Source organism: Juglans microcarpa x Juglans regia, chromosome 3D (genome assembly GCF_004785595.1).
Source record: "Juglans microcarpa x Juglans regia isolate MS1-56 chromosome 3D, Jm3101_v1.0, whole genome shotgun sequence".
NCBI classification, from domain to species: Eukaryota; Viridiplantae; Streptophyta; class Magnoliopsida; order Fagales; family Juglandaceae; genus Juglans; species Juglans microcarpa x Juglans regia.
In genome coordinates, this window is record NC_054598.1 from 25,755,729 (window position 1) to 25,827,817 (window position 72,089).

The 72,089-nt window shown below is 36.3% G+C and overlaps 1 protein-coding gene across 10 annotated transcripts; it reads left to right on the forward strand.

Moving 5' to 3' along the window:
* The first annotated feature begins 23,646 nt into the window (after window positions 1-23,646).
* Window positions 23,647-28,630, forward strand: LOC121255647 (zinc finger protein 4-like). 10 transcript variants are annotated; one of them, XM_041156073.1, is made up of 3 exons: window positions 23,760-23,778; window positions 26,376-26,792; window positions 27,629-28,630. In XM_041156073.1, the coding sequence occupies exon 3, from the start codon at window positions 27,729-27,731 to the stop codon at window positions 28,464-28,466; it is 738 nt and encodes a 245-aa protein (XP_041012007.1). In that variant the 5' UTR covers window positions 23,760-23,778; window positions 26,376-26,792; window positions 27,629-27,728; the 3' UTR covers window positions 28,467-28,630. The 10 variants fall into 10 exon arrangements, with proteins under 10 accessions (XP_041012008.1, XP_041012004.1, XP_041012007.1 ...); XM_041156068.1 differs by lacking the exon at window positions 23,760-23,778 and adding an exon at window positions 23,873-24,214; XM_041156071.1 differs by lacking the exon at window positions 23,760-23,778 and adding an exon at window positions 23,873-24,128.
* The last annotated feature ends 43,459 nt before the right edge of the window (window positions 28,631-72,089 follow it).

A 72,089-nucleotide genomic window follows, 5' to 3' on the forward strand; every position in this document is an offset into this window, starting at 1 on the left:
GTGTATTAATCTCTTGTAATTTGTCAAAATGAATGAACCAAGAATTATGCAAATTTTTATTTTGTTTTAAGAACATTTTTATCCATGCATGTTGGTAATCATAATAATCATAATATGATGGATCATAAAGATGAGAAAACTTTCTTGTTAAATAGAGATTTTTTCCCCATTGTTCTAAAGTGAGAACTTGTTTAATGGTAACTTTATAAAAAATAATAATTGAGGATGCAGGTGGAGAAAGTTGAGTTTGAAGAGAACAAAAAATTTCAGAGAGAATAATTGAGTCAGTGTCTACTAATATGAATTCATAAAAATGCTAGGTTTTCTTAATATTTTGCGAAACATAATGCCAGTTTGGTAAAATAAAGGCATCAAGTAATTTTTGGGAGTCAGACAAGTGTTAAATTTCAGATTTGATTGGAAAGACTGTGTGCCAATGAGATTTGATAATAATAAGAGATGAAGAGGACTGAGATAGTAATGGAGGATTAATAATTTGGAAAGGAGAGGAGGAAGAAGGGGAAACAACTTTAGAATAAGTTGGTAATTTTGAAGAGGCTAATGGTGAAAATGAATTGTAAGATGATATAATGTTTTGTGGTAATGATCCTAATACCGTATATAGTCTTGGAGTTGCAGAAGAACAAGGTGAATGACAAGGTGAAGGATATGAAGGAGATGGTGGCCGTGCGTATGAGGATTTAGATTTTATTTTTGAATTTGAGGTTGACATGATTTTCCCTGTAAGAATTCTTGGGATAGAAAATCAAGAAGAGAATTAGATTTTTCTTTAATATGTTCAATATCAAAATAAAAAATACTTAATATAGTTTGTCATCTAACAAATATTTGTTTAGCAGCCAGGTTTTTTACATGTTTAATCAAAATTTCATTGGCTGATTTACAATCTATTATGAGTAAAAACTTTTAGTTTAACAAATCATCTTGAAATTTAGAAATACATAATACAATAACTAAATTTTTTTTTCTAATAGTACTATAACTTTTTTGGCCAGGATTCTAACATCTTGAATGGAATCAAACAATCTGTTCCGAATCAGCTGATAATTTTTGTTTCATAATTCCTCCATAACGAAGATCAAAAGCATCTGTTTCAACAATTTTAAAAGTATGAGGAGATGAGAGTCCTAAGTATGGTAATTTCTTAACGTGAGCCTTAATTTATTTTATAATATTAGTATGTTTTTCTGTCCATGTGGGTGGATTCTTTTTTAATCTTTTAAATAATAGTTTACATAATGGCCTGAGAGATTGATAAAAATCAACAACATAATTGAGGCTTTTTAAAAATCTTTGTAGTTGTTACTTATCTTTTATTTCATCTGAAAATTTATCAGCAAATTCTATTGCTCTACTAATTAGTGTAATGGTTTCTTGATAAATTTCATGTCCAAGAAATCTAATTTTTGTCTTGAAATAATTTTATTTTTGGTGATGAAACAACTAATCCATTTTGTTTAATAGATGAAGAAAATATTAATACATCATTTATATAAACTATTGAAAAATGAGTTAAAGGAGTAAATATTTCGTTCATAATATTTTGAAATTCACTAGGAGTATTTTTTAATCCAAAGAACATAACGTTCCATTCATAATGTCCAAAGGAAACTGTGAATGTTGTTTTATAACAGTCTTTTTCAGCAATTTGAATTTGCCAAAATTCATTTTTTATGTCAAATTTTGAAAATATTGTAGCATTATACAATCAGGATAATAAATCTTTTTTATTAAGATTTGAGTATCTAATCCATTGTAATATCTTATTTAAAGATTTATAATTGATAACTAGACGAGAAACTCCTCTTCCTAATTCTGCCTGTTTTTTAACATAAAAGGCAGCACAACTTCATGGTGATTTACTTTTCCTTATTAATCATTTTGTTAGTAAATCATCAATTTCTTTTTTACAGAATTCTAATAATATATTATTCATTTAAATAGTTCTAGCCTTAATCAGAATATTTTTTTCAGAAAATTCTTTTTCTAAGGGTAATTCAACTATATGTTGTTTTCTGTTCTAGAAAGCATTAGACAGGTTAGAGCATACTTCATTTTCAATTATGGTTTTAAAATTATAAATTTTTTGGGTTAATAACGGGTCTTTTAATTGTTCTTGAATTCTTTTATATTTTAATTCTTGTTTTAAGAAACTTATCTGGTTTTCTTTTCTTCTAATCCTATTTTTTGTAAATTAATTTCTTTGGTTAATAAAACTTCATTTAAAGAGTTAATTTCTTTTGATACTAGGGGAAATAAGAATTTAAATTGAATTCTTTGTCCAAGAATTTTAGTAGAGATTCATTTCTCTGTTACAGAGAATTGGTAGAGTAAGGCAAGGAAAGGATTTTCTAATATTACTTTGATATTAATATTTTTTACTAAGGTAAATGTTGTTTTAAAACAAATTTTATTATTACAAATATGTGCATTAAATAATTTATAATTTATGTTTAATTTTAATCTATTGGTTTGGGATAATGTTTCTTTTATTTTTTCAAAATATTTAAAAGGTATTAATCCCTCTTGTATACAATTTAAATCTGCTCATGTATCTAATAGGGCAATTGTGGTGTAAGAAAATTCTTGATTAATTGAGACTGTTATTTCAGTATACAATTTTTGAAAATTTATCTTATCAAGTATATTAATGAAATTATCTGTTTCATCTTTTATAACTCTTATTGAGCATTCTCATTGTTCTTTATTATGAAGATTATTTACATTTTTATCAATTTTTAATAATATATTTTCTTATAATAATTGTTCATTCGAAACTTCTAGTTTAAGATTAGATGTTTTCAAATTTCAAATTTCTTGTTTTATCTCATTAATTTCTTGTTGCAGGTCTTGTACTGTAATTTTTAGTTTTTTTGTTTTAAATCTTGCTACTATTTTTGAAAAATTGTAATGTGGTGAAGATGTTATTGAAGTGTTTTGACTATTAAAAGTATCTTTTAATTTTTCTAAGTAATCTTTTCTTTTTTTAGGGTCACTAAGTTTGTCTATTAATTCTAATATGATATCTTCTTGTTTTGAAAATACATTAATGATTTTGTTACAAATACAATTCTTTTTATCTAGATAATTATAAATTTGTACTTCATCTTCTTCAGATTCACTAACAGAAGATTGTTAGAAAAACTTGATTCTTTTAATTGATATATTTTTTCTTCTTCTTAATAGCTTTCTTCCTCTTCACTTGAATGTATTATAAAAATGTCTAATAATTTTTTTTAATGTTTTAGATATATTTAGCTCGTTAATCTGTTGTTTGACTTTACAATTTTATTTATAATGTCCAACTTTTTCACATTTATAACAAACAATCTGTTTTTTTTTTTTTTATTAGTCTTTTTAGGACTTTTTGTTAGTTTATTATATGTTTGTTTATTATATATTTTTTTATCTTTTATTTTTTTATAGGATTTTCTATATTTTCGTTTTTTGTTAGAATAACTCTTATAAATTCTTTTTCCATTTTCGTGTCTTCTTGAAGGGGTTATTAATAGAGTATAACTAAACTGCTTGCAAAAGGTTCCTAATTCTTTTCTAGCAAATTTCTTTTCTTTCTCTATTTGTTTTTTTAATATTAAATCGTTGCACAAGGTTAAACCAATTCTATTGATAGTAGTTATTATATCATCATATATGAGATTATGAAAATCAATAGTACCATTTGATTTTAATAATGATTCTCGTACCTTTTGGGCGAAGTAATCTGGAAGTCTGGCTATGAACTTTTTCTTCCAGTATGATTGCTGACAGTCATTTCTAATCATAACTTTAGTTAGAAATACATTTTTATACCAACAAAATCAGATAATTGAGGATATTTTAAATTAATCCATAAATCACTGGTTCTTTCTTTAAATTGAACAGGATCACCAATAAAGTGTTTGGTTAATACATATATTAAAGTATTTACAACATCTTCTAATGGTAAACCATTTTCGGTTTTAATCACTTGCATGTTTTCATCATATTTATAAGTAGTTAATATTTGTGTCATTTGTTCATGTGAAAGATAGTGATCTCACCAGCCTTTCAATTGGCTAGTAAATCCTATAACAATAATATGTGCTACTTAGTGATCAATTTTTCTATTACTTTTATAGAATTTAGCAACCATAATCATTTCTTAGAAATGGTTTAATATTTCATACTCAGATAATCCATCTATATTCCATTCATACAATACATTTGGTGCGGAAATAGATCTTACTATATGTTCTCTTTCTTCAAATTGCATATCCGGTGGATTGGCCTCGGATACCAATTACGAGTAATAGAAACATGATGTTTAGAATCTTTAACTAAAAAACTATTAACATGATCTCCTCTAATATTATTTATTTGTAAATCTACATTTTTAAATTGGTTTTCAATATTACTAATTTCAGAATCGGATAATATAGGTGAGTTTATCTTATTTAATACATTAATATGAGGTTGTTTTGAGGTAGATGCAGTATTACTAATAGTTAATTTTTCTAATTTATTAGAGATTTGTTCCAATAAATCATTTTTTATTTTAGAAAAAATGGTTTTTAAATGAGATGGGATTTCATATGGAACAAATAAAATGATTTCTTTTACTTCTTTAATAGGAGGATTAATGAGAGATATTTGAGTTTCAATTATTTCTAATTGCTTACTCATAGTTTTTAGATATAAATTGGAGTAATTGTTTTGTTGGATTATATTATCAATATTTTTATCATTATTTTTACCTTATATTGTATTATTGTGTTTTTTAATCGGTGAAACCAATATTTGAGTGTTTCTCTGATTGAACTTGATGGTTTCAAAATGAGGTATTCTTCATAACCAATTTGATCATCTCTTCTTTAATCCATTGTTAGTAGTCCTATTTATGGTAAATAATTGATTTGATTTATAAATTTCAAACCATGTAAAGAAAGGTATATTAATATGTATTTTCTCTAAATGCTCATAATATTTTTTTTGAATATAATCTCTTTCTATTTTTGTAAAAGTTGAGAAAAATGCTAATCTTTTGTGACTATTTTCTTCCTTCATATAATCTTGTTTGAGATATTCTTTGTTAATTTTAAATTCTTCTTTATTCAGGGTATATATTTGGGTATCATCTCCAACTACTTGTGAATATGTTGGAGAAGAAAGTTCCTTTTTAGGATTATGGGAGGTGGATGCTTTATCAGGATGACTAACAATATATACTGATGTATCAATAATATTTTCAGAAATAATTCCCCAAATCTGTATGTCAAGACTTTGATATCTAGTGTCAAAGGATCTGGTGTCAAAATTTTAGGATTTATTCCAAGAGATTGACGTAGGAACAGATCTAGGTGTATGATAACTATAGGGTGTTGGAGAAAAATAATATGAAAAAGATCTTCTAAAAGGTTGAAAAGCTATTTGAAAAGCTATTTGGATTGTTCCATCCGCTTTTTATCTATATATTCCAGATCATCTTTAAAATTATTTTCTACCTTAGGTAATGGAGTAATGTTCTCTAATTGTTATTCATTAGGGAGAGTAATTTGATTCCAGTTGATTTGTTTAGGAATTTGTACACTAGAATTTTGTGTACTAGATTGTAATAATAATTTATATCCTTTTGGACTGGTAATAAGAGTTTGTGGTTCTAATGTTGTTTTCATTAGTTTATAATGAATTCTATATACTGCTATTAAAGGATGTGATCCTTTCATCATCTGATAAACATTTATTTTAATATTTAATGTTAAAACATGTAAGATATTAGCATCAAATAATGAAAGAGAATAATTTGGATAGCAATTAAAATAAACTGGTCTTTGGAACAAACTTGATTCTACCATTCCAAGTAATGAATTATGAAAATTATGGTATCTTCTGTCTCTTAGGAAGAGTAATACTGAGGTGTTTAATCCACTCCTAGTGAGTGGTTTTATAGCTACTTGTACTAGTCTAATATGTATGAAAGAATATTTCTATTCTTTGTGATGTTTAATAACTTTATTTGTTAATAGTTGTAACGATTCATAATCATTATTCAAACTAATGGTTTTTTCTACAGTTTTAATAGTATAATTTGTAAGAAATGATAATTTAGAAGAGAAAGTAGAATGTTTGTATATTTGATTCTTTGGAACATTAGGAATTGTCCAATCTTGTAGATTTCTTTCTATATCTATTATATTGTAATCTTCTTGGTTGATATTATCAGGTTCTATGAAGATATTGGTAGTAGGTTCATTATGTTTGAATATAGAATTCATTGAAATAGGTTTCAAACAAATATTTCCTATATCTAAAGAAAAATAAGTAAATTAAGAATTTGAAGGAAAACCACTGGGACCACCCTTAAAGCCTTTCAGCATAACTGGGTTGACCAACGGATTTTCATGGCTTACCAACACAAGCTTCCTAATATACTTAATTCTCTCTTGGTATGAGTTATATTTGTAAAATTTTGAATCAGTGATTTCTTACTCTTTTTTTTTTCAATAATATTGATAAATACATTAGTGTGTTAGACTTTATGTTATATTATACTATATAATACTTATATAATACTTATATTATTATTATAGTTATATTATAGAATATATTATAATATATAGCATAATATATGTTATACTATATATTATTCTTATATTAGTATATAGTATATTAGTACATAGTATATAGGATATATTATAACATATTATACTATATAATATAATAATATATAGTTATATTAGTATATAGTTGCCAGGGTCTTGAAAGCCCAATGGACTCACAAAAGCCCAGCAGCCCAAGGCCCCTACACAATACATAGTTGCAGATTTTGTTTTTGTTTTTGTTTTTTTTTTTTTGGTTTTGTTTTTGTTTTTTTTTTTTTTTTTTCAGTTTTTGTAGTAGTTAATTATAGGCTGAAAATCGATGGGTTTGGCACAGTTTCGGTGCCAAACTGATGCCTGCCATGAGAGGAAACCAACATAGCTGGGAGAGAGAAAACCATCATTTCGGCCTATACTTGGTTCACTTAGCTATGTTGTGTTTTAAATTTTTCTAATTAGATATTTGGATTTAGAAAAAAATTTAAATGAGTAATGTAAATTTTGATGAATCTTGGAGTTATGATGTGAAATCTTTAAGTTAGGGGTAAAATGATCATTTTTCTACATGTAGAGGGATAAAATGATATTTTCCATGTTCATACATATATGATTTTAGAATTGTAAGAATCAATTAACTATTATGCCAAGTTCAGCCAACCTATGGCAAGAAACATGTGGGTCTTTTGTGATTTCAAGCCTATAACATCTATGGATGCATGTGTGATCAAGTTTCATCAAGTAGCAAACCGCAAATATAATCTTTAGGGATATATTTATAACTTAGATTCATGACACACGAGTTTATCCCAACATTTATGCATTGAATAACTCCAAATCATCATAAAACCTTCAAAATGTGTGCATGCATGATGTTTCTAGCTTCTGTTTGTCAATACAAGTTTTAAACCCTAAATGAATCATGCATTCTTACTCTCATCTTGATCACAAAGCATTTCTAGATGTTTAACACTTATGCTTTGGAAACTTAGCCAAGATTTCACAAAATAAACTTCAACCAAGTGAAAACTGAAACATGCTTGATGATTAACACAAGATATGGATTTATAAACCTATCATGACATGCTATTTTTCTCAAATTTAAAGCTTCAATAAATCTTCCAAGATATTAGTAAAACATATAAGATCATATCAAGATATGTCATGGCTAAAATTTCATTCCAAAACAATTTATTGAAGCACAACTTCAAATCTGAACCGAAATGCATGTCCTCAAGTTAAACCTTATATAACTCAATCAAATTTTCATTCTCATGCAATGATTCAAAGTCTAACATGCCATTCTAATACCTAACAAAAGATAGAGTAATATTGCTTACCCAAACCGTGTCTTTGAAGGCTTTCAAGAACAACTCACTTCAAGAATCTCACACTTAACCAGTCAGTTTCACCCTTCTCTCATATTAGGAGAAATTTACTCTCAAGAACACTAAGAGAATGCTTAAGGAAGTTGTGTGAAGAAGTGAGGGGTGAATGAGGGTATTTATAGGACTCAATGGGAGGTGTGGAGACTGAGGGAGTGCATGATTTGCTGAAATGAAGTGAGTGTGATTGATGTGTGTGGGTGGTGTAGTGTTTGATTGCATTTTCAGGTTTTTCATGGCTTGGTCAGATGAATAATGGCATAAGGCTTCATAATTATAGCATGGTCAAGTGCTAGAAGGTGTCCATAGGTGCAGGGCTGCATTAGTTCAGAATTTTGAAACAAAAATCACAAAGACATACAAGTGATGGCCGACGGTTTTGATTCTTCAAAACCAGTTTTGATCCCTTTATTGTCCCATCCTTTTGGTCTGATTTAAGGGCACAATTAACACCATTGAGTGGCTTTGTTAGGTGGGTAAAGAGGTGGGATTGTTTGCCAATTGATTGGGTTTGAGTAGAAAAGGAAGGAAGAGTTTTGGATGCATGCAGGTTTTGGTCAACATGACTCACTACACCTTCTCATTTGCCAATTGGTTTTAAGGTTTATGAAAAGGGATTGGGAAAGCTTGTAATGGAGTGCTTTGAAGCACTTTCTTAGTGTGAAATGCGCAGAGGTGGTGGCATGAGGGGATGGCCAAATTAGGTGCAGAAAATTCTTGAAAGAACAAGGGTACTAACAAAACTTCATTTGCTAGGTGAAATAGTTGTGATTTTGGCTTGGCTTTTGGGATTGTTTTTGGCCAACTCTTAGGTCTGGTTTTAAGTGACATAATGAGGTTTGAATGGTGTATAAAATATTCATGAAAGCTAATGGAAGAGGTGTCTCTTTGGTAACTTGTTAAAAGGTTGCATGGTTTTGCACTAAAGGTACCGATCGGTGGGTTGTTATGGCATTGACATGCATTTGTCTCAAATGACATGGGTTAGGTTAATTCTAACCTTCAAGGGTTGTCTAAGAGTGATGCAAAATAAGTATAAAAGACAAAAATTTCAGATTTAGAATTATGAAGAAAAGAGTTTCAAGAAAACTATGCAAGTCATGATACTCAAGTCATTATTCATGGGTGAGATGAATAGTAATCTTAACTCAAGTTAGGAGCCTGACTATGGTTAGAAGAGAATCCTAGGGGCGTGTGGTTTGAGCTTGGGTAAGATGGAAACCAATGTTATGGTGTATGTGAGTCCTATTTGGAAGAGTGAAATGAAATAATAGGCATGGTATTCAAGTGTTTGGTTCCTTATTGGGCCATTTGACCAAGCCTTTGTTGTGGGCCTGGAGTGAACTTATCCATGGGTTTCCTGTCCAGATTTATTGGGCCTCCCTTGGCCTCAATAGTCCACTAAGTTGGGTCTTTTCTAAATTGGGCCAATAGTCTTGAATCTAACTAAGTTGGGCCCAATAGTCTTATGTCTTCTAAGTTGGGTTTGATGTATTGTGTCCTTCAAGTACACTAGGGTCCTTATTAAATTACTCTAGGGCATTCTCCAAATCCATCAAATATTTTAACCAAGTTACTTAGTCCATCAATATGGCAAACCTTCCAATATGCTATGTGTCATTCTCCCATTGACCTCGTGGCATATTTTCTCAAAATTAATAAGCACTAGATCTTCAAAATAATACTACTAAACCAAATCAAGTCCCAAAAATTTCATTTTCCTCTAGTATCCCAACTTCTACTTAGCTAGGGTCAAAGCTACTAGGGTTAAGGCGTAAGGTGTTTTTAAGTGGGGTGTTACGCTCTTGACCAACTATAGTCTCTTTTTCTAAATTCTAGTCACTTTCATACAATTTAATAGAGATTAGGAGTGTTCATCTGGGTTCCGACCTAGAAACCCGGGTATACCTGGACCGGAACCATGGTTTTAAACCTGGGCCAGAACCTGGACCGGGTTGGTCAGGGTCAGACCTGGGCTGGAAACCGGGTGGATCCGGGTTTTTGAAACCCAGAAACCCGGGTTCTGGGTTATACCCGGTTTTTTTTTTTTTAACAAAAACCTATATCATTCAGTTTCTTTCAAGATGCATTATTATTATTATTATTATTATTATTATTATTATTATTATTATTCTAAGAGCCTATATTCTATTGTAGATTTTTCAAGAAAAAATGTTCATATTCTTTTATATATAAAACTAATTACCTTTATAACTAAATGCATCTAAAAAAACATAATGCAATCACTACATATTTCATTATTTAGTATTTATACATTACATTACAAAACACAAATTATAATTTATAAAATTACATATCAAAAGTGGATTACATAGAGCCACCAATACATAATATGTCTACTTCATGCAATCAATGCATTCCTGCACAATTGAGTGTAGTTTATGATGAATTTTCTGTCTTAGAACAACCATTGTTGGTCCAAGCTTATCAACAAGATGTATTTAACAGAAAAGTGAAAACTGAAATTCTATGGCATTAGTTGAATTGGGACTATATGACCATTCATTCATTAAAGAAATAATTAACACATCTACCCAAAGGAATGGGAAGTGGGAAACTAACCACAGGTAAATAATTAAAACATGCTTAAAGAGACCAGAGAAAGAGGGAGATAGAGACCCGTAACATTTTGCTGACATTGCTAGCACCGAAAACCTTGTGAACAATGGTAAACTTGTGAGGGTCATCAGAAGGGACAATGCCAACTCCATTTGGGTCTTACACGTGTACAGTTACGTGTGTCCATTACACAACAAACATCATACTTGGTAACCAGAAAATATGTCCATTACACAACAAATGGACATAATGGCATAAAAGAGTTTATAAAATACCGAGTCCCCTGCAACTAGCTTATTGCAGTTCACGAATGTGCTCCACCCAGTCGTCAACAGAGCATAATGGCATAAAAGAGTTCACATAGAAAAATAACAAAAAAACCCATGTTTACACCAATGTTTAACAGCATATACTTTATACCCATATTTAACAAAATAACAAGAAAAAAAGAAAAAAAAAAAAAAGAAAACCCAAATCTATCAAAGATTCTTCCATTCAAACATTTTCATCAAAACAGACCCAAATCAACAAAGTAATAAAACGAGAAAACCCTAAAAAAAATTGTTGTAGAGAAAGTAAGCCAAGACCAGTACTACTTGTTGCTCTAAGGGTGAGTTTTTTTCCCCTTTTCATTTTCTGTACCACACTTCTTTCTGGGTCGTTATTCATTTTCTACACAAATGTTATAGAGAAATATTGACTTGGTTCTTCGTTTTCTACACAAATGTTACCCAAATCACAGAGAACAAACCTTGGGGTCGAGAGGATGACGACGAGTTGACGATGACGATGAGGTCATGAGGATGACGGGGTTTCTTTGATCGGTACTGAGGGAGGGAGGCTAGGGTTTCTTCGATCGACATTGAGGGAAGACCTCTGAGCCCCGAAAGAAATAGGAAGAAGAAGACGGAATCACAGAAAGAGACCTTCAATTCACTCTCTTCAATGAGCGATGGAGCTTTGCACGACAGAGACACTATGGTTTCAGCATGAACGACGAGAGAGAGAGAGAGAGAGAGAGAGAGAGAGAGAGAGAGAGACGGATGTGAGAGTCAGAGATGAAGGCTGAAGCGGCTAGACACTAGAGTTATGTCTCTACTAATTTATATAAACCCGGGGTGGTACCGGGTGTTTATTATGGAACCTGGGTTTCATACCCGGGTCCGGACCGGATGAAACCGGTTATTAGAATGCGGGTTTCGGCTTGGATTTGATCCGAGCTGAAAACCGTAACCAGAACCCGGATAACCGGGTTCCAGACCAGGCCGGAAAACAATGGGGCCCGAATGAACAATCTTAGTTTCAACTCGTACAAAAAAACGTAAGTTTTTAGGCCATGACTCAAACAGATTCGATAAAACATATGTATCTTTTTTTTCTCTAGCAAGTAGCTTGATCTTCATTGGAAATCAAACAGAATTAAAAACTTAAGTTTGAAACAGAAAATTAAACTAAAATATAGAATTTATACTGGTGGATCCTTCCCACTATGGAATTCCAATACGCACTGTGGTATTTTTATTAGGGGAATGCTTCCATATAAGTTGCTTGAAGCTGTCCATTGCAAAATAGAATGCACGCATTGATTTTGGGATCAATGTATTTTGATTACTTTCCAACTTTCAAAATCTTGGAGTAAAAAGTTTGTGTCTCTGGTTATGCCTTCGATCGATTGTCTAGTCTGAAATTTGTTTTGACTTGTCTAGTGTTGATCTTCTTCAATGATTATCTTCTTATATTACTGTAGATGAGCATCCTGAACTCCAATGAATTCTGACAATACTTCTCCTTGATTTGGGTTGTTGTTGCTTGTGAATTTGGGCTCTACAGACAGGTATTGCAATGTTGCCATTGGATCTTATTGCTACATCAAAAGAAATTGAAAAATGGTCTGAAGGAGGTGGAGAACAGATGGGGTTATTATTTGAGATTTTCCACTCCCAAGCATTGTTGTGCTTCTTGTGGGATTTGTGGACTTTGAAAATAAATTGATCAATGGCAATGGTTGATGCCTGATGGATTATCTGGTTTCTATAAAACTAAAGATTGTCCATAGCTAAAACTGCAAACACTTGGAATTTGTGAGTGTCCATGGTACTAAGGTTTAGGGTAGTGGCTGGGTTAAGAATAGCTTTTATCCAATCAGTTATGTCTTGTCCTACTGCAGAAGAGATATCTAATGGCCATGGAGATTGTCTCCACATAATTCTAGAGTAAAGACAATTCAAAGAAAGATGTGAGGTTGTTTCCTCTTCCATTTTGCACATTGGGTAGCAAACTTGATCATCATTGAGTGGTATGCAAGATTTAAGGAGAGCTCTTGTTGGCAAAATATTGTTAAGCACTTTCCAAGAAAAAGTTTGAGACAATCTTGAATTTTGCGGGGCCAGAGTTTTTTCCAAATAGATGGAGCATGTGGTGAGATTGTCCCATTGGACTGAATTGAAATTGCTACATAAGCAGATTTAATAGAAAATATACCATTGGAATGATGTTTCCATTTAAGAGATTCCTTAATATTATGAAATTGATATTGGGTCAATGGTATCTTTTCAATTTCATTGATAGTTTGTTGAGAGAAAAGAGCTTGCAGGAGGAGAGAGTTCCATCTTCTTGGTTCCTCAAGAGTGAGCTCTGAGACTCTCAATTGTGGATCTTTGATAGTAAGAGGGGAAACAAGGTTTAGAATCGGTGGGGATAGTGAAGGAATCTAAGGGTCTAGTTATACTTTGGTATTGGTGCCATTGTTGATTTGCAAACACGGACTAGATGCAAGAAATTCTCTTTGTTTTAAAAGCCATTTCCAAAACTTAGAGTCAGTTTGTTTGGCAGATACTGCTAACCAAGATGAATCTTTAATGTATTTTGCAGAAAGGGAAGTCTTCCATACACTTTTGGCATCACTGATAAGGTGCCGACCCAGTTTGCTAAGCAAAACCTTATTAAATTGAGTTGTCAACCTAAGCCTGAGACCTCCCATAGATTTTGGTTTGCAAATGAATTTTCAAGATTTTGGAGTGAAGTTGTGAGATTTTTCTGAGTCAAAACCCCACCAGAATCTCATAAAGGCCCTATCCATTTCCTTCATGATTCTTTTTGGGATCTAAATACTAGACATTGTCTAAGAAGGAATGGAACTAGCTACAGCTCTGATAAGAGCAGTTCTACCTGCTTGGGATAGGAGTTTTGATTTTCAACCTGCTAATTTTCCTTGGATTTTCTCCATGAGTTCTTGGAAGATAAAACTGTTGGATGCATAAAAACTATGGGAAGCCCTAGATACTTGATCTTGGCTACTGAATTTTTGAAGTTAAGAATATCCCTAACTGCTCTAATTAAGGTGATGGAAGAATTTTTGCTAAATTGGATTGAGGATTTACCTGGGTAAATTTTTTGTCCAGACCAAGAGGAGTATAGTTCCAAGCATCTCATGAAGGATTGTGCATTTTGAGTGTTTGCTGATCCAAAAAGGATTAGGTCATATGCAAATAGAAGATGAGTAAGTGAAGGTCCTTCCTTACTTAAGCTTGTTCCTTTAATATTACCTAGGTGTTCTTCTCTTGTGATTAGTCTAGATAGGACTTCCCTACCAACAATGAAGAGGAAAAGGGAAATGAGATCACCTTGTCTCAAGCCTCTTAAAGGTTGGAAAAGACCATAGGGATTCTCATTGATGACTACAGAGTAAGAAACATAGGTGATACACTCTCTTATCCATTTTATCCATGTTTGGTGGAAACCAAGACAAGAGAGCACAATTAGAAGGAAATTTCATTCCATAAAATCAAAGGTCTTCTCCATATCTATTTTAACAGCCATCATGCCTTTTCTCCCTCTTTTCTTTTAAAGAAGATGAAAGACTTCTTGAGCTATTATGGTATTTTCCTAGATTATTTTACCCGGCACAAATGCAGATTGATGAGGGGAGATGAATTTATGAAGAACCACTTTTAGCCTATTGGCTATAATTTTGGCAATGATTTTGTAACAAACATTCAAGAGGCTAATTGGTTTATATTGATGGACTGTGTTAGGAGATTTAATCTTAGGGACTAAAACTATGTGGGAACATACTTTGAATTCCTTGAGGATCATTAACTCACTGGTTGGAATGATTCTTAAGACATTCAATGTCGTTTCTTCTCCTTCTCATGGTAGAATACATATAATAGAATCTTGTGTTAAGATCAGTAGTGGTTAGCCATTGAAACCTAGATTTTTGGAGCCACAAGATTTCCTTCCTTCTGAGTTGTTCATCTAGACAGACACCCAATTATTCTTCTAAATGAGTTGAGTTACTCGAGGGATTTGTAATTGAAAGATGGTAAGTTGAGAGTTCAAACTTTTAATGAGACTTTGAATGTGACCAACATTGTTCCTATTCCAAAGTTTCAGAGCTTTTTTGACTTGTTTAAGTTTTTGGGATAGAACATAGGCTGGATTACCAATTATGCTAGTTTTCCAAGCTTCTTTGATGACATCCAGGCTATTTGGATCTCTTGCCCAAAATTCCTCAAATTTAAAGGAGCTTTGAGCCTTACTAGTGCCAGAGGTATTTAGAAGAATGGGAGAATGATCAGATGAATGAATAGGGAAATGATGGATCTTAGCATTTGGAAATAAAATGGTCCATTTAGAATTTGCCACACCTCTATCTAATCTCTCTCTGATGTTTCCAAAGCCATGACGTTTGTTATTCAATGTGAATTTTGATCCCAAGAAATCTAGGTTTGCCAGACCATTCTTTTCCATAAAGGATTTAAGGCCAGTGGAGTTTGAGCCTGATGCAAAGGGTCTTCCTCCTAGTTTCTCACATTGGTGAAGGATAGTGTTAAAATCCCCTAAAGCTAGCATGGGGCTAGGGTAATTACTAGTGTTGGTGATCAATTGGTTCCAAAATTGGGCTTTGTGACAGTGCTGTGCAAGACAATATACAAAAGTAAGCAGCCATGGCATATGTTCTAGATCTGAATACAACAAAAGAGCCATAATATTAGTAGAAATATATACAAGTCTAGCATCATTCCTAAACACCAGATATGCAAGAAGCCTCCCCATTTTCTTTGGGAGGGAACATGCAAAAACAGTGAGAAACCTAAACTATTCACAACTCCTATGATTTTTTACATCAGACAAAAGAGTCTGTGCTAAGAAGACCATATCAGGTTGGTGAGTCCTGATTTGAGCCCTTAAACTTCTCATTGTAGAGGATCGGGAAATTCCTCTGCAATTCCAATACAACATCCTCATATCATTGTTGGTGGTAGATTAGGCTCTGCCACTATAGGCAGATTAGTGAAAGTGTCTACATTTTGAGTTGGGGTCTTAGATACGTTACCCATTCAGAGCTTTGTTCCTTGAATCTGGTATGGTGGAAACCTTCTAGCCCTCCTTTGTTTTGCATTTGTCCCTTTCTTCCTTTTGCTGCTGGACTGCAGTTGCTTTACTAAAGTTTGATCATCTTCTTTCTTAATGTCTTTTTCTGATATTATCTCCCCATGGGTTCTTGCGATTCATCTTCTTGGTTTTTGATACCCATAATCTGGTAAGAGGATACTCTCTTTTTTGGTGGCAATTCTTCCTTAGGGTGAGTTAATTCTCTCTTCTTAGTAGCAAGGGGGATTCCATGGAGGTTAGGGTTTTTGTGTTCAGATAATGGAGGTTCCAGAGGTTTGTGTTCAAATAGTGGGGGTTCTACGGCTTTTTTTAGGGGAGGGGGTAGGGTTGAAGAAGGGCCTCTGAAGATGGAAATGGAATGGGCCTGATGTTCCTAAGGGGTGTTTGAGGCCTTGCCATAGGAGATGGACCGTTTCGTTATGGAAGTTTTAACAAGAGGGCTTTCCAAAATTAGCTTAAAAGACTGGGTGCTGACAGAAAAGTGGGCCTGAGATTTCTTCGAACTGGGTTATGATTTGTTTGTACATTGATGGGCCCGTTTCCATTGGGTACGTAGTATCTAAGCCATGGGTAGCAGGGAAATGGGCGAGATGTGATCTCATTAAAGAAGGTTTTAAAGGATGATGGGCTTGGTGTAATGGATTGGGTTCCAAGGGACATGATTGCATAGTTGGTGGGGCGATTGGAAGGTTCTGTGTTGGGGCTTGTTAGAAGGGAGGGGACAAGGTGTGTTGTCATTTAATGGACCTAACATCCCATACCTGACCTTTTTGTCACTGCCATGTGTTTCAATTTGGTCTGTTGAGATTGCCACTACCATTGAACCTTGACTTCCAGAGCTAAAGCTCCACTAGATTTCACATGGGACTCTAGAGAAAATGTATAGCGATTTACCACAGCTTTCCGAATCCTATATTTGGGTACTGCTTTCCATGTGCGCCTTTCCTTTACCTTTACCAATTGGATGATTGTTTTGAATGTTCTTTCCAGCTGATTGACTTTTTGTTGGCTCCCTTATATGTACTAAAGGAAGAGAGACTTAAGCTGAAGTGTTATTCCTTGCTAGACTTTGGAACTGGTTTGGAGGTTTTTGAAAGCCGAAAGGATTTTCTCTTCTATTGACTGGTTGATCTACTCTCATCCATGGGCCATAAGACAAACTTTCTAGCAGTGTATTATTGTTTGGATAAGCTTGAAAAATGTGGCCTAAACCCCCACATGAGTAATATAATTCTGATAGCCTCTCATACTTTAGAAGAATTTTCTTCAACTCTCGATTTGGCCTAGCTAGGTTGAAGCCATCTGGAAGAGGAAGGTTGATATAATCCCAACTCTAATTCTTAGGTATTGTCTCAGGGCAATATCAAATATTAATGCTTTGTCGACATCTATAGGTTGCCCAACACACTTCCAATCTTTTTAGCATTCTGGTTTGACAACATCTCCAAGGGAAGACCATGAACTTGTACCCAAAAAACCAAGTGATTAAGCGAAACTTCATGGATATTGAGGCCCAGGGGCCATTGCCTAAGCACCATCTGAAACCTCTTAAAGTTTCATGGTCTATTTGCTAGCACCCTTTCTCTTTCTTGTTGGGTTGGGAATGTAAAGAGAAATGTGTTGACATCAATATCTTCTATAATGAGGCCTATCACAAAGCTCCAAACAGCTTTAATGGTTGCATGGAAGGTATGCTTATTCAGGGGCTTAGAGGAGATAAGCTTTCCTACCAGTGTTAAGTTGGAGCAATGTGTTACAATGTTGGCTTTTGGTTCAAGGTTTAGGTCACTCCATGACAAGGCTTTGGCTTGGAGGATGAGCTTCTCTATATCAGTAGGGATTGAAGACATGGTTGGATGGGGAGGAGAACTAGAAATGTGCAGAGGATGTAAGGTGTAGAGGGTGTTTCTTGGAGGGAAGATGTTCGTTTGTAGGAAGAGAGTGTGTGGGAAATGAATAAGGAAACTACTAAGAGGAGGAAAGCTCACTCAAGAGAGATAGATAGAGAGAAACCCATCGTAAAGAGAGCTTGGATATGATGCAGACTATCTTACACTTATACAAAAGGACCCTATGACATTTCAGTAATCCCTTGGATTGACTTTGATCCTTTTTTGACGGTCCATAAAGAGAAATTATATTTTAATCGTGGAATTCAGAAGTGCCGTACAATCCATTTAAAAAAGTGAGTAAATACAAGACAAATATGAAAAAAAATTAATTTTCTAATTGTAAACCCCACTCTTTTTCAAAATGATTGCAAGATGCTTGCAAATCTCACAACTGTACTTAGTATTACTCAGTTATCAAATTATCAAAAAGTTACAAAATGCACTCTTCTTTAGGAGTACTTGACTATTAAGATTGTATGTACCATGGTCTATTTTTTATCCATCTTAACAGTTGGCTGTATATGTACATACTGATTTTCTTTTAAATCAAGGTTAAAAATGTTTTGTAACTAGTAGCTTAATGTCCCGTTTGGATAATGAAAGAGTTTCATTCTCTCTCTTTTTTTACTTTTTTTTTTCAAAGAGTTAGGGCCACCTGTCCATGAGTGACCATTTTCCAACTTTATTCAAAAACCCTCACTTATGGCAAAGAAAAACCGTAGATACAAAACCAGTCAACTCAACCTATATCCAAAGAAAACAAACACATAAAACCAAACCAAAAAGAAACGACCCAAGGAACCTTAAACTCTAATGCTGGGGAGGCTAAGTTTATCAATACGAAGGATACCCTTGACATGATGGGGGAGTAACCTACCCTCCTCATATCTACATGTCAAACCTGCTTCACCTTGTCGTACCAGAAAATTTGCAACCTGATTCGCTTCCCGATAATGATGTCGAATAATGAAGTGAACACTCTGAAGCTCTTTAATCGTCTCTTCCCAAAACTCCCAAAGATATCAAACTGTACAATTTTTTGAAAGAATCCAGTTAACTATTATTTTTGAATCACACTCAATTTCCAGATTAAAAAATCCCAACTCTTTACACAAAACTACTCCAGCATGTAGAGCACGAAGTTTAGCCTCATTATTCGTCCACTGCCTAAAAAAATTTGAAAAAGCGCCTTTAACAGTGCCAATAGCATCTAGGATCACACCTCCTCCCCCACAAGTGCCCGGATTATCCCTACAACTCCCATCCACATTCAACTTCACGTGTCCACTAGCTGGCTTTTGCCACAGAACCAAATGTGACATGTGGCATTGGTTCTGAACCGGTGGGATATCAAGATCAGCAAGAAACCGTTCATCACTAGGTGATGCGGGCCCTTCCTTCATTTGTTTCATAAACAAATTCCTGAGCCAAAATCTTATGGAAAGCCACAGACTATTCACCAACTAAGCAACACCTTCCATACATATTTTGCACCTACGTTGCCATAAACACCAAGTAATAATAGTAGGTAACAGACTCATAAAAAATGCCCCTTGAAGAAGGCTTCCTGGCCAACGAAAAACAATGGAGAACATGTCCCCACCAAGTTCCTGCATACATGAACGGAAAACCCATCGCCAGGGCCGCTCTCTCCCGAATCTGCGTTGCAAATTCGCCAGAGCACAAAACGTGCTCAAGAGTCTCCACTTTCCTGATATTACAGCAATCACATCTAGAGGCCAAGTGCACTCCACAGTTCTGCACTTTGGAATCCACTGAAAAACGATGGAAGCGAGCCTTCCACATGCACAATGACATTTTTTTCAATAGCAGTTTATACCAAATCAACTCCATTCCTGGGATTCTCTCTTGTTTTAAACAGATCACCTCCCACGCACTCATTGAAGAAAAAACACCATCCGACGTTGGCTTCCAATGATACAATCAACCCCTTCCCTCTTTGCCGAAACAAAGCTAATAATCTCCCCTATAACCTCATTACCCACCAACTCCTCCAGCAACTCAAAATTCCAACCAGAGTTACCCCAACACTCTTGAATTTGAAGCAAAGGATTTACAATAGTGGTAGCATGTAAACATAATGGACCTGACTCGAGCCATTGATCATACCAAAATGACCTCTTGCCTTCTCGAATACGCCGACGAATATTATCACAAACATCCGACAGGACTCTCATAACCGATGTCCAAAACTGTGAACAAGCAGGTGTATTTTTTGCAAGAACTAGATGACCCATTTTCACATATTTCGCCTTGAAGAACCTAGTCCATAGATTATCCAACGTCAACAATCTCCATGCGAATTTCATATTGAGTGAACAATGCACATCCACAAACTTTCTGAGTCCCAAACCCCCCTCCACAGTCGGCACACACATCTTTGACCAAGGGTACCATTTTCTCTTAGCTCTGTCATTGTTCTCTCCCTAAAAAAAAGTTGATAAGATGGAGTTAATTTTTTTCAAAGACACCAACGGAACACTTAGCACAACTAACAAATGAGTGGCCATACAAGAAAGCACATGCTTCAGCAAGATTAATCGACCTCCTTGGGACAATAGCCTAACTTTCCAGCCCACCACTTTATCACGAATTTTATTCACCAGTGGCTCAATCGATCTATCCGTTAACTGCCTAGTCACTAATGGAACCCAAGGTAAGTAGCTGGAAAAGACCCTTCCACAAATCCTGAAATTCTCAACAATTACAGCCTTTGAGCTAAGTTGATCTGCTTGGAAAAATAAATAGCTATTTTTCCATACTGATTAATTGTCTCGACCAACTTTCATATTTCTTTAAGGTCCTCAACAACCTTCGAAATGACCTGGCATCCCCATTTGTGAAAACCAACAAATCATCTGCATAAAGTAAATGTGATACCAAGGGAGCACCTCTCGGATGATAAAATTTGCCAGTTCTTCTTTTTCCAAAATTAGTCACTAAAAGGCGAGACAAAATTTCCTTCGTGATAATAAAAGGATACAGCGAAAGCGGATCACCTTGCCACAAACATTTAGAAGGTTTGAAATAGCCTTTGTAAGTTCCATTGAGCATAATAGAAAACCAAAGAGATTGGACACACACTCCCCCATCAACTTGCAAAAATTGTCATTGAAACCAAAGCTACTTAGGACCTGCAAAAGAAAATCCCAGTGAACTCTATCATACACTTTGACCATATCAACTTTCAACAATATATTACCACCTTGGGTTTTTTTGTGCAATGACTGGACCATCTCCTGAGCAAGCATAATATTTTAAAAAATACTCCGCCTAGGAATGAAAGCTCCATGTTCCTCTGAAATCAGCTTCGGAAGTAAACTAGTCAGCCTATTAACCAAAATTTTCGAAAATTTTTTATAAGCCACAGAGCAAAGGTTTATAGGCCTAAATTTTTCAAAATTTTTTCGGTTCGACACTTCTGGGATGAGCACAATATAAGAAGATGAGTAAAACCTCGTAACGTTGCACCATTAAAAAAATCTCATGCTGCTTCGACCGCGTCATCCTTCACAATCTCTAAACAAAACATGTAAAAACCAGATTCGAAACCATCTGGACCAGGTGAGCTATGCTTCGGAATGGAGAATACCGCTGCTTTAACTTCATCTTCCGTTGGGCTCACACATAGCATAGTATTTTCATCAGCCGAAACCACAAGGTCTACCAGCTTCGAAAGGTCCACAGGCTGAACATTTGGCCTTGAGGACAAAAAATTCCGAAAGTTTCATCTCATCTCATAATTATAATTTTTTTAAATTTCTACATAAAATATAATAAATAATTCAACTTTTTTAAATCTCAAAATAATAATAATATTAAAAAATAATATTTGATTCAATTTTCAACTTCTATTTCAACTCATCTCACATTAATCAACTGCCAAACAGGATCGAAATATCGGATTAAAACAAGTAGTTGAATCGTTTTTACCAACACCTTTTAGTTGTTTGATGTGCCTCATGGTTAAGAGAGGTGAGATGTTAAAAGTATGATGTGCCTCTTGATGTTGCGATGGGTTCATATCCGGTTTAGTTTCTCTGACCATTTGCGCTTGTGTTCCTTGCGGAGCTTGTTGACTAACCCACAGATTTTATTTGATTTGCAAATGTGATTGTTGTGAAGATTTTATTAGTAAGATACTAGATCCTGTCTATGGCAATAGAAGCAATAATAGCGGCAATTCCTTTCCTATGGAGGACAAGAAGTCAAGCGCGCATGATTGTTCTTTTAGGAGTCTAGTGTGCAGTCAGTGTCATCTTAATTTTATTATTATTATTATTATTATTATTTTAATCTTCCCTTCCTTGTTTATACAACCAAATCAAGAGGAAAGAGTCATTTTTTATTAGTCAGTCTCTGTTTCTTTTCTTCTGTAGACGGTCTATGCTGCACATATACACATAATAAAAGAAGATTACAAGTTTTTGTTTTCCCACCCCTTCTAACATGTTATAAAGCAATTTAATAGAAGATTATTATTTTATTATTATTATTTATAAAATATTTGAAAATACTTTACTATTCAAACGCAAGTTTACTCTAGACGAAAGATGGAATACTTTTACATATCTACCGAGAATTTTGTGTACATTAATAACCAAAAAAATATGTTAATTACATTCTGAGAAAGAAATAAATTAATAATTACATAGGAGGATGTTAAAAAGGGACCAACGGAGATGTATATACTCATGCAAAATCATTGTTTTTTTTCCATTTTTAGCTTTTTTCTTTTTTCAAAATGAGGAGTTGGAGAATATAAAGACCATATACCCCGAACATAAACAGTCTTGAGTCGGGCGAGAGCCTACAATTCTCCTATTGGACGAGGTTTGGGTTTGCATTGTACGTTGGGTCGGGCAATCCAATTTGTGTACTGGACCAGCACAAACTCGATCGGATAGTTCCAGCCCAGACAACGAACTGCCTAGTACCGACAGAAAGAAGAGGATAAACATCATCAAGTACATCTCCTCAGACCAAACAAAAGAAAACAACGGAAGAAGGAAAAAACTATGAAGTACGACCATTCCTTCTTTTTATGTAGATCATAAAACAGAGTAAACAAAACTTGCTGCGTTTCTTGAGTTGTTTTCTGTCATTTCACTGTAGAAGATGAGATTTTTCACGGAAAAATAATGGGCCCGTTCAGTTTTGTGGGAACCTGATCAGGTTATTGGCCTTGGTATTTCCTAGTGCGTAATGACATCGAGGAGGTCACTATCTTGCTGGGTTGAACATAGCAAGTAAAATACGGGTGGTTCCCATGAATTAAAGAAGAAAAATAAAAAAATAAGCAAATAGAAGAAATAACAAAATTCAAAGAAATAGTCTCTTAGATATTTTGTCCATAGAATGAAAGTCATTTCTTTTTTTATAGGTATGATTTAAAATCTCTATTTTAAGCAGAGTGTGGTCTCTTAGACGGTTTGTTTGTGGAGAGTTATAGAAGTTATGACTATACTAGTCACAAAGAAATTTGTATATTAGTAGAACCTCAACCGTGAGTAAAAGTAGAAGTTAAGACTATACCAATTATAAAAAAATATGTACTGATAGAGTCAATTATGAGTAGTTGGCTTGTAATCTGAGATTGTTTTTATAACTTCACTTTCACGAATAAATGAAATTTATTTTCTGAAAAAAAAAAAAAAATACAAAGGCAAATAAATGTGTGGCTATATGAGGTTCATGTGCATGTAATTGCACAAGTGGGAGATAGAGGCGTCATGGGAGTCCATCTGACGAAAGAGGCTTTAAGTAACTAAATAATATTGAAAAAGAATCTGACCATTCTTTTTTGAAGTGGAGAAAAGAAGAATTAGCACTGAGGGAATGGACATTTCCACTTTTGAGCGTTTTTTGTGGGACATTACATCGACTGCTCTTCGCTTTCTCTGTCTCCTTGTTTGCGCTCTCTCTCTCTTACTGATTAGTAGCTAGTCTGGACTGGGGTAGCCCAAAATTCAACAAGATAGTGGCTTTCTTTTATTGGGTAACTGTCATTAATAAAAGCATTATGTTACAAATTCAACGAGATAGTGATTAACTGTGTTATCTACTTTCTCCAATCCGACTTCACTGACTTCCTGCCATCATCCCCATCTGTTTGGCCTCTGCTCTCCCATAATTGTACCTCTCTCTATCTCTTTCTCTCTCCATTTATTCTCGTTTAGTTGCTCCTGACCACTCCACAGGTGGTAAATACTGGAAACCCATGAAGACGATCTTGTCCTCTGGTACTCAAACTCCCCCAAGTAAGCATATCACTGAAGCATAATCTTCGATAGAAAAGAATCGAGTGAGAAACTTTTGGAACCCATCTAATCAGCTAGGGATCCTGGTAGGAACATTATTTATACTAGTTTTTTACTTTGTTGCTTCTTCTATATGCTTCTATGTCGCTGTATGTTTGTTCATGCTGCTCAGAGGTTCTTAATTTGTCTATTATGTATCTTCGGGTTTCTTTGAGCCTTCTCGTGGCTTCGTAGGAGTTATGTTTTTGGTTAAGATTTTAAGCGTTGGTACTTTTTGAGCTTCAATATTTTAGTGCTATGTTATGGATTACTGGATGATCATCAAGTCGAACTTTGATTGATTGTTGCTTTCCATTTATAATATCCCAATACTGTGGTGCAGGGTTATTCCCTTGTGCTTATCGTTTTTGTGAGTGGTGGTAATTTCAGTCTAAAATCATAATTATCTTTAAAGGGAAAATGCTAGGTTTCAATGTCATGTACGTAATCCCAAGTCAGAGACCAATAATCGAAGTCCTTTTGGTTAATGTTGGGAGTAATTTGCTGGAACAAACAATTGGCCTTTCCTGAAAAATTGGACAGTAATGACGCATCATGTTAGGGAATTCTCAATCATTACACAAGATAGGAAATTCACTCGTATGTAAAAAATCTTGAGATCCATTCTGGGCATTTCCGTCTCAAATTAAGCATATCTGATAACCCTGAGGCTGCAAAGAATGACCTTTTAATCCGTCATACAGAGTTCTGCACAAATTAAATGGGTGCAAACAATACAATGAGTAAGGGATTTCATATTTCAACCTTACTTTTGTAAAATCTCCGCATACCTGAGCGTAGGACTTTTTATCCTTTTAGCATTTGGTGCATCATACTAGCTTATCAAAGCTATTTGTAGTCTTCTAAAGTTGTTTTACTGTAGTTATTACATTGCTGTATTATCGATATGAAGTTCAGTAGATATTCAATTTTTTTCCCAATAATTGGGTATACTCTTTCGATGTAATGATTTTGAATAGTATGGATTACCTTTTGAAGGTTGTTACATTTGTTTAATTCGTTAGACAGATTATTTCTCCATATTAATGCCTTTAAACATGAGACTTATTCTTGTGTCCATGGTCATTACTTCCCACTGGTTAAGTTCAAATTTCAAGCTTTCAAGTAGCATCACGTCAAATTCATAGTGTCAGTAGTCTTAATAATAAATTATAATCTATGTTCATTTTTTCAAGTGATGAACATTACTATGAAGCAGTTCATCTGCAGTCAAGCGAATTCATCTATTTTTTATTTCTGACATTCAGGAGGGGAACTGTTATCTGTTCACATAATACAGGAATTTTAGGTCTTGGATTATTTGAAATTGAATGTGCTCTTATTTTCATCCCTGCTGATGTTGCTGAGATCTTTATGATATCTCTTGATATTACATATTGGTGAAAAATATTTAAGAAGTTTTCCTTGATAAAACATTAATAATCCCCATTGATTAATGTAGCCTTTTACCTATTTTGATTAATAATCCCTTTGATATTCTTCTTATTTCCTTTATTCTTATTCCTGATGATGACCAGTCAAGGAAGATGGTGATTATTGTAGGTTACTGCTCTTCTTTGCTTATCGATCTTTGTTTTCACAACTATTTATCAGTTTTCTTATACGATTCTGACAGACTAAACTTGATCTGGCTTAGCAGTTATAATTTTCTATTTATTATTTTGTTTTTACACATTCTATCAATTATGTCAAACATTGATCACCAGAAACCAAAAGTAACCTCTCCAATAAGATTATAAGAGTTACTATTCTCATTGTTATTCATAGTTCCTTGTATAGTAACCCATAAGCCCTGTTTTACTATTGAGTAATGCTAGGTACAAGTCTCAAATAGACAAGCCCCGTACAAGCCCTTTTTAAAAAAGTGGGTCCCACTAACAATCTGTCCCATCTCCTTAAGAATCAATTGTTGTTTCCCTATCAGCTACTCTCACCTCTGTAGAGCATATTCGATCTGCAATTTTCACCATTGTCACGGGTTTCATCATTTACTTGTTTGGGGGTCTAGATCAATTTATGAACTACTGCAATCCACAGTAAATAATTTAAATTGTTTTATTTTCTTGTGATAATCCTGGGGAGTCACCTTCCTCTCTTCAACAATGTACAAAGTAATAATAGTATTATCCTTGTTGCAAAATATTCTGGGAATGACTACTTAATTGGCATGTTCCATCTGTCATTTAGGCGAACCAATTTTCTTTCTGTTGGTGGTGTTGGAATTTCATGAACGTGGAGCCAAAACAAGAACTAGTTCTATGGAACTGCATTCATGGTAAATTGAAGTAGAAGAACATTTTGTTTCCTTTTGGCATCTTGGGCGTGGTCTACTTGATTCCCTCAAGTTGTTTGAGTCTGAAGTAGAAGAACACCATAAGTGGATTAAAGTGGTTTATATGTGCAAGGGTGACACAAGAATGTTAAAGGATTTCGATGAAGAATCAGGCCCGAACTTCGAGTGAATGGCAGGGTGCATATGAGTCATATCCGACCATCTAGAAGTTATTGGAGCTATGCCGGCTTACAGACTGGCTAATCTTCTTCCGAAAAGAGTAGTTCTATTTATAGGGGATGTTTCCTACCGTGGGTTGAGCTACTATCATGGTTGCTGTGCTTTTTCTTCCTCTCACCTACTTTCTTCTAAAACTTCAGTTTTTCATTTGAAGAAAAAAAAAAAAAAATGAATGCTGACCTTCATAGAATATTCCTTTTCTTTTTAGTATGAAAATTTTATGTTGCTTTATAAAGCGTCTCTTTGGACTGAAGGCATCAAAATTCAAGCTAGCAGTGGCTTGCTCCAAAATCTGTCTTCTGGGCTTTCAGTCTTGAGTCTTTAAATAGTATGTACAGGTTGTTCTCCATTGTCAACTTGATTATAGATACAATTTCTTCCAATAGAATGATTGTAAGCTGTTCATTCTTTTTATGCAAATGTTTATCAAGTGTATCTATTTTAGTACATTTAATAATATTTTGTGACTACATATTTAAACACACGTTGAGATGACAAGCTCAACAGGCAGTCATAGTTCACGAAAGTTAGTACTGCAGGTAGAGTTTTATTAATTGCTTAGTAATTATCCTCTTAGTTCAGAGTATGATTGATCTCTTAGGATGCGTTGGTATATTTCTTGTTATTGTGCTAGACTTGGATGGAAGTTTTAAACTTCGTCACAAATACATTTTGGTTAAGAGGAAGGAAAGAAGAAAATAGAAGAAAATAAAATTCCACAAAACATGGTCGAAAATGTGCATATCATCTGATTTATTGGTCTTACAATATGTGTGTGTGTGTGTGTGTGTGTTCTCTAGTACATGGATTGGAGCACAGCTAATGTATCTCTATTATTTGTAGAACCAGATGGATGCAATCAATGGCCAATTTGATTAGTATTGGCTGCTGCATAAACAGAAAATAAGCTGTTTCATCCTACTTGCAGGTGAAAAGCTTAGTGAACGCAGTCAGTAATTGGATCTATTGTCCTTTGGTTGGCCTTTTTCTGAAGAAACAATCTCTCAACCTCGCCACATTACTCAAACATGGCAACACCAAACTTGAACTTGGAATCTGAAAATGAGTCAAGAGTCAGCAGCCAAGTAGCTTCAAACCTACCTGTGCAAGAAGTATCCCCTGATCCCTCCAAGGACAGCACCACCAATTCATCCTGTCTCACAAATGACCTTAACCTTCAACCAGATCCAGAGCCTGTCTCCCTTGACTTGACACTCCACTTCAGCAGCTGTGATGCTGACCTGAAGGGCATGGGTGAGGCAAGTGAGGTAGCAGCCCATAATTCCTCAGCAACAGTTCCAAGGGTTTTCTCTTGCAATTACTGCCGGCGCAAGTTCTACAGTTCACAGGCACTGGGTGGCCATCAGAATGCACATAAAAGGGAAAGGACAATGGCAAAGCGTGCTATGCGCATGGGAATGTTCTCCAATAGCTATACTAGCTTGGCCTCTCTGCCCCTTCATGGTTCATCATTTCGGTCCCTTGGGATTGAAGCTCATGCTGCAATGCATCAAGGAATACTACCATCAGAAAGGCCGCCTAGAGGTGGAGCAAGGTTCGAACAAGGCTATTTTGGACCACCGATGTTCATGGAAGATGACGATGTGGGAATGTTTTGGCCTGGAAGTTTCCGGCAGGTGAGGGAACCAGTGGGATCACTTGCTGGTACTTCTGCTTTGGAATTAAGTCCAAATGCAAATATGAATTTTGTGGGAAATGAGTCGAGGACTACTACGTCGTCACCAGATCTTACTTTGAAACTTTGAGATTTTTCATCTCATATAGTATTCACTTTGTACATGAGATATGCAATGTCAACGGCTATGTGATTTAAGATTTTAAAACATTAATGTTTTTGGTTTATCAAGGATGTTTTTGCTGTTGTTGTATAAGTTCTGGAGAATGAAATCAGATTGAGATCATCAAAGTACCAGTTTAATCTCCCAATATGCTTTAGCGAATACAGTATCATGGAATGCTGCATAAATCCACCATTCTTATATTGGGTGGAATGCCGAGGTTATATAAATGGAATTATGTTATTGTCCTCTCAAATTAATATGGGATCCACTGCACTAGGATGAATGACGTCCTTTTCGCCGTGTTTGCTAATGCACTTCTGTTTTAGCTCGCATCCGTCAACTGTTGCATGTGTTGAAGATGATTGGAAAGATCATGCCCACTTGAACTATCTCATCTCGAGTAATGTTATGTACAATCATAGAGTGTACAAATATCGCGTAATCGTTTTGAAAAAGAGTAAAGTTTACTATTAAAAAATTATTATTATTTTTATGTAGATCTCTTATTTACTCATTTTTTTTCAAATAAATTACGCGACACTTACCCACTCACAATTATAAATATTATTTCTCATCTTAAACTATTTGAATAGCATACTCTTTTGCTTTGCTTTTGTGATTTCTTTTCATTTTTATTTTTTCTTACTGAAGACAAAAGAGGAATATAATATTTTTAAGTTAGGATACTTTTTTTCTTTTTCTTTTCTTTTTTTGAATAAAGGATGCTTTATATAATAACAAATATCATATTAATTTAGTAATTAATATTGAGGCATAGAAAACGCGTTAGCATGATTTGGGGTGTACCGTTTTAACGCGGCCGACAAAGCATGCCCAAGTTAACGAAAGCTTTCTCGTTTATCTATTCTGTTTAGATCATCAACTCATCTCAATTCATCATTATAATTTTTTTAAATTTCAATATAAAATATAATAAAAAATTTAATTTTTTTAAATTTTAAAATAATAATAATATTAAAAAATAATATTTTAATAATATTTTATCATCTCAATTTAACATAAACTCATTTCAACATCCAAACATAACCTCAGTATTTACTTTTTGAATTAATTTGACTTTGGATCCATCCGGACGAATCTCGAGGAGCATATTATGACAGTACATTATATTTTTAGAATGTTTAATTTACATTTTATTGGCAGGATATTACCGTTTGTAATATACTGTAAAAGAGTTTTATTTTTTAAATAATTGAATTGAGCATTCTATTATGTTGTTTTAAACCGATAAACTGTATTCACAATCGGTAATAGAGTTGGATATTCTATTTGTAAGATTGTAACGTATCAATTTTATGATAATTATCCTAAGTTCCTAACGAATGGAAATTAAAAAACTTGCCAATTTGATAATAATGATCATAACGAATGGAAATTTCAAATTGACATGTTGGTATAGAAACATCAAATGGACCACTTAAGTTGTTATTCACTATTAAGGAATGAGATCTTTTTAGATTAAAATTCTCGATGCATTGGGTGATCACATATAGCATAGAGTCAACATGATTTATTAAGAAGGAATTCTTGATTTGATTAAGAAGTATAAAAAGAAAATATCTCCTTATGTTTAATTTAATAATATTTGATATTTGAATCCTTTGGCCAGAGTGAGTTTGTGAGTATTGCGCCGAAATAAGAGAAGAGACTCCTCCCAACAAATAAGGTGTTATGGAAGATTAGGCAACGAGGCAAACAAAGTGTAGCTAGTCCAATAGAAGGGCAAGCTGTACTATGTAGAAAGCCCGTCGGACACGGTTCAACATCGGGCAACTAAGGGTGGTTCGTCCGACAGTAGGCAAAGAATAGGCAATTAGGCGAACAACGTGTGGCCAAATGAAGAGTAAGGAGAGCAGTATGTTGTAAAAGGCCTGGCTATCAATACTCAGTGCCAAGTGATAAAGGAATTTTCACCATGTGCTAGGTGGACAAATACTGTGCTAACCGTACGAGGGCGAGAACAAGGAGCTGAAGAAGTTGGTAATTTTGTGAAAGGACGAACTGTAACAAAGAGGGCGAGTCAACGGGCAAAAAGTAGCTCGATTGTGGCACGGGGGTTCCTCGGGTCGGTACGAAGATGCATAAGGCAGCAGGGTCATATGCAGAGGCCCGTACTCCATCTCAGACATCACAACTTGAGTAAGCCTGTGAAGAAAAAGATTATGGACCTACAAGCCATAATATCAAATCTCAAAGGTATGGTTCAGCGCCACGTGGGAGACTGTTATTAGGGTAAGGGTTGCAGAATTAGACCCAAGGCAAGTCACAGGAACGTGTATGCCTTGTCCCATCAATCACTCGACCTCTATAATTCTTCATGTTTAGGGGGCAAATGGACAATCTAGACCAAAAGTCTCCTATTCAAGCATATCGGTAGTCAGAAGAGCGTCAGGAGGACACTTGACGGTCCCGGTTTATAAGAGACATTGGACAAGGGGCAAAATCTCATTTTTGAGAGATTGTGAAGTGTTTGATCTTTTTTGGAATCAGAGTCTTTAAAGAAAGCAAGTGGCTTGAAAAGGAGCATTGGAGAAGTAGCATCAATGCCATCGTAGTATTTTAAATAGTGTTCAGGTAGGTTACCTTCTAAGACCGTACTGGGAATGTGAGATAAATGTAGTAAGATTAGGCTTTGCATGTTTTATAACTTTCACCCTTTTCCCCGTGAAAAATAATATATACATTCTTCATTATATTTATGGATTATCTTTCCATTGTGATTTTGAGATGATGAATAATGTTGGTTGATGGTGATTGTGATTTCAGGATGCGTGAGTTTTACTATGAGGACCAAGCCAGTGAAAGGGGACAAACCACCAGTGGAAGGCAAAGATGAAAGCTTTCCATTGGTTTGATGGAAAACGAGGCAATGGTGGTTTGCACAGTGCATTGGAACGGCAAGCAACACCATCTAGAAATCTGGCCAGACACACCTCAGCATAGGGTGTAACAAAGATTCTCACCCCGGCGGGCAAGTACTTTGGTGAGGAGCGAGGAGCTGAAGAGGCTCGTAGTTCTAGAAAAGGTGCCAATCATATAAAGGCGAGGAACGAGCCTAAGGCGAGCACCGATCAAGGACAAGATCCATTTAGATGTATGAGCTTTTTGACATAACAAGAAAACGCTTAAAGGGTAGCATTGTCGTATGCAGAAGCCCACACACCATCTGAAAGGCCACATCTAGAGTGGGTTTGTAGGGAAAAGGCCACGGTATTGCATATCATACCATCTGAACCCAGAGATATGGTCCAGAGCCACATGGAAGGACCCCATTCAAGGAGAGACTACAGATTGGACCAAGGCAGGCCATAAGGACATGCATGCCTTGTCTTGACAATTTGTCTTTGTCATCCTGTAGAGGGACGATATCAAAGGGTTCCTATTCAAGCATGCCTCAAATGAGAAGGACGTCACACAGAGACAAGAAGTTGCACTAGGGGCCAACCAACTTGAGGACACCATCACGTGATATGCCGGATGATTCTACATCCTGACTATTAGGTGAGGCCAAACACGATACCGCTCCACCTTAATGTTCTCCATTCCAATACATTTTGTGTTACGGATTAGAACATGCAAACATGTTCCTTTATAAAAATTCTAAGGCATTGAACATCAATCAAGAATCAAACATTCAATATTTACCATGTAAAGGCTGAAACATGTAAACCCTAGCACATTCAAGAATTGGTTTTAGCTAATTAATGCTTAATCACCAAATGATCATACCTCATCCATAGTAATAGTCGTGACCTTTAAGTTTGAAAGCATGCATTCCAATCAATTTTTCATGAACTTAGAATCTTCTAATGTGTTAAGCAAAACCTTTAACAATGAATATTCATGGGTGGCCGAAACATTCTAGTGATCATAGACAAATATTTTCTTGAACTTAGTCCCATACGAGATTCTGTCAAGTAACAAACATTCATATACAAAATAAACATTGTGCAATCTGAACCATAAGATGGCTTCTTATTCCATTTTCATAACATGAATACATTCCATAGGCCATTATATTCATACATTAGATAGTCATGCTAAGAAGAGATTGTATCACATGGAAGAAACATCAATATCACAAACATTCACATAAAACTAAGCAACCAACAAGTTCACATGACATATACACAAGATATCCAAGTACAAGTTCGAAGTTTACTAACAAAAATCCGTAATAGATAGCATGCAAGCTGAAAATACATAAAGTAATTGTTAGGTTCATCATTCAAGAAAAACCCTAACCTGTGGGATTTAAGTTTTGTGCTCTTGACATCTTCTACCAAGAAAAAGACTTACAACATTCAGACCTCCATTCCCTTAAGTCCAAATCATATATAACTAAACCCTAACTCAAAATAAATACTAAGGTTGTGACCCTCTTTCTTCAAAACATCATGCTTATGAACTTAAAACAAGTAGGGTTGAATCCACCTTCCTTGAAGAAAAAACCCTAATCTAACCATGTGCATAAAAACATACGTTCATATGGAAAAACCTCTCAAAACATGAGCTAACTCCTTCTAGCTCAAATGTGTGAGTGTGAGCATGAGTTCTAGATGAACTTACTAGAACCCGGAACTTCACCCCTTAAAATCGTGCGTGTGTGTGTGTTAGAAGGGTGATGTTGGCTTCATACCTCTTATGACTCTCCTTTTGGAAATATCTTCTACCTTTGCTTATCCTCAAAATGATGTTGGGTGAGAAGAGAATATTGTGGAGAGTGTTTGGATGATGAGAAAGTGATAGAAAGTTGGAGAGAAGGGTGGTGGCCGAACACCTTTAAAGCAAATCACAAAATGACTAAAAGACTTAGGGTTTTTGGCTCCTCTCCCTTTTATAGACACAAAACTTCTTACACAAGCCAATGTTCTTTGCATGGATGCCAAGTGGCATCTCATTCTAAGACTTCATCCATTTTTCTCATCATTTGATTGTGTTGGAAACACAATGGGATTCCTTTTGGACAAGTGGCGCCTCCTTCCTAAAAACCGAAACCTCTTTCTTATTTTGCCTCTTCACTTCATGTTTTAGTTCAATGAATCTTATGGCTAAATGGTCTTTGTCAAGCTAAAAATCTTCCTCAATCTCTTACATGTGTGCATGTGTGCCAAGTGGCATGTGAGGAGTGTGTGTGTGCATGGTGGCTACCAAAACCTCCATCCTTTCCCAAGAAAATCTTCTTTCACCAAACTTTTGGACAAGCATGTGATTGGTCAAAATCATGCTCAAACTCCCTTGCCCTAGTTGTCCATCTCAAGGATTTCCCACCAAGATTTCTTCTAGAAACCCTAGGCGTGTGGCTCCTTTCTTCCCAATTGGATTTCGCCCCTTCCCAAGGTAACATCTTCTCCTACCTTCTTTGCATGCATGACACATGGCAAAAAGCAAGAATGTTTTCTTCCCTTTTTGCTATGGTTGCCGTGCAAGGCCTCTTGGACTTCCTTAGGCTCCACTTTTCCATAACCTCATCATTCTCCTAGAAACTCTCTCTCCCATGGTGAAAAGTGTCACAAAACTTCTTCCCACATGTAAACCTCATTGCATGCCTGACACATGGCAATAAGATGGTTGATTTCCTTTACTAGGCATGCAGGGCCAAACCCTAGGTCCTTCTCACCTCTATTCCCTCATTTCCATCTAAATTCATCAAGTCCTAGACATAGCCTCTATTGGATGACAAGTGGCATGAAAGAACTTGAGTTGGGCGTGAGGCCTAGTTCCATTGGGATTCAAACCCTAATTTTTTATGAAGGCCGAAACTCTCATGGGCTGTTAAAAAAAATATTTACACAAAATGCCTAGAAAGTCTTGGTCATCACATTCAAACTTAAGAGGGTGGCTGTGGTCTTTCTTTACTACCAAGATCTCATGCTCTTTTGTATAAGGCTAGTGGCGGTTCGGTCTTTCCCTTGAGGAGAATAGCCTTTCCCGAATATGCATGTGCAAAAAACTATATGGATCCGAACCCTTTCATCACCATTTTCACTCTAAGTGGTCGTGAGTGTGTGTGTGGTAAAAATGGTTGAGTGGTTCTTACCATGCATGTTTCTTCCTCTTGGATGGATTCGCGACTTCCTTCTTCACTCGTGAGATTGGTTGGATGAAGGTGGAGGATACGTAGATGCTGTTTGGTTGGTGAGAAATGGTGAGAAAGTGAAGATATGAACTTCTTCCCAGGGTGGGGGGGGGGGGGGGGAGAGAGAGAGAGAATCCGAAAATCAAATGGACAGAGTGTCCCCTTGGAGTGTGCTTCTCTTGGGTGCCGGCCCTTGGTCATCCCCTTATATAGATTCTCAAGTTCTCACACTCCCAAGACATAGGAAACCTCAAAGGTTGTATGCCATGTGTCATATGGCTTGGCCGAAACCCTTCCTCTTCCTCTCTTGGGAAGTCCAAGTGACTTCTATTGTTTAAGTGACAAGTGGCTCATCTTCTTGCTTAAGAAAAACCAAATTCCTAAGTGCCCCTTATCGTGTGACACAAAGTAGTCTAGGTTCATTAGACCTCTAGGGCGAGTTGGTCATTTGAAAAAACCCTAAGCTTAGACCTAGGGCTTCTTAGGCGTGTGCATGCTTGCCAAGTGGCAAATGGCGTGTAGGGATGTGTGCTAGTGTTTTTTTTGCTGCCTATCCCTTGCTCTTCCCCCACAAGGATTCTTCTAGAACCACGATGAGTGTGTGTGTGTGTGTGTTGCCACCCCTTGCTTTTTCCCACAAGGCCTTTCCTTTCCTCTAGATTTGGGTGGTGTGTGTGATGTTTTCCCTAGGCAACATTTCCTTTACTCTAGACACTTGGTTGGCATGAGGTGCATGTTTCCTAAGCAACTTTTCCTCTTCCCCATGAATATTCTTCAAGGATTCCCAAGTGTATGACAAGTGGCGTGTGTGAGGGAAAGTGGTGTGGTGGCCGAAATGTAGGGACTAGGGTTTTCTTTGTCCCATGCGCCCCTTCCAATTCCAATCATTTCCATCTTCTAGAAAATCCTATGCATAAGTGACACTTGGCAAAATGTAGTTGGAACCCTTGCGTGGGAGTGAAGCTCTTCTTGAAACCTAAACCCGAATCCTCTTTGTTTGACGTGTCTTAGCCCCTTGAGCTCCCACATGTGCCACTTCCCCATGCAATCTTGTGACGCCCCTAACCTCCACTTGTGATGGAACAGAGACTTAGACCGTAAAGACATGCAACACAATGTTACATACCCTCGTTCATCACAGTTAATATGTAATGCATCCTAGAAATGCATCTAGTAGTATCAAATAACCGCAACAGGGGTGAATAGAACTTATGCCAGAATAAACTAAAACATCCCTATATTATTCATAATCATCATATGTTCAGATCATAAGGTAGTATAATCTTAATACAAATAATTATGATAAGAAGTCTCCATAGCTAAATGCATGAAGGGTTAGAGCTATAAACATCAAAATGAGATCTTTTTGTCGAAGTCCGGCTCCTCCTCAATCAATCAAATCCATTGGTTCATCTTGTCTATCTTCGTCAAATCCTGACACAACTTCTATCATTCCGAGTAGAATGATAATGGGTCCACAATGGGTGAGATTTACTTAAAATCTCAATAAATTAGACAACCAATGTGCACAAGGATAGATTATGCAAGATGGATGATAAATATGAAATGCATGTGAAGCAGAAAAAAAAAATCATATTTGTCTCCCATCCAGATTCCTCAGCATTTTCAGAAAAATTGAGACACACATTTTCTTATAGAGAACATTTCTCTCTTCAACTGTCAAAAACATAATTTCATCATAAAATTTCATCATTTTTAGCAATTCATAATTAATTATAACATTAACATCATAATGTATGGTATCGTTACAATTCTTCATGTGCAGTGTGAGTACCTGCTGGTGACCGTAGTGCAACTCACGTTGAGATTACGTTGTCTGTAGACTCGTTCTCAATGCATTGGTAACATAACATAATATCATCATAACATATACACCCACCAGCGTTAGGTGTTATAACATTTGGCTTAGTTCCGCCGTTCTTTAAAAAGAACCCATTCGAATCTCGTTGACTGTTCTTTGTCAACCTAGGGGTTACCATTTCATTTTTACTCACTCCAGAGTGGACATAGGAGTTCTACTAGGATAATTTTCCATCCCAACCTTTGGGGTCGTGACACAAATTATTTTCATGTTATGCTTGAAAAATATAGTTCATGACATGTGCATATGTAGCAAGCTTCATGTGAAAATGACATTTATATGCAATACACAAAAATGAAGCAAATGTCACATGTCATGTAGGCAAGTAGTCATGTACTCAATGTATCATATAATATGATGTTTCATGCTCAAAATGATAATTATAACATGAATGTGACATTTATCAATAAATCGTAAATAACTTATCAAGGTGTAAGTTAGAGGTCAACTTACAAACTGCCTGAATTTGGAAAAATTGTAGTGGTTGCAATAAAAGTCATACTTTTTTTTTTTTGTTGAAAATAATAGACTTCATTCAATAAAGCAAATGTTTAATACATGGAGGGTAGTCCTCAATAAGTATACAGTCTTTCGAGCAATTGAGAGCAAACTTTGCCAAATGATGTGCAATTACATTGACTTCCCTTGGGACATGTTGAATAGACCAGTTATGTGTCTTGGAGAGCATGAGCTTGATATCTCTAATAACAATTCTGATGGAACTTCAGCTATCTTCTTGGTGTTGAACAACGTTGTGCACGTTATGGCTTGGAAGGGTGGCTTGTGATTGATGGAGTGGGGCGATGGTGGTGATGATGGCCTTCCTTCAGCTTGTGTCAAGCATTGCAGGGTGAATAGTGTTATGAAATGTCATGATCTCATCATGGCAGGTGTTGCAAGGTTGCTAGAGGGGTATACCAATCATGGTGCAGATTTTCTTTTTTCTATTTGCATCCCTTTGGTTTATCTCCATGGTTCTTTTGTGCAGGTGACAAGTCACTTCTTGAAGGCTTTTTTAGGTGGTAGAAGGTGGAGAGTTGGCTACCACGTGATGATGAAGATGCAGCCCAAACAAAAGGGTGCAATGGAGGGTGGTTGCCGAGTGGGGTTGTGCACAAAAGCCATTTGGTTTTGGCTCTTCATGGGAGATGACTTGGGTCAAATTTATCATGATGATTTGAGAGGCTTATGGGGATTAGAGAAGGAAGAAGGTGGCATGTGGTGGTGGCTCAACCAAGAGAAAAAATGCAACTAAAAAGTAATGTCAATCGGTTTACATCCAACTAGCCTTTAGGTGCAATCGGTTTGGTTCTTGGAACCAATTTCGTCCAAGGCTTGGACTAGTTCTAAAGGGATGAAAAGAGGTGTGATGGGTAAGATTGGAACCAAAAATGAGATGGAATTGGCATGGCTATAGGTCTGTTTTAGGGCATTGCACATGAAAGTACATAACTAAGCCGATTGGGTGGATTTGTGCAATGTAATGCTTTTGCTCTTAATGACATATCTGGGATCAAGACTAAACTTCTAATTAATCTAAGAATGATTGAAAACAATAATAAAATTTAGATAAAAAAGACTAAAAAGATTAAGAAGGGAAATTAAGCTCAAGACATGGTTTAAAAATCATTAATCATGTGAAATTTTGATCAATGGTCTTAACCCAAGTTCAAACTTAATTTTTGGTCCAAAGAAAAAATTTATGGGCGTGGGGCCCAATATGGACTTGAGGGAAACCCATGGTATGGTATAAATGGGCTCAAATTAGAAGGGTGAAAATGCAGGATAAGGCTTTGGGCATTGTTAGGCTTAAAAAGGCCATGACTAGGAGTTGCATGGTGTATAGGGCTTTGGGTATGGGTTGATGGGAGGCCTTGGGTCCAGATCTTAAGAGATCATGACAGGCCCCAAGATCCACAAGAATGGGGCTAAAAAGGTTTGTCTTAACATAAATGGGACATGCGTCAATGCTAACACTAAGTTAGGCCCAAAAGGACTTAAGCCTTGCTCTCACTTGGGCCAAACCTTTCTAGGGCTATCCTTCCAAAGTTTAAACCCTTATAAGACTTGGTTCAAGGTTTCTAAGTCTTGGCCCATGAAATTCTAAAGTTTAAGGGCCTTAAGAGTAGCACTAATGGGCTTGCTCACTAAACCACTAATGCCGAAGAGAAAAATAAAAAATATAAATCCCAATAAAAATATAATATGGTAGCATAAGCTCATAATAAGAGTTAATCCTAATGGGTAATTAGGTGAGTTGTTACAAATCTCCTTGGAACTCACATGGTTTTGACAAGTGGCATGAAAACGTGGGTGGTTGGTGAGTGGGTGCATTGGCCAAGTGATCCATGGTCTTTCCTAGGTGCCCCATGATTGCCTCATTCTAGAAACCTTCTACATGTGTGACAAGTGTTAAGACAAGTGGCCTTTGCATTGGTAGGCGTGCTAGGACTTTTGGGTTACCAAAACCCAAAGTCTCTCACCCATTTTTCTCACAATCATGTTTAGATTCATTGGGCCTTGCATGTGTGACATGTGGCCTAAAGGTGTGATGTGTTAGGCGTGCACCTTGTTCCCTTAGGGTTTTTGGCTTTGGTCCAATGGGCTGGCCGAATTTCTAAGGCCTAGTTGGGCCTATCTTATGGGTTTAGATGCCTAGTGCATTAGAACCAAATAGGGTCCAAGATCTCTAGATACTCTACTCCTCTTGCATGACCCAAAATTAAACATAAACTGGCAATGAAATACAGACAAAGACTTGGCTAAGTCCAGGTTGTCACAATTAGTCTCGTATCAATATTAAGAATTTTATGGTGCAACAAAAAATTTCGAGTTTTTCGGGTGAATAGTAAACTCATGGGAGAGCGCCACCTCGTAATTGGTTCAAACAACTGTCAAATCGTCATGTAGGATGTCCAAATTCACTTAGTGTGATGTTTCAAGATTCTACTTGGGATCAGACGTGCTCTGAAAGAGTTGGGACATGCAACACAACGTTACCTGCTCCCGTTCATGACAATTAAATATGCAATGCACCTAGTATGCATCTAGCAATATGTATATTTGTAGTGGATAATTTTTTTTTTCTTGAGCAATACTATGCACCAAATGAGATATATCCCAACAACCTTGAAACATAATACATAAACATTAAAGTGATAGATGTTCATGATTACAACATAAGTCTAAAAGGTCTGTAATGAGCTCCTTAAGTACATGCATAAACTATATCATCTACTAGGCTAATCCATCAAGTAGCTCGCTCAACTCGGTCAAGACGCCATAATACTATCTATGAATTAGAGCATAGAGGCTATGAGCTCCGTGTCGTGCCTGCGATGCCTAATCGACCGTCTCTAGTCGGCCAGCATCTGTTGTATCTCCTGGTCCTAACACATCATCTACCATTTTGGGGGGAATGGTAGTTGGGACTACCATGGTGAGATTTGAGTACAGATCTTAGCAAGTTAACAAAGAACTTAACTGATAGTTTAAAGATGCATGCATGACAATGAAAGCATGAATGCATAACTTGATTATAAATAAGCTTTATGTGAGTTGACAATTAACATGGCATATGTTGACATGACTTAAACTGACATGAAAGGAACTTGAACATGGACTAAAGTTGTAACTGTACTGAAACTAAACTTGACATGACATGAACTTAAGCAGGAACGAAACGTGAAATAACATGAGTATGAACGTGAAATACATGAACTTGGAATCTTGTTCAATAATTAAACATGATTAATAAATGTGAACATATGGGTGCTGCATAGTTCCCCTTGAGCCGTGTGTCCCTGCTGATACTGCATCACAACACAGGTATCTGCACCAGTTGTGAGTGCGTTAACATAGGTATAAGTTCACAAGTATCTATACCTGCTATGAAAATTGTAATGTACGTATTCCGTAACAGGTATATGCACCAGCACAAGTACATATAACATGAAATTGAACCTGTGGCAGGCACCATTGTCATTAGTGCCTGACTTTGTTGTAGTGACCAATTAATTAGGCCCCATTCAAAGTCTGTTGATGGTAGTTTGTCAACCCAAGGAGTTTCACATTAATTTAGACTCTCTAGCCTGAAGAGAGTCGTTCTACTAGGATATTACCTCAACACTTAGGGTCATGATAAACATAGACAGACTTGACTTGATGTGGAAAACTATTTTCAAGACACTCTGTACTTGAGACATGACGTGACATGAAATGAAAGGACAAATGACCTGATGTAACATAACATGACATGTATTTGAAATGAATGACATGACATAACATGAAATAGATGAAGATTTTGTAAAATAACATGGCATGTAACAGTTGACATCTCGTAACATGGCATGACATATAACAATTAAACATTTTGTGACATGATAAAATATATAACTGATAAATATTTTGTGACAGAATATAATGTGTAACAGACATACATGTAGTGACATGGCATAGCATGAAATATATAATATCATACGAACATGGACAACTATTCCCTTACCAACACACATACACAGTAATCTGAACTAAGTTAGAAGTTAACTCATAGTGATCGTAGCTTGATAGATTAAAAATGCGCAAAATATGAGAAACTGTAAGTAGAGATTTCTAATCTTTAGAAACTTCTCACTAATAGTTTAGAAACATAAAAATACTAACTCTAGAATACAGTTTAGAAAAAGTTTAGAGTAAAATTATCATTACCTCTCTATATGGAAAAGAGTTTAGAGTAAAATTACCATTACCTCTCTATATGGAAAAGTTACCACTTTTACCTTTAACTGAACGATTTCATATCCTAACTCTGAAACTCACTAAAATTTACATGAGGAAAATATCTAATTAGAAAAATTTAAAACACATCACAAATAGGTCAATCATGCCTAGGCCAAAACATAAATAGGCCAAATTTCTTGATTTTTGTTGCAATCCTATCAAACCTCATTTCTCATGTTTAAACCAAAATATTGCAACATACAAAATCATATCCTATGTTGAAATAACATACTAGAAAATCCAACAAAACTCACGTCACAAAAATCACAAATCTCTTCAATACAAAATTTCAATTTTTTTTTTTAACCTTAAGCACAACCCTTGGTGTTCAAGGTTTTATCTCGTTTCAAAAAACCTTCAAGAACTCCAAAATTTCAATAAAATACTTTCAATAAATCCATAACACACTCTTAAGAAATATCATGCTTTGAATCATTAAGCCAAAACCACAAAAATCTAACTTAAAGCATTTGGCCTTAACACTTTCACCAAAACCGCAATCTATGTAGTTTGGTTTTGATCAAACCACTAGATCCGAAACATACCAAGTCTTAGAATATATCTAAGCATCAAACCTAAGATCACATGGAAAAATATGCATCAAAACATAGATCTACCGGAAAACTTCAAATATAAGACCCATTTGAATCTTTTCATGTATAAAAAAGTCATATCATTAAAACCAACACCATAAATCCTTAAACTAACATCCTAAATAATAGTCTTAGGAACATCATATGTAAATATTAAGGCCGTTGGAGCATTCTTTCACAACAAAAGATTCAAGCTTAGTCAAAACACATCCTAAATAATAGTCTTAGGAACATCATATGTAAATATTAAGGCCGTTGGAGCATTCTTTCACAACAAAAGATTCAAGCTTAGTCAAAACAAAATTTGTTTTCAACCTTCTAGTTTTCAATTTTTTAGATCCAAATAAAACTCTCATACAAAACTTGTAACATGCAATGAAACTCCATAAAACTTATATATTAGCACTTAACTATACTCCATAAAAATATCAGACTAAGATATTGTCAAGGACACCATCAAAAAAATCAAAGAATCACACACTATCTAGTTTATCGCCCAAAATGACCTTTCATAGTTAAACCAACATTTCACCTATCAAATGACCATGAAAATTAACACAAAGAGTAAAAACTTATGTGAATGGTACTTTGTGAGAAAATACTTACAATATCTTCCAAAAAGTTGAGCAAAGTAGGCCAAAAAAACTATCTGAGAGCTCCTCTAGTTTTCTCTCCATGAAAAAGGTTGGAATGTGACCAAATACAAAGGGAATGGAGCTGGACGAGTTCTAAACATCTGGAGAAATGATATTAGGTGTGTGAAAGATAGTTTGAGTGATGGGGTGTTACCCAAAACTAGGGGCAAAACCAGCCCATGGATTTTTGCTAGCAGCTGCCGTGTCAGAGGGAGTGGTGAGGTGGCTCTTGGCCTTCCTATCAAGCATTGTTTGGGGCTGCTTTGGGTAGTGATAGGATTGCCATGGTAGGGGAAGCTTCTTCCACAAGCCTTGCCTCAGTGGCTCAATTTCATGGGCCTTAATGGGCCTCAATCGAATGGGCTTCCATTTAGGATTTCATTGGTGTTTGGTTGGGGTTTGGGTTGCTATCAAGCCCAAATCCAATTTTTCTTGGCTCAATAAAATTACTAAGGTTTAAAAGAATAAATAAGAATATAATAACATGAATTTGAGTGCTTAATAGCATGTGAAAGTGCTTTAATCAAGTGATTAAACACTAAGCTAAAATCTGGGTCAATTGGAGTTTGGAGGCAAACTTTGGGGTTGGGGAAACCATTTGGGGTTTTAGTTTTCACCAAACTTTTGGGGTTTCCATTAGATTCCAAGTGTTTTGTGAAAACCCTATTTGGTTTGGCACAAATTGGATGGTTGCATGGAATAGTTAAACTAGTAAAGGTTTGAGTAATTAAATATGGTATCAAATCTAGTACTATTAATTCCAAAATACAAGGTTTTTCAAAACATCCATACAAAATAGGGTCCCAAACTATGACCCTTCATAATATTCCTCAAACATTGTTCGCAACAACCATTCTATAGTCTAAAAGTCATTTTTCTCCATTATCTTCTAAATGTACTAAAAAAGCTTTGAAACTTCACAAATAAACTTTTTAGCTGCCTCAAGCCGCTCTACAAGTGAAGGGTCCTAAGATATGTCGGGACTCTTTGGAGCTTCCTTAATTATTAGGGGCTCATTGTGCTTACGTTTCCCCCATCTTGCTCACTATCTTCCGACCCTGCTCACTATACATAAGTATATATATGGTGAACATGAATATGAATGCATAAACATGTATACGCAATTTTGACAAAGACACATTTTTCTCCCATCTATATTCTGTTTCAAAAACACTCAGCTTGTAACAATGTAATAATGTGTCATTTCATTTTAATCACTTATACACTATTCCATATAACAAAGTATGGACACCTCACGACTACTTCTATGTGTCGTGGGTTCCCTACTAATTACCGCATCACATTTGACCATTTGACTAGGTGTGAGTATGTCATATAACAAGATGCTCAGTAGATCGTAACGCCTTTACCATGAACTTACAATATGATACAACAGTTTGCAATTCGCCTTCACCGTAGTTACCTTGTGTTGCACCCACTAGCGTTCGGTGCTACTACTTCACTAGGAATCTTTTAAAAAGAATCCATCTGAAATCTATTGACTGTACTTTATCAATCCAGGGGTTATCTCTCTAATTTAATCACTTGATAGTGGACAGGTGTGACTTTTCATGTAAACATGGCATGTACTTATGCTCGATATGCAATGAATGCAACATGTGAACAACTTGAGATAATTAGAACATTCGGATACATATACATGGCATAACTTATGATGGTTCAACACGGCATTTAACGATACTTAAAAAGCTCCAAGCTTGTCATTTAAACCAAAATTCCATCAAGCATCATTCAGGCATATTATGAAGAACACTCATATAATATGGAAACAGATAATTTCCTGTGACATTTGAAAATAAACAATACATCAACGATACAAACAACATATATGGAAAGTTTACACAAACACATAAGTATATTATCCAAGAGTAAATTAGAGGCTAACTTACAAAGTTTAGAACGTAAAAGAATACCAACGGTCAAGCAAGCTGATATGTGATAAATATTAGATTTTTGAAAATCAAAATACTAAAATCCAAGCATGTGATCCGTGCACCAAGAGGTTGGGAAAATCTAATCCTAATCGGTTTTAAGGCCATTCATCTACCCACATTTTCTTTCATTGTTATTTGCCCTTGTCTTTTGATTCACATGCACATACACATAGCAAGAAACCCTAGGGGCTGAATGTCTTTAAGTCCTTCCTCCCCTTGGTAGTAACCCTAGTGGCCGAGTGTGACAAGTCATTTCTTTGCATGACAAACCCTAATAGTTGGGTGTGCTCAAAGTGTATAAAAAACATACTTGTATGTGTAAAAACCCTAATGGCTGAAAATTTCTAAACATGTGCAAGCCACTCTAGATTGTATTTTCTTCATGTAGTGACTAGATAAGAAATATTCCATGAAACCCTAATGATGGCCGAATATAACTTGATCATTCAAAGGGTTCCTTTTTTTCATTTTGCCTTCATAGATTCACATTCTTAGAGAACCCTAGAGGCAAGACCACACTCAATAGATTTTAAGCAAACCTTACCTTACTCACACCCAAAATCTCAAAAGTTCCTCTCCCTTCCTGTTTTTCATGATGTGAACTAGAGAAAGAATAAAATAGATCTTTCTTACTGTGCTAATGTAACACCCCGCTCCCAATGGTTAATAATAAAGTCACTTTTAAAAATTCTTGGGAGCTGGAGTGCTACTACTGAACCTTGACTTAAAAATTATTTTCTTTTATTCTAAAGAAAGCGCCAGGTATAATGATTCCTTATAATACCATCTTTATTAAATACTTAAAATCCAAAAGAGAGCATGTGAAAGCACTTTAAATTTAATAAAATCTCATGTGCTTATCAAAATAACTTATTAAACTTTAAAACATAAAACCAAGAATTACATAAACTATATATTCCTCTACCTCGCCTCCCTGGCCAAGTTCTGTCCTGTGGTCTCATCCTCATAAATATCATCACCTGTGGTGGTTATACAAATAAAAACTTATAAAAAAATGAGTCGAATACTCAATAAGCTACACATCATATGGTAAACATGATAAATATAAAGTTTCTTGAAAAATATGCATACTCATAAATACATACGTAAATAACATGAACATGAACTTATTTTTCGCTTGTTATAGGTCGGTACCCACTGTTGACCCCCGTGAGTTAGGGTTAGCAAATCTAAGTAGATTTTAATTCTGCCTGTGGCCTTGGGTTGTGGAATCTATACATAAGGAAGGTACATTGGATGCACTACTATCATGTATAATCTGGCAATGCAATATGCCCATAACATATGGTATTGTCTGCATATCATAATATAGGCCGTTACGTATCTTATCATTCATACTTTAGCATAATCATACTTGCATACTTGTCATATCATAAATTTCAAATGAAATCGCATTCTTTTATAAAATGTCGAGATACATATTTTCTCACATAAAATCATGATTTTTCATAAATCCTTCGATACATAATTCCTTTCATAAAACTATGAATTTTTATAAATAACTTCATACATAAATCTTCACATAAATCATGGATTTTCATAAAATGTTTCTTGCATGTCTTGCAACTAACATGAAACTTATGCATAAAATCATGATATTTATGGCTTGGGTACATAAAAAAGGGCTTCTAATGGAAGACATACATGTATAATATTTTTATAAAAGACATGTTGTTTACCATACATACATGTAAGGGTATCATCATGATATTTACCTCGCAACGTTAATCCAATATTTTCGGCATGAAAACAATCACGTGAACTAATAGTTGAGAGAAAATGTGAGGGATGTTGGTGGACTAGAGGTGCTCCACATGATTTTGGGTAAGCAAAAACTAAACTACATTGGGGCATGGTGAGGAATTAGATACATGTAAAGTGTATGTGGCTGAGCGTAAGAAGTCAGTTTAAGAGTTTTAATGTTAAGATGATCTGTAGAATTGTAAGAAAGTTCTATTGGGACATGAATCATAGTGGAAGGTGGAGACGTGCAAGGCTTAGAGTTTGAGAAGATAGTCGGTAGAGATTTAACGTGAAGATGACTTGTAAAGTTGTATCCATGTTGGAATAGGATGCTGATGAGTTCGAGTTGGACTTGGCCATGATCATTCAAGAAGAGAGTTTGAATTTAAAAATATAATTTAGTAGTTCATTCAATGTAGGATTAGTAGTGACTGAGGCTACGTAGGAGACTTCAATCAGTGATGATTTTAATTTGAAATAAATTTCTAATGGCCGATCTTTATGTTTTAAAAGGAGTTTAACTCGTTCAATAAATAATAAACGAGATTTAATCTAGTTATTGAGCCTAATTAAAACTCCTAATCAACCTCAATGATTTATCGCCCATGGGCTTATCCAATATTGCCCATTAAATATAATTTAGGCCCAATAAAAATTATCAATATCTCGACTTTAGAATTATTGGGCCGGGTCATTACAACTAATCTCCACACGAGGTTTCTTAAATCTTTCCTTCCTTTGGATGCACGAGAATGGTGTTTGGGTTGAAGGAAAATAGTGTTTGGCTTTTAGGTTTGGATGAGAATGAGAGAAAGTTGAAAATACACAAATGACTCTTGATTTTCCCCCTTCCCTCTTGTGTGGTTGCTGGCAATTAATGGCTCTATTTATGTGGCCTCTTGCCTCCACCTCTTATCTCTCCTATTATAACTTCTGTTGGAAAAAGGAAAAGTCACAAGCTAACCCTTGCATGGGCACCAAGTGGGCTTTTCTTACACGAGCCAAGATTTCCATCTTCCCCCTTCAATGATTACCTCTCTTAGAGCATTAGCATTGATCTATGCATATGCATATGCAAAATCACCTCTTTTGCATAACTACTTTGCCATTTAAGTAAAATTTCCACATTGGTTTATGCATATTTGAGACAAAATAATAATAAAATATTATTATTTTATTATTATTAATATTTTGCTAAAATCAAATTTTTTTTTATATATAGTTTGCAATTAGCATCCACTACATACATTTGACATTAATAATACAAATGCAATAATAAAAATATAATTTTTTTATATATTATATTAAAAATATAATAAAATGAAAAAAAAATATAATATATTATAATAATAAAATGAATGTGCATGTGAATGTTTGTTGTGTTGTTGAAGGAGGGAGAAAAAGAAAGAATTGTGAGAGAGAGAGTGGGAGGAGAGAGAAATAATGATTAAAATATATTTTGTAGAGTGAATAGTGGTTATCCAAATTTAGATAAGCACTGTTCATAGCTAGCTAAATATTTGGATATGCATAAGCCAATGTAGAGGATTTTAGGGTCATATTATACAAATATGACTTTGCATATACATATGTATAGGCCAATGTGAATGCTCTTAGGAACTTAGTGGACTCATTTTCGTGAAGGACAAGTGTCACCTCCTTGTTGTGGTCGAAGCCCCAACTCCCTTTCATCATTAGATCCTTCTAGAAACCCTAAAGATCTCATGCATGATTTCCAAGTGGCATGTGTCTTTTTGATTTTCAAAACTCTCTCTCTTCATTTCCCTTTTTGGAAAACCTAAGGGTCACAAGAATGCATGGCGCCATGTGGAATAACCCTAGCAAAAACTGAAACCCTTCTTCCTTTCGTCTCATGATTACCCTTTTAGAAATCCTAAGCACTCCCAAGTATATTTTCCAAATGGCATTGGCCCCTTAGAATATGAAACTTCCCTTCATCTCCCTCATAATTGATCTTCTAGAAACCCTAAATCCTTCTTGCATAAATGACAAGTGGCATGGGCTTTAGCAATCCGAGACTCCGTCCTCCTCTTCTCCTCATTGCATTTTTTTGGAAACCTAAAGGTCCTCCTATGCATGTGGCACCAAGTATAAGGAACACTAAGTGACCAAAAATTTCTAGGGCCAAAAGCTTAATGGGCTTGCTTTGTCATCCATAAAAAAAGTTAACAAGCTTTTAGTCACACAAACTTAACTAATGGGCCTCAAGTTATACATTTTCTCCAATTTACTTGGGCCCAAAGATGACTTGGTAAACCTTTATGTCCCAGCTCAAAATCGGGGTGTTACATCCTCCCCCTTAAGAAAATATTTTCTCCTCAAAATTGGCCACATGTTAGACAACAACTAAGGTGAATTAACTCACTTGAAGGACTTCGCCCACTAGCTGTAGTTGAATCCTCAGATGAGGAAGGTGATAGCGGCTCTTCCTCCTTTTCGGTTTTTGATTCTTGTGAGAGGTAGAAAATTGTGTCAACATTAGGGTCGTAATACATGTTCATGTTTATCTCATTCAACTTATGCTCTATGGTAGCTTCATCATTTTCTATAGGTTGACCTTCTTTGTGGACAAGAATACAATCAAAAGAAGATTCGAAGATTTTGTATGCCATGTGCCCGCTAGCTTAGACCTCAGCGACATGGCTTGATTCCACTTCCATGTTAATACCTAACACTCGTAATCTCATGGCATCTCTCCAAACTAGTGAGTCATGCAGAGGTTGTCGCTCCTCGTGTGGCAACGCTCGTCGTAGGAAAATATGTCCTCTAAAATTGGCATCCATCACATGCGTGCAATGATGCTCAAACTTCTTTATCTGTTAACGATGGGCCGCGATCATTCGATCTCACCTCTCTTGCCTAATCCTTTGCATATGCTCTCGTATACTTCTAATTGTGCGGTTGTTCTAGTCCATGCTATGTCCTGTTATCAAGGGTATAATCATAATATAATAGAAAACATCAATCAAGAATCTCAATCAAAACAAGCACTTTTATTGCTTTTCCATCCAAGAATGTAATCGAAATCAAATCACAAAGTTTCAACCAAATACAAAAAAATCCCTATATTTCTTTCTTGGATATAAACAGGTGAGGGTATCTAGCTATCATTGAGTCTTCCCTTTCCTAGGTACCTTCCTAGAAATTGGGATTATTCCAAAGTACCTTGACCAGGGGAATCTTTTGATTCCTCAACTCTTGATCTTTCCAATCGATGATTTGTACTAGCCATTCTTCATAGGACAAGTTAGGTTGAAGCTGAAAGTGACTTGGATCAACCACAACTGGTTGTTGATTTCCAAAACTTTTCTTTGAGGAAGATACATGGAATACATCATGTATCCCTTGAAGTTCCATCGATAAGCTTAACTGATAGGCTACGAGTCCAACTTTCTCCACTGTGGACTCAATTCCCTCTTTCGCCAAAACAGGCAGCTCCTTTCATGGGTGATAGCTTAACATATACTCAATCGCCCGTCGTGAATTCAATATTTCTTCTTCTTCCATTGGCATAGCTCTTTTACCTATCCTGAGTGGTCTGCATCTGTTTTCTGATCAATAGGACATGTTCCCTTACTTCCTGCAAGTATTTAGGGCCAAGTATTTTCTTTTCTCTAACATCATCTCAATATAACAGGGACCTACACTTTCTTCCATATAATGCCTCGTACGGAGCCATCTTAATTGTGGCTTGGAAACTATTATTGTAGGCAAACTTTTCTAAAGGTAAGTGCCCTTCTTAGTCATATTTTGTTTCCAACACACAAGCTCTATGCATATCCTTGGCCATAACACTAGGCGAGCATGCATTAACATTTCTAGTAGGATCTTGTGATGATGAAGTTTTAAGGTTTTGGCCATAATGGGAAGCACCACATGTCCTTCATGCAATGAAGTCTTTTAAGTTTCCAAGAGAGGGAAATGATGCAGAGAAAGGGAGACGCATTCAACCATGACACTTGGCAAGCATGCATGGGGCTTTGAACATTCTAGAAGATGCAGTCATGGGAGTTTTTGGACATACTAGAGGCACATGCCACATGGAATTCATGCATGCCACATGGAATTCATGCAAGCCACTAGGGTTTTAGAAATTGAAGAGACAAGCAAGCAAGAGACAAAAGAGGGTTTCAAAATTTAGGGCAAAGGGGATTATGAAAATCCCTAGCCCTAGCAACAAATGGACACTTTTCATACATGCATTAGAAAGTGACCCTTGGTATTTTCTAGGTGAGTGGATGAAGAGGTATTTAAGAGGGAGCATTTACGGCACTTGGTCATCACCCCTACAGGAAAACTGAAAGGCCACTTTGTGTTTTCAGCCAAAGACTTCTCCCTCTCTTCTCTCTACTCTCACACAAATCTCAAAGGAAGAAGAGGAAAAAAAAACCCTAGTTCTCTCTTCAACTGAACTAACCACCATTGCTAGTGTTTGAAGGTTCTAGGAGTTGAGCAAGGTAAGGAAACTTCTTGATTCTCTTTTCTTTTGAAATGGAAAACCCTTCCTTCATGGAGAGTTTTGGATTTTAAGATGAACATTTTGGGTTGTTTTCAAGTTCAAGGAAAGAAGAGTTCTTTTGTGAAAGCATGTGTTAGTCAACCATCATTAGGATGTTTACTCAACATTTTTTTAGCATGGTGTTGTAACTCAATAAGGGTTGTTGCAACTCAATGGATTCGATTCTTAGGGTTTTATTTCAATAAGAGTATAGCTTGGTGGCAAACCAATTGCAATTCAGCCTACCTGGGGTTTTCTTGTGTGGACAAGCAAAACCTTGAATAAAAGGATAAGAAGTGTGGATGATTTCTAAAAGCGAGTTAGGGGTTTATAAACCGAGTTGGTATGCCTAGAGGTAGGTTTTTTTCTTCAAGATTCTAACTATTAGATTCTTACACTTTCAGCTTTCTTTGATCATTGGTATTCTATTACATTGGAAATTTTATAAGTTAGTCTCTAACTTACTTTTGAATAATGTACTTATGTTTACGTGTAAACTCTGCATCTGGTTACTTCAATTGTATTATCGAATTGCTACTTGTCACATGCCATGATTAATTTGTACCTTCTATATTCATGCTATGTTCAAATGATATTTGCTAAAATCATTGGTTCAAATGACATGTTTGGAGTTTTGGAAAAATGGAATATGCCTTGTTGAGCCTTCATATGTCATGTTCATGTATATGTATCTGGAAGTTCTAATTATTTCAAGCTATACATGTGATGCATTCTTTGTATACAGCATAAGTACAAGGCCTTGTTACATGAAAATTTACATGGTTTCATCACAAGTTACATATCGCATGTTTTATGGTTGTGCATTAAAAGAAAATGGTTTTTGTCATGACCCCAATCTAGGATGGGGGACTATCCTAGTGGAACTCTCTTGTTCACTCTGAAGTGCTTAAATTGGAGTGATAACCCTTGGGTTGATGAAGTACAGTCAACAGACTTCGAATGGGTTCTTTTTAAAGGATTCTAGAGTGAAGTAGCCACACCTAATGCTAGTGAGTGCAACACATTGTAAATGCGGTGAAGGTGAATTGCAAATTGCTATATCATATGGACTCTGACGTACTCACACCTAGTTAAGAGGGCCAACAATATGATGCGATAACTAGCAGAGAGCCCGTAGTTCCTAGGGGTAGCCGTGAGGTGTCCATCCATATGGTTATATAGAACAAGATTATAAGTTACTAATAAGAAATAAAACTGTGATATTTTGTTACATGGTTACAAGATTAGTGTTTTTGGAAAAGAAAGAATACATATGGAACAAAATGTGTTTTCGATCAAAGTACATGTTTATGCGCAAGCATTCATACTCATGGTTTACCTTATACATGCTTATGTTATCTCTGTATATATTATTTGTTTAATTTGTTGAGATTTCTTGAAATCTCACTAGTTTCCATTACCATTCCCTTCTGAATAGTAGAAGTTGGAAACTAGACTAGAAGACAACGATGGGGAAGCACAAGCTCGAGGATCCCCCAAAAATTAAGGAAGCACCAAAGAGCCCCGAGCGCTCTGCAGACTGAACATTAGTGGAGCGGTTAGAGTCAGTTGAAAATTTCATATGTGAAGTACTAAAGCTATTTGAGGACCTCTTGAAGATTTTGGAAAAGGATAAGGACCATTAGGATGTCTTCCAGATACATGTTAAAGAACAATATGCTTTGGATATTTTGGGTTTAGAACCCTTATTATGTTATGACTCATTTTGATGGTACATTTGGGAAAAGGACACTTGGTTTAAAAACCCTTACTTTGTACTTGGATGATCTTTTTGAAACAATTATTTGGGATTTATAGATGTTTATTTTGGTACCATGCTAAATTCAACCTTAATTAGTTTTGAAGTTTTCTACTATGATTATTGCATACTGCAAGAAACATGCTAGGTGAATTTCATGTTAACTGTCGTGAATGAGGGTGTGTGATTGTGAATTGAATGTTTCAATGCTTCAATCTCTGTCCAATCCCCAGTGAGGTTTGGGGGTGTCACAGAATCAGGTGTCCCTATCCAACAAAATCGATCTCGGTACTCCATCCAACCAAACTATTTCCTTAACATACAGTTTGGACAACTTTTCAATAGAGTAAGTGTTGGTGATCGGAAAAATGTGAGCGCTTTTCATAAGTCTATTTACTATAACCCATTTGGAATTATTTCCTGCCAAAGTCCTGGGCAATCTAATCACAAAATGTATGAAAACGTCCTCTCATTTTCATTTTGAAATTGGAAACAACTACAATTCTCCTACCGGCCTCTGATGTTCTACTTTCACCAATTAACACCTAGAACACTTATGGACATAATCCGCCAAGTCTCCTTTTATACCATCCCACCAAAAATGTCCTTCCCAGTCCCGATACATCTTTGTACTCCTTGAATGCGCCGTGTAGGGTGCAATGTGTGCTTTCAATATCCTCTCTTTCATTTTTGGATCTGCCGAAATTACCTTCCTATTATTATAGCAAAATATCCAATCATCTTGAATTCTAAAATGCAGTGGTCCTTTAGATTTCATGGTACTTTATTTGACGCTGGTTCACTAATCATTTATATCCATCTTCTTTGTCTCATGTTCAAGTTCTTTAACTGAAAAGATACTTGAGATTTTTGTGATCAGTGAAAACCTAGCATTTTTCTCCATACAAATCATGCAAATACCCAATATTTAGTGCAAATACCACCACGGCTAGCTCGAAGTCGTGAGTGGGGTAATTTTGCTCATGATCCTTCAACTGATGAAAGGCACAACCGACCATTTGTCCTTCCTACATCAACTTGCATCCAAGACCCATCTTTGACGCGTTACAATAAACTACATATGGCTTACAAGGTTCAAGCAAAGCCAAAACTGGAGCTGTGGTCAATCTTTGTTTCAACTCTTGAAAACTCTTTTCACATTCCTCACTCTGCGTAAACTTCGTGTTCTTCTTGGTTAATGTAGTAAATGGTCTGGTTTTTTAGAAAAACCCTCTACCTTCTATAGTACCCAGCTAGACGTAACTACGAATCTCATGTACGTTGGTTGACTTCTATCATACTGGGGTCAACTGCTACACCATTATTGGAAATCACATGGCCCAGAAATTTCACCTCCGGAAGCCAAAACTCACACTTACCGAGTTTTGCATATAGCTAGTGCTCTTGCAGCCTTTCTAGTACCTGACCCAAATGTTCCTTATGTTCCTCATCGCCATGGGAATAGACCAAGATATCATCTATAAACACCACTATTAAACTATCCAAGTAAGGTCTAAATATTCATTTAATCAAATCCATAAATGTTGTCGGAGCGTTAGTCAAATCGAATGTGACGCCCCCAGATTCTACTTGGAAATTGGCAGACTCTGAAGTGTTGGGACATTCAACACAAGTTTATCTACCCCCGTTTATGACAAATAAAAATGTAATGCACCTAGAATGCATATAAAAATACGCAATATTTGTAGTGGATAATTTTTTTTCTTGAGCAACACTATGCACTAGATATAACATATCCCAAAATTAACATAAGCAAACTTCATAAACATAATAACCGACATCCAGAAGTTACAGTGTTTGTCCAAAATGTCTATAATGTCATTGGTGTTGGAGATGGGGGCCTTCATGTACAAAATAAAACTAACATAATAATGACTTCATGTAGTTGCGTTGCAGTCTAGTTGGCCTCGTCCAAATGATCCTCTGTGGGTCCTCCTGCTCCTGACACATGGTCTACCATTTGGGAGAAATGATAGTTAGGACTACCAAGTGAGATTTGATTACTAATCTTAGCAAGTTAACAACCAACTTAAACTAACAATTTACAGATGCATGCATGACAATAAAAAGACATGAATGCTGACATAAACATGAGTGAATGTGACATGACTTGGCAAATAACGTGATGTGAACTAACATAACTTGAAAACTGATGTGAACTAAACTGACATGAATTTAACTTGAACATGAATTAAACATGATGTGAACCGAAACTGAACGTGAACTAAACAAGAACTGAAGGTGGACTTGGAATCTTGTTCCATAAATAAACTAGTTAATTAAACATGATATGTGCTTGATTGAAAATATGTGACTAAACATGGACGTGAGATGACTTGACTGAATTGGACTTAACATGAACTAAATGTGAACTGAAAGTAGTTGACATTCACTGAATGTGAAACTGAACATGAACTTGAACTCTGACAATTAGAATGATTCTGCCAAATGTTTTGTCAAGAATAGGTGAACAATCAGAATGATTCCACCAAATGTATTTCATTAGAGATACTAACAATCAAAATAATTACGCCATAAGTATTTTAATGGAGCTATCTTAACAATCAGAATTATTACACCAAGAATACCTAATAACAACTTTAATCAAAATACTCTAACAATTAGAATGATTACACCTTGAGCATTTTAGTAGAGGCACTCTAACAATCAGAATGATTATGCCAGAAGTACCTTGCTTGAATTATCAATGGAGATATTTGGGCAATCACAATGATTACACCATGAGTACCCCACGCATGACTGATTAAATATTTCTTGATGGACTCGTATGACTCATGACATCGCATTACGTGACGTGACATGTTCGTGTGGCTATTGACATGACATAACATGTCGTGTAATAGGTAAACATGTACTGGAAAATAAATCATGACATAGTATAGCATGGCGTGTAATAGATAAACATGTACTGGAAATAAATCATGGCATGACATAACATGGCGTATAGCAGATAAGTATGTACTTGAAATCAAAGCATGGCATGGCATAACATAACATATATATAAGCATAACAAACATGAATGATGATTTCTTACCACCATACATATACAAGTATCCAGAGAGTAAGTTAAAGACCAACTTATAGTGATTGAAGCGTGACGTAAACTAGAGCGAACTAATGTGTGATGCCCCAACCCTCGCTTAGGATTGGACAGTGACTAAAGCATCAGGACATGTAACTCAATGCTACATACGTACATGGCAATTAATATGCAATACACCTAGCATGTTTCTAGCAATATGCAATAACCACAACAATTAAAATTTTGGAGCCATCGTTATATAACAATTTGATTCTAGGTATAGTTTGGAGCAATCAAAAGCATGGTACCATCGTTAGATAACTAAATATCTCCAAAGTATTTGTTCAAAAATCTCCCAAATACAAAATAAGAAGGGTTTAAAACCATAACCCTTGAAATACTAGGTTCACAAAAATCAAGCAGCTTTCACATAGCCAAACTAGGCCCCTATGCAGCCTTGTCCTTGTCAATAATCTTCCGTAAATCCTTAAAAAGCTTAAGTACTTCACAGATGAAGCGATCTATAGCCTTTAGCCTTTCCTTTAAGGCTAGCTCCACTGAGCGCTCATGGCTCTTCGGGACTTCCTTAACAGTCGGGGGACTCTCCCTCTTGCGTTTCTCCATGGTCATCTAAACGTGTTACTACGTCTATCATTCCAGGAGGGAAATGATAGTGAAAACTACCACAATGAGATTTCAAAAAATCTCATCAAGTTAACAAATAATATATAGGAAGATAATACAAGCATGCAAAGGCAAACTATGAGAATGTATGCTTGGACATGTACTTGACCTAAAAACTTGTTTCGTGCTTGTACTCTTTTCTTTTCTTTCTTTTTCAAGGAAACACTGGACTTGTAAACATGTAAACAATATAATCAAATAACAGAGTGCCAATTTCTTATTAATCTATTGTACTATTTTCAATATAACAATGTCGGTGGAAACCTCAAGGCGGGTGTGAGTACGTCAGAGTTCATATAACATGGAAGTTCGCAATTCTTCTTCACCGTTTTCAATGTAGTGCACCCACTAGCGTTAAGCACTACTTCGCTCTGGAATCTTTTAAAAAGGATCGATTTAAAGTTCATTGACTGTTCTTCGTTAACTCAGGGGTTACCACTCCAATTTAATCACTCCAGATTAGAGAGAGAAGTTTCACTAGGATACTCCCCCATCCTAGCATTTGGGGTTACGACAAAGCATGCACTTATCTTTTCAAAAAGGATGCACAACCCAAAATGCATGTGACATGTACTTGGAGTAAACTTATTTCGTTTCATGTAAGACCCAAATATGCATGCTATGGACAATGAGGTATTCAAGTCACAAAACACATAGTCATTGATCACATGTCACAGTGCACCACCTTTACGACGTGAAAATATTAGAAAATACATTAATCTTATCACAAAGCAAGGAATAAGAGCATAAACAACAATATAACAACTCGGTTTACGGCATGTTATATTTAAGGAAAAAAACAGTTTATAAATCCGGTAATCAACAAGCATGGTTGAGCATTACAAGCAACGATTCCAATTATTAAAGGCATTTATTTAATTGCAGGAATATACTTAGCCGATTACAAAGCATGTGACAAACAACCAATTTAATCAATGACATGTAAAGTTCACTTGATACATACAAACATTAACCAAAAGTAGGTTAAGAGCCAACTTACAAAATCCAACGTAAAATAACATGGTCAAGCAAGCTGAAAAAGCCTTATTAGAGGTAATTAAATCATAAAACCCTAATCCAATGTGTGAGTGTGTGGTGTGCATGTTGTGTATGGTTGGTATCATGGTTGAAACTCCATAAAAGAAAAACCCTAGTGTTGAAAGTCTCTCTTCTCTTCCAAATGTCATTTCACGTGTGTGTGGCTAGTAGTGGTTTGGTTTTCCCCCCGTGAGGAAGAACCTTAGTTTTTCCTTGTTCTGAATAAACTTATCAAAGTGAAATCCAAACACTCTTCCAATGACTTAGTTATGATGGGATGTTCTTTTATTCAAAAACTCGAGCTCTTTGTCACCCCAATACTATTGTGTTTTTGTGTGTACTGGTGAAGAAATTATAGTGCGAGTTTTGTGGTTATCACCATGTGGTTTTCTTCAAAATGTGGGCTCCGTGCTCTTTCCCTTACCCATGTGGCTAGAGGGAAAGGATTGGTATAGGCATATGTTGTGTTTGGTTGGAGAGAAAATGTGAGAAAATGAAAGGGTTGGTCTCCTCCTATAGTGGTCGTGAGAGAGAAAGAGAGAGAGATGAGTGAAATCTGAAGATGGAAACCAAATGACTCTTTGTGTAACTTCTTGGGCGTTGGCCTCATAAAGAGCCCTTTTATAGTCCTTCATTTTCCTCACACTAGCCACTCTCTCATGATTAATCCTGACATAGAAAATCACAAAGTTTGAATGCATGGACGACATGTGGCAGAAGGCTTCTGGCCTTGGCCAAAACTCCCATTCTCTTACTCCATCATTGCCCTAATTTTGGGAACTCCAAAGGTCATCATGCATGAGTGACACGTGGTGTGATCCTCATGTAGACACGTGGTGTGATCCTCATGTAGTCTAGGTTCATTGGACCTTTGGAGCATGTAGGTCTTTTAACAAAAATCCTGCATCAAGTCTTAGGGTTTAGGTGTGTGCATGCTTGCCATGTGGCAAGTGGTGTGTGTGTGTGTGTGTGTGTGTTTGTGCCCTAGTCGGCCCTCTTTCTTACCTTCTTCACACAAAGATTCTTCTAGAATCTTGAAGAATGTGTGTGTCCCTTCTCCATGCACCTCTTCCTCTTCCTTATCATTACCTCTTTCTAGAAACCCCAACACCTAGTGCATGCGTGACAAATGGCAAGGGACCTTGTTGGATTTTAAGGTTGGCATGTAGATGTACTTGGCCAAAACCCTAGTGTCTGATTTTGTTTCGTTCTATGTATCCCTTCCCATGTCCTCATGATTAAAATCTTCTATTGACTTCCATAACTCATGCATGTAAGACACATGGCGGACTTGGTGGTTGGCATTTTGTGGGTGGCATAACTTTCCTTAGCTGAAATCCTAGGGTCTCTTTGAGACTTGTGCTTGGGATCTTTGGTATCCCCATGAGCTCCTCATAATTACAAAATCCTCTAGCAACTCTCATGGATTGGTGCTTGGTTGGTGTGTAACTCTTAGGGTCAAAAACCTTCTTTTCTCTCTCCTCCTTTCTTCTATCATCAGGTCTAGATTCATGAAGTGTGTGGTGTGTGGATGTGTGTGTGCTGAGTTCTTCATTTTCCCCCATCATATAGGGTTCTTCTAGAAGGTGCCTAACATGTGTGCCAAGTGGCCACATTGTGCTTACCCAAGTGCTCCTTCCCTAGGTCACAAGAAAAATTAAGCTAGACAAGTTATGAAAACATGATGTGGAGGAGTTGACGTGGAAGGCGATTTTTTTTCCTTTGCTAGGGCTTCTTTCATTTTCACGTGGGGGCATTGCCGCGCCTCATGGTCATGGCGTGCAACCCTCTGGTGGTTGCAGGAGGGGTGGGTGTGGCCGGAGGTCAGGGAGAGGGTTCGGTGATGGATCTAGAGGTGATGGGGGTGGAAAAGGAGTAGGTTCTACAAGGCGGGGGGGGGGGGGGGGGGGGGATGCACATTTGCTCATGCCCTTCAATGGCCCCTACCAACTGCAAAATTTAGGTTGCCTTTGAGAAGACTAGAATTGATTAATGGGGCCCTAGGATTTGTTTTCTCAGATGTGGAGATGGATAGGGTGGCAGGAGAATTGAAGTTTGCCTTGGTGTTAAATTTTGTGTCGAGAAGGCCTTCCATTGACATGCTGCAGCTACAGATCATAAAAACCTAGGGTTTCACAGAAGTCCCCATGATTAGTTTTATGGATGAGGTTCATGTTCTATTGCATTTGGCAAATGAGAAGGATTATCTCCATGCTTGGGCGAGGGAAGGAAGGATGGTTACTGGATGCCAATTTCATTTGTTTAATTGGTTGGTGGAGTTTGACTTAAATAAGGAGCCCTCCATTGTGCCACAGTGGTTTTTTTTTTGCCTGGGTTGCCTCTACATTTATACCACATAGATTGTCTACAGATTTTGGCTTCACAGTTTGGTAGAATCCTTGGTTCTGATAATGCGACATTATACCAAACTCGGGCTACAGGGGCGGAAATTTGTGTGAAAGTGGACCTTCAAGATGAACCTGTGGATGGTTTTCCATTGGTAATTGGCCAAAAACAGATTTGGCATAAAGTAACATATGAAAAATGGGTTTTCTATTGTACGAAATGCTTTCGACAAGGGCATATGGCGGTAGTTTGTAGTTTCAGCTTAAAAATAGGGGCCAAAATCACTAGAAAAGAGGGGATGTGAGGACTAGGAAAGGAACGTGAGGATCGACTTTGGAAGGAAATGGGGAGGAAGGAGGAAGTGGCGGCTTTGTCTGGTACTAAGAAACAGAGTATGGAGTTTTTTCAAGAACCTTAGGCGGGGCAGCAGAGTTATGTGGAGGAAGGCAAGATAGATGAGGTGGTGCAAAATGAGGGGGAGGTGAATGATGGGAGTGAGAGGAAAAAAGGATGTCATTCAGGTAGAGGAGGGGTAGATAGTGTAGACCGATTGTGTGATGGTGGGGGATGATCCTAGCAAGGAGGTGGTGGAAAATTTGCAGATGCCAATGATGGACCATATAACAAACCCCGGAGTCCCAGAAATTTCAGTTGCTCCCATTAAGGGGAGCACTGCAATGGAAACTCTTGAGGCCCAGAAGAAGAGCTTGGAACAGAATAATAATTCCATGGCAACCGAAAGTGATGAAGAGGAGCGTGAGGAAGTGTGGTGTGATGATGATCCCAGCATCAGAGCATGGAGTAGAGTTTTCAAATCAGCTGAAGGAGGGACAACAAGGTTCTAGCCAGGGGAAGGTGGCTTTGGGTTATTCATCTGAGCGGGATGTTCGTGAAGTCTCATTGTTAAGGGGAAAAGAAAAAATGTACGAGTCGGATACTGAACACCGGTTGACATCCAAGAAGACGACAGAGGAAAAAGCAATGAAGAAGTCTCAGAGGGTCCATACACGTTCTCATAAATTGGATTTATGATTGATACAATTTTGTTTTTTGGAATATTAGAGGGTTGGGTAGGTCGAGAAGTAGACTGGGAAAATTAATGAAGAAGTTTCAAGTGGATTTGTGTGCTATATCAGAACGGTTCACAACTGAGGGGCGTATGGCAATATTGGGAAACTTTTTGGGTTACTATCATTTTCTTTCTAATGAAGCTCAAGGTGGGAAACTATGGGTTTTTTGGAAGGACATTCATGCCTTTGAGGCGATTTTGATTACAGCACAGATGATATCGAGTTGGTTTAGCATGGATGGCCAAAGGATCCTAGTGACATTTGTTTATGCAAAGTGCTCTTATGTGGAAAGAAGAGAGCTTTGGAGGAGCTTGGAAGAGAGCCAAGGTTTGGATGTTCCTTGGGTGGTTCTAGGTGATTTTAATACAATTCGAATGGATGTGGAATGGATTGGCGGAAATCCAAGGCCTTTAGTTTCTATGTTTGATTCTAATGATTGCATACATCAGTGTGGGCTAGTTGATTTATCAAGCACAGGACAACAAATGTCATCGTGTAATGGCCACGAAGGGGGCGTCACGCAACTGGGCGAAGCTTGATAGAGTTCTTGTTAATAAGGCATTCTCGGATTTTTTTGGTTCGGCTTATTTCCGATATCTAAGTCGAAAATTTTCTTACCATTGCCCTATGTTGGTCTATTTACATAGGCCGTTCTCTTCTTACGGTCCATCCCCATTTCGGTTCCAGAACATGTGGTGTTCACATGATAATTTTTTGTCATGTGTTAAAGTGGCCTGGTGTAGGAATGACTCGGCTTTGGGACTATGGAAGCTTGCAGTCCGCCTGAAGAGAACAATGATTGCTCTTCGTGCATGGAACCAGACCATTTTTGGGAGAGTGGGTGCTAATATTCAAGCTCTTGAGAAGCGAATGGAAATTCTGGAAAGCCAAATGCAATTAGGCTTTTCGGAGGAAGTTGAAGAGGATTTTTTGGCAACTAAGTTAGAGATACAGGTGTGGGAAAATAGAGAAGCCACTCGCTTGGGACAAATTGCAAAAAAAAAAAAAATGGTTGACTGAGGGGATGAGAACACTAAATTATTCCATTCGGTGATAAATTAAGGGTGTGAAAAGGGGTACCTAGACAGAATGGTTCTGACTGATGGCAGGATTTTGGCGGAGGCAGTGCATAACGAGGCTGCTATTTTTTTCCAACATTTCCTTGAGGAGCTGTCCAACATTGAGCCATGTGACCTCTCGGTGATTATTTATAGGCAAATTTCAGAGGCTGAAAATAATTTCTTGTGCACAGTGCCAACGGAGGAGGAAGTCAAAAGAGCGGAGTTTTCTATTCGAAGGAAAGTAGCCCGAGGCCCGATGGATTTGGATAAGAATTTTATATGTCTTGTTGGTATATTGTAAAGGAAGATCTTGTGGAAGCGGCAAAAGATTTTTTCCAGGCTCTTTTCTTCCTCGTTTATTATTCTAATTCTGAAGGTGGATAACTCTTCGAGCTTTGATAAATTTTTCCCTATATTAGTTTATGCTCGGTGGCCTACAAAATATTCTAGAGGATTATTGTTTTTAGACTCACTGACATTGTTGATAAGTTGATCTCGCACGAGCAAGGTGCTTTTATTCTAGGGTGTAGTATTTTTGAAAATATTATGCTGGCACAGGAAATGGTCCACTCTTTACATAAGAAAAGGGTGGGAGGAAATGTGATGGTTAAATTGGATATGGCCAAGGCATATGACAGAGTTAATTGGAGTTTCCTTTTAGAGGTATTGAAGTCATTTGGGTTCGTGGACAACTTTTGCAAGCTCATAAAAAATAGTGTGGAGGCCCTGTGGTTCTCGGTGATGATGAACGGAACCTCTAAAGGTTTTTTTCAATCAACCAGGGGCTTGCGCCAAGGGGGTCCCCTTTCTCCTTTGCTTTTTATCATCATGGAGGAGTTCTTGACAAGGCTTCTTCGGCGGAATTTTGAGGAGGGTCGCATTGAAAACATTTATCATCCAATTGGGGCGCCAACAATGTCTCACTTACTATATGTGGATGACATCCTTATTTTTGCTAGTGGTGGAAAGAGGTTGATACAAAATTTGGTGAATGTTCTTGAGAAGTGGTCGGGTCAGAAAATCAGCAAGGCTAAGTCAGCGATTTTTTTGTCTAAACATATTAGAGCATCCCCATCTCATTCCTCATATCACTGTTATCCCTAAATTATAGGGAAGAATTTAGGGAAAAACTCAAAAACCCCCTCTCATCCCATTCCCTATTTTAGGATTTTGGTTTAGGGGATGAACAGTAGTTCCCTAAATATAGGGAACCACTATTCATCCCTTAAATCATATTTTATTAATATTTTATTCTAATAAATAAAATAAATTTTTCTTTCAATCAACTAAACTTTCTCTTATACTCATATTTATTATAGTTTTAAATAATAATTTTAAAAATAATTTTAAAAATATAAAAATAATAATTTTAAAAATATTATCAAAGCCGTAAAAGAATCATTTAAATTTTTGTTTAAAATATTCACTATAGTAATAGTTCAAATATAAGAAAAAATATTAAGTAGTTAAGTTTGTAAATGGAAGTGAAAGAAAAAAGTAATAAAGAAAGAATAGAAGAATATTATTTTAATATAATAGAGAAATGATAGGGAATAGGATGTAGAAGGTTTTTTAAAAAATAGTAAAATTTAGGATAAAATTATAGGGAGTGTCCTTTTTAGCTAAAATTTAGAGAAATTTAGGGAACCGGATGTGAATGGTCTTAGCCTAGCTTGTAAAAGGAGTTTATTGAGAAGCATTGGCTTCACGGAAGGCAAGTTCCCAGTGACATATTTGGGTGCGCCTTTGGTTTCAGGCAAGCTTACTTCCCAGATTATGGAGCCTCTAGTGGAGAAGATTAGTACGAAAATTGTCGGATGGACATTTAAATTGCTCTAGCAAGGTGGAAGATTGATTTTGCTTAGACATGTGCTGTCTAGCACACCTATACACTTGATGTTCGTCATTAATGTTCTGCTGGGCATTATCTCTCACATAAATTCTCTTTTGGCTAATTTTTGGTGGAGCGAGGTGGAAGGTAAAAAGAAAGTTCATTGGCTCTCTTGGGGAAAGGTTTGCAGACTAATCTCAGAAGGGGTTTGGGTGTGCAAGATCTTAAGGAAGTTCAGAACTCTCTCCATATGAAACTTGCTTTCAGATTGATTACTTCTAACAATTTATGGGCAGATGATTTCAGGGCCAAGTATTGTAGGAATGACCATGTTCTAGCCCGGTCAGAGAGACCCAATGATTTGAGGTTTTGGAAATCTGTGGTGGCTATTATTCCGGAAGTCATGGAGAATGTGAAAGTCTTGGTGCGAGGTGGAAACTCTCTTTTTTGGTATGACAGGTGGCTTGCTTCTGGTCCGCTTTCTGTGAGTACAAATGTGATCACCAATAAGAAGCTATGTATTCGGGATTGCTAGAATAAAAAAAATTGGAATTCTGATTTATTATTAGAGTTGGTGGGAGCTGTTAGAACTATGGAAATTATGCACAATGTTCTGGCTGGTAAAAGAGGTGCGGACGTCTACGTTTGGAAGCCAGCATCTGATGGTAACTTCTCTACAAGAACAGCATGGGAGGTAGTGAGAAAAGGTGGAGAAGTTTTAATGTGGAACGATTGACTATGGCACCCTTTACTTCCCAAAAGAATATCCATTTGTGTATGGAAAGTCTAGTTCAAATGTATGCTAGTAGATGAGAGAGTTTAGGCCAAAGGAATTTCAATGGCTTCGGCATGCGATTGCTGTGCGCAGAGGTGCCAGGAAAAGACAGTTATCACATTCACTCTTTAGGTGAGGAAGCTACAAAAATTTGGCGTTGGGCTAGTGTGCTATTGGGGGCTCCTTTTCACAGGTTCATCCCCTAGAAAAACAGAGTCACAAGCTAGTTTTCTTATGCCAAAAAATCATCTATCAAAGGTATTTTAATTGGAGTCATGTCGTGTGTGATTACATGGTGTTTATGGAAGGGAAGATGCAGAACTAGAATGGAGGGTGTGCAACAAAACCCAGAATAGGTTTGGTGACAAGTAAAGTACTGGGTTAGTGATATTGCACTGAACTCAAATGCCATATGGAAAGTTCACAACGCCAGACATGGAGTTAGTGTGGGAACTCAAACTTCCGCATCGTCTCCCTTGCGCAAGGCTAGGTAAATATGTGGCGTGGACTAAGCCTCCTTCCGACTGGGTGAAACTGAATTGTGATGGTGGTTGTAGGGAAAATCCGGGTAATTCAGGAGGTGGAGAAATTATTCAAGATTACTGTGGTAGGGTGATAGCGACTTTTTCTAGTCATTTTGGACAAGGCACGAATAGTAGTGTGGAACTCAAAGCAATCCTGGAAGCAATTCATTTGTGCAAACCGCTTCGATATTTGAAAGTGACTCTCGCATTGTCGTGGATTGGCTTCGGAATGTTACATGCTCTTTATGGTACCTTTGGGATTTTTGGGAGGATTTAGTGGCGACGCTAGAAAGGGTGAATTTCTTGGTGCTTCATCGATATAGGGAAGGGAATAGTGCAGCTGATTTTCTTGCTAGAGAGGGTGAAATGGGCATGAACATGATTTACGAAGAGCGGGCTTCGCTACCTCGTCTTCTTAAGGGGATTATTTGTTTGGATAGGTGGGGTCTCCCCTCCTTTCGTACATAGGCTTTTTTTAGTTTGTTTTTGTTTTGAGCTTAGGCTTGTTTTAGAGTGATTTGTTTTTGTTTTAAAAGCTTCTTGAGACTTTTTGTCTTAAGGGGGATTTGATCGGCTTTTTGTTTCGTTTTGGGTGGTAGTTGTTGGTTCTGTGGCTCAAAGGTTTGATTTGTTACTACAGTATTCCTCCACCATAAGAGAGGGTTTTTTAATAAACTTGGGTCGGGGCTGCGTATGAGTACTTATCGACTATTTGGGAGAAAAAAAAAAGTGCTCCTTCCCTATGTTCCAAATGATGGGGTTTTAGGGAAGCCAAAGGCACTTTTTCCCTTCAAGGGCGCCTCCCTTCTTAGTCCAAACCCTAATTAGGGTTTTCAAAAACCTTTAGTTTTCTTAGTATCTGAATGCCACTTAGCCCCTTTGGACCTCTATAGGGCAATAGGAGGGACGAGATCCAATTTTTGGCTTAGCCTTCTCTCCACCTTTGCTCTCATGTGAAGGTTGATTTCTAGTGTTAGGTTTTGTGCTTTATTTTAGTTTTCTTATGGAGAATGTTTCCTTGAATTCCATGGCTCTTGTGATGAACTTGGTTGACTAAATTTTCGTACTAAGGTTAGAGGTGAAGTCTAATAATTTAGATATTGTTTTGGATCAACAATAGAGTTTATATTGTAAGTTTGATCGATTGAATGATTTTATTATTGGATACTTTGATTATCTATATATTTATCTTGATTCATTGTGATTTTCAAATACATTGGATGCTTGAAAAATCCCCATGATATTCAAATGGGTTTGTGAATGTTTTAACCATCAATTGTTCATGCTTAATCTTTAGTGATTAGTCTTCTCGGCCTTAACTGCTAAATTTTCCAATTAGATAGAGTCATTATTCTAGTTTAACTGAGGTAAATTGATTGGAGACAATATTCTACATTATTAGACGGATCTTTGAAACCTTAGTCGTTCTCCATATTGATTTATTTTATCATTTTAGTTAATATTTTGTTACTTTAAAAATCATCATCTCTGTAATTCCCTCCTCTATTTGATTGCATGTTCCTTTTAATAATTTGCTTTCATTTTTTAGTTTTATTTTATTTATCATATAAGTCAATCTCTTTGGATTCGACCTTCTTAGATACTACAACACCTTTACACTTGTACGTAAAACTGCTCTGAATTTCTGGTTCACCACTTTGAGTCAAAGTTTAGGCATAACAACAAACATGGAAACACAATACACTAACTCGAAGTAAAATGACCATTTTCTCCCTCTACTTGTGGGAAAATGATCATTTTATGCCTAATTTATGATTTTGTATCCTAATTCCAAAACTCATCAAATCCCACATTCCTCATGTAAATTTTGTATGAAATCTAAATATCTAATCAGAAAAATCTAAAACACATCACAACTATGTTCTGAACAAAAATTAAGGCCGAAACATGTTAGGGCCAAAAGCCTTAATTTTTGTTGCAATTCTATCCAACTTCAAACCACATATTCAAACCAGTTTGTGAAACATCTAAAGATAGCATCCTATGTTTTAAAATCATGCTAAGACCATAAAATATATATTTCAAAAATCACAAACTTCTTATGACAAGAAAAGGTTAAAACACCAAGACATAGAACAACTCTCTGATGAAATTGGACTTTTTCATTTTGCAATAAACTCCAAGGACTCTGAAACTCCATAAGCATATGTTAACATGTTCCTAAGTCCATAATATACTAGAACAAACAAATCGGAGACCACAAAACATCATCCAACACAATCAGGTAGCATACTATCTTCAAAATCGAGTACCACATGCTTTGATTTAAAATCAAACCAATTAAAGTTCTAAACAAGATCTAAGCATTAAACCTTAGATCACATGGCTAAGATTGCACTAAAACAGAAGGCAAACCGTGAGCCTCAAAATTTGTGTCCTAACCGAGTACCATGTTTTCTTAACTTAGATCACACACCTCAAATCTAGAATATTCAACAACTAAACCTCAAAGAACAAAAAATACATGCGGTGTAACCAAGTCCTAAACATGATCCTATCATAAAATCCAAAAAAAAAAATCATATGGCAAACATTTCATAAAAACCTCAAGCAGCTCTAAAGCTTCAATATCTAGCCATATCAATATTAAGTTCCTATGCATACATAACAATTTATTTCATGAAGAGCACAACCATTAATCTTCAAAACTAACCTCCTAACATATAGATCAAAGTCCTAAGATCAACATATGTGAATATAAGGCCATAGGATAATGCTTTCATAACAAAAGATCAACACTTACTCCAAGTAGAAACTGTTTTTACACCTCCAGGATCCAATTTAATAAAATCATGAAAACTTTTAGTAAAAATTATTAATATGCATAAAAACTAAATCCACCTTGCATATTAATATGTTAACTCTAAACCATAAAAGATCAAACAAAGATCTTGTCAAAAACTTCATCAAAAAAATCAAAGTTCCAGACAACATCTAGACTATCCCCCAGTAAGACCTTTGCATGCTTAAATAGACTTTTCACTAATCAAATCTCCATGCAGAATCACACAAAATATACCATTAGAAACGAGGCTTAAATAGGAACAACTTTTATGAAGGTAGTTTTGTGAGAATCTACATACATAGGCTTCAACAAAATCAACCAAAATAACTTGAAAAGTTGTTCAAAATCTCCTCTAGAGTTCTCTCCAAGAAAGCAAAGTGAAAGTGGCCAAAACATGAAGAACAAGCCATGAACAAACGACTTATACAGAGTTGGGGGAGTGTTGAGAGGGGATGTGAGAGTGACTACTTGATGGTGGTTTTGTCTATCAAAACCATAGGCATCAACACACAAATTTCTGCCTTGGAAGCTGTAGTGTGATGGGTGGTGGTGAGCTAGTTGATTGACCTCCCATCAACCACTATTTGGGGCTGACATGGGCAGTGAAAGTACACTCATGGTAGCGAGGAAACTTCTTCAAGTAACCATGCATAGGTGGAGCTTTTCGGTGGGCCTTAGTGGGCCTAAACCGATTGTGCCTAATTTGGGGGCAGTAGGGTTTGGTTTACAGTTTCGATTTCTAACAAGCCAAAATCTAATTTTTCCTAGAGCATCGAAGTGATGAGCTCCACGTCATGACATTGTTGTCTAGTCGAACGCATCCAGTTGATTTTCTACGGTGTCTCCTGATCCTGGCACATGATCTACCATTCTGGGGGAGAATGGTAGTTGGTACTACCACAGTGAGATTTGATTATAAATTTCAGCAAGTTAACAAAGAACTTGACTGACAGTTTAAATATGAATGCATGACAGCAAAATCATGAATGTATCATCAAAATCACAAATAAGCATGGTGTGGCTTGACATATAATATACATGAATTGACATGACTTAAACAACGCATGGGTTGAACTTGAAACTCCACATGACATGAACAGACATGAGAATAAGTGAACTGACGTGAAGTTATACATGACATAAAGCTGAACATGAACTAAACATGAATTGAACTTGAACCAAACACGAACTAACTAAAATTGAACATGAACTGAATGTCAAATAACATGAGCATGAACGTGAAATACATGAACTTGAATTGTATTCTTGTCTCATGGAGTTACTACGATGTCCTTATCTCATCGAGTTGCTACGATGTTCTTGTCTCATAGAGTTGCCACGATGTTCTTATCTCATAGGGTTACCACGATAGAGTAGTCTTGTTTCATGGGGTTACCATGATAGTATCGTCTTGTCTCATGGGATCACCATGATTTAATAATAATGACTTGAACAATAACTTCCTTATATATGGACGTAACATGACTAGATGTGGAAGATACTATTTTGGAGACATACTCCAAACTTGAGAAATGACGTGACATGAATCGAAAGGACAGATAGACTGACTTAACATAACATGACATGTATGCGAGATGAATGACATGGCATGACATGAAATAGACGAACATTTTGTAACATGGCATAATGTGTTACAGACAAACATTTTGTGATATGGCATAACGTATAACAAATAACATTACATAACATGGCATAATGTGTAAGAGATAACATTGGTGACATGGCATAATATATGACAGATAACTTTACATGACAGAATATATGTAGTGTAACAGACAAATATATCTTGACAGAATATATAGTGTGACAGATAAATATGTCATGACAGAATATAATATGGGTAATAGTCATACATGTAGTGACATGACATAGCATGGCATATAGGATAACATAAGTACATAAACAATTCTTTTCTTACCCTTCATACATACATAGTAATCTGACAATAATTTAAAAACTAACTTATAATGATTGTCACGTGTACGGAGAAAGTATGAAACACAAGAAACTGCAAGTAAGGGTTTCTAAACGTTAGAACTTCATCGCTAATAACTTAAGAACATGAAAAATACTATCTTAGAGTAAAATTACCATTTTACCATCTTTATGTGGAAAAATGACCATTTTACTCCTAACTTAAGGATTTTATACCCTAACTCCTAAACTCACCAAAATGTACATTTTTCATGTAAATTTTGTCCTAAATCCAAATATCTAATTAGAAAAAATTTAAATCAAATCACAACTATCACAAACATGCTAAGGCTGAAACTTTCAAGGGCAAAATACTTTGATTTTTGGTTGCCATTCTATCAACCTCATAACTCATGCTTAAAACTGAAATATTACAACATAGATTAGCACATCCTATGTTAAAAAAGTATACAAGAACAACCAATTAAACTCACTTTATAAAATCACAAGTCTTTTTATAACAAAGCTAAAAGCTTTAACTAAAATGCAACGAATCCTAATCAAAATTTCATATAAACATGTTAACTACACTCCATACAAAGTTCGGACCAAGAACTTTCCAATAGCTTGGTCAAAAACTCCAAAATATTAAGCACTATCCAGTTTACCACTCAAAATGAGATTTAAGAGTTTAAAACAATTTTTGACTAATCAAATGGCCATGAAGATCAACAATAGAGATATCCAAAGAAACTAAAATCAAAGAGGAACAACTTTTTTGAATGGAGATTTGTGAGAAAATACTTACAAAGGCTTAAAAAATGGCAAGCAAAAGGGGTTAGGAAAGCTATCTGAGAGAGCTTCTAAGTTTCTCTCTAAGAAAGATGTGGGAAAAGGGATGAAATGATTAGGAGATGGTCTAAATGCCTCATACACAATTTAAGGGGTGAAGAGAGGGCTTGAGTGACACTTGAGGGATGGTGGTTTTGACCAAACAAGGGGCAAACCAGCCCATGGTATTAATTGTCTAGAGTCGTCGTGTGGATGGTGGTGCATTTTACTCTCACATCAAGTACAATTGGGGGCTGCATTGAGAAGAAGTTTGTCAGCAATGGAAGCGGAGAAACTTCCTCTAGAAACCTTGCCAAAGGTGGTCCAATTTCGTGGGCCTTAATGAGCCTTAAGCCTTAACTGAATGGGCCTCAGTTTGGGGTTTAAAGAGGGTTTAGCTAGGGGTTGGGTTGCTATAAGGCCCAAATCCAATTTTTATTGACCCAATAAAATTTCCAAGACTTAAATAGTTGAATAATGAAGTCATAACATAAAATTGATTGATTCATAGCATGTGTAAGTGATTTAATAAAGTGACTAAACACTAAGCTAGAAACTAAATCCATTTAGGGTTTGGAAACAAGTTTGGGATTTGGGGAAACCGTTTAGGGTTTATGTTTCAACCAACCTTTTGAGATTTTAATTGAATTCTAAATATTTAGGGTTTCTTTAGGATTGAAACCCTCTTTGGTTTGTCACAACTGGATGGTTGGATGGAATATGGTTTTGCTTAGGCGGCATGATATCAATGCTTTATTTCCATTACATTTCCATCTCTTGGTGTCAAGTATCCAATATTATTCACCAAGTGTGGCTAAGATATTGCCAAGTATCCAAATAAAACTTCTCTATCCAATATTGGACTGGGCTTAGAAACCCAGTATGGGTTTGGGATATTTTATCCCCTCTAGTTCAATTGTTAACACCTAAAAATAGCACAATAAGCCTAAAGGGGAGAAAGAGTCATTCTCGGCCTGCTGAGACTATTTGGACCTTAATCGGTGTTGTATGCAGCCCCCCCGACAATTGTCCGGTGTGGTTGTACAGTGTTTGTGCATTCATCTCGCAGTGAGCAGTAAATATACCCTGGAAAAATAAAAGAGAGGGAGACACACAGATTTATATAGTTCGTCACTAGGTCTACATCTATGGGTCGTTCAGAAATTCGAATCCACTATAATATGTATGTTTTACAGTCTCTCATACTCTTTCATCCTCTTTATACAATAGAGATTAGAGCTATATTTTCTGGTGGAGATCTCGTCGTTAGAGTCCCTATCATGAGGTTGAAGAAGCTGAAGCCCAAGTTGAAGTCCTCCTAAAACTCATCTAGAAGCCCCTTTTATCCTCTACTCCTCCCTTACTTTATGTCACATCTTCTCTCTTTTACGTCACATCTCCACTTCTTCTCCTGACACCCTTTTACTTCCTCAGCTCTTTGTCCCCACCTTCCTTCTATCTTTCTTCCTTCTTGATGATTCCACATATAGGGCTAGGATATTTTATCCCCTCTAGTTGCCTGTGATTCTTAATGCAAATTCACTTCGAAAGAAAGCCTTGGAAATCTTCAAGATAATATATACGATTGAGGTAGTTAGGAGAAATCCGTAACAAAATAAATTTTAGGAGTGCATC

Coding starts and splice junctions, on each gene's coding strand:
- LOC121255647 (XM_041156074.1), top strand. CDS start 27,729: ATGGCAACACCAAACTTGAACTTGGAATCTGAAAATGAGTCAAGAGTC.